Source organism: Leucopleurus acutus (assembly GCF_964270905.1).
Source record: "Leucopleurus acutus genome assembly, chromosome: 10".
Taxonomy (NCBI): domain Eukaryota; kingdom Metazoa; phylum Chordata; class Mammalia; order Artiodactyla; family Delphinidae; genus Leucopleurus; species Leucopleurus acutus.
Genome location: NC_139153.1, coordinates 97,165,278 through 97,226,225, shown reverse-complemented (window position 1 = coordinate 97,226,225; position 60,948 = coordinate 97,165,278). Strand labels below are relative to the sequence as shown.

At 45.1% G+C, this 60,948-nt stretch overlaps 1 protein-coding gene across 1 annotated transcript; it reads right to left on the bottom strand.

The window, feature by feature from the left end:
- Positions 1 to 1,096: 1,096 nt before the first annotated feature.
- On the bottom strand, positions 1,097 to 45,767 carry NEDD9 (neural precursor cell expressed, developmentally down-regulated 9). Its single transcript, XM_082848322.1, has 7 exons — positions 45,600 to 45,767; positions 26,701 to 27,147; positions 9,601 to 9,702; positions 9,012 to 9,113; positions 6,971 to 8,197; positions 5,530 to 5,619; positions 1,097 to 3,362 (listed from the first exon to the last, which is right to left on the bottom strand). The coding sequence occupies exons 1-7, from the start codon at positions 45,609 to 45,611 to the stop codon at positions 2,853 to 2,855; spliced, it is 2,490 nt and encodes an 829-aa protein (XP_082704448.1). The 5' UTR covers positions 45,612 to 45,767; the 3' UTR covers positions 1,097 to 2,852.
- Positions 45,768 to 60,948: the final 15,181 nt, after the last annotated feature.

Here is a 60,948-nt window from a genome sequence, read left to right as displayed (position 1 = left end):
CACCACAACTACTGAGCCCATGTGCCACAACTACTGAGCCTGCGCGCCTAGAGCCCGTGCTCCGCAACAAGAGAAGCCTCTGCAATGAGAAGCCCACGCAGCAACGAAGACCCAACACAGTGAAAAATAAATTAATTAAAAAAAAATTACTTGTTTCCTTATTCTGATACATGTCCTTAGCTGAGGTATGTGGTACAAATATTTTCTCCTGGTTTGTTGGTTAACTTTTTGTTTTCTTAATGGTCTTCTTAGAAAGTTTTAAATTTTGATAAAGTCCAATTTATCCATTTTTTTTTACTATTTATGCTTTTTTGTTCTACCTAAGGAACGCTTGTCTTCCTAAGATCACAAAGATTTTTCCGCTGTGTTTTCTTCTAGAAGTAGGAGAGTTTTTAGTTTCACGTTTAGGGCTATGATCCATGTGAGTTAATTTTTCTGTAAGATGTAAGGTAAATAGTCATTCTTTTTCCATGGAGAGATCTAGTTGTTCTAGTGCCGTTTTTTTTCAAAGGACTTACCATTTCCCAAGAAGTGCCTTGTCAGTTTCTTTGAAAATGTTTATAGATGTGGGAAAAAGGTACATGCAAGGTATATTCAGATACTTTATCTGTAACTCGCAGTAGGATACCAGAGTGAAAGAGTGGGCCAAGCATTAAAAATAATTTATGTGGTTACGAATCTCTTATTTTCATCAAATATAGTTTTAAATATTTCTTGATGTCCGTTCCAGAATGAATCAAGCAATTCCCTTTGATTCTAAAACCATGTGAATAGTAACATCCATATTACGGTAGCAGAAATCATTCCACCCGTCATTTAAATACAGAGGCTTTCTGGTGAAGAGCAGCTTTGTTCCAGATGTCTGGGTTTGGTAATGTTCACAAATTCCAGAATTTTCCTTAAATGATGCAAAATGAAAAAATAGCACTCAATTTTACTCAAAAATCCAGATCTATAATATCGATAAAATCTCCATAATTTAACTTTCTATATTAGGAGTGCCGAAATAAGCTAATATTTAATTTTGAGACAAGGAAAGAAATATAGAAAAAGAAAACCCAATGCCTATGAAAACAGACATCTAAAATTTTAATGATTTGAAAACAGCCTGTATATACAATGTGGGAGAGAGAGATACAGATTGAACATTTTGGTTCGGAACACGTGAAATGCCACCACTTTGCTCAAGTCTGTCATCTCCTAAGAGATGCACATTAGACAATGAAATCTACAAGGACACTTTTCAACCTCCTCTTCGTTGATTTTCAGCAACCTGCTTCTTCCTTCGTGCACACTTTCTTTCTTGTAACAATACAGCTTCTTCTGGCACAGCAGAACGTCAAGAACTACAAGAGCGGTGGTTCTGAATCAAAGCACTTCTAGGGTAAGTTTCACTGATTATTTCGTATCCCACTTAGATCATGCATCCTTCTCGCCTAAATCCTTTCCTGTTCCAATGATTTGGTTGTTTCAAACAAGCAAGCTCAATTAAGTCAAGGCATATGTCGCAAACCAAAATGTTTTCCAGTCGGCTGGAATAGCATTATTAAATAAAAACTGGACTGATAAACCGTAATTTGCTCCTTGACTTGGTAATATGTGACTACATTCACCCCCTGGGGTAAGAAGCGTGATGAATCTGACGGCTTGTGGTGTGTTTGTGCTGTGCCAACCCCAGCAGGTACGAGAGGACAGACTGTGGAACGGACGGATGCTGTGCCGAGCTGGGAGACGGTGGTGAGCCGTGTGCACAGGGTCATTGGCCAGACAGAGCTGTGACGCCTAGATGGGCTCCATACAGCTGCTCTGAGTGCTGGGCCTGCATTTGCATGTTTTAGGGAGGGTACAGGATCAAGCACCGGACTCTCTTAGAGTGGGATGTGGCCTGTGGCTCTAATGTTTCGGTGATCAAGGAACTGGCCAGTTTCCCTCAGGTAATGGGGTAGTAGCACCTAAGGGAATGTTGAGAGTCAGAAAGGCCCCTACTTACAACTGGCAGATGGGCCCATCCTTCCTTTTGTGGATGGTCATAGTCTGATGTGTCTTTATGAATTCCTGTTGCAAATAATATATTTTTTTGCAAATCTAAAAACATCCTTTGGAAAATCGCATGGCCAAGTCACTCATAAATGCCAATGAGTAAAAAGCCCTGCGGAAACACGTCCTCTCCATGCTGAAACAACCCTAAGTGGGGACGTGGCCCCTAAGTACACGTGTCACTCCTCCAGCACCTAACACGTCAGAGTTTAGATTAACGTATACTTTCTGAAACTTTCTCTCTAAGAGGGCTTTTTCAACCAGAAATGAGGCATCTTGCAATAACGCGCCCAAGACAGCCAGTTTTGGAAGGGGTTTCAAAAACAAAAACAAGGCATAGCATGCCTCCTTACTGGAAGGTGCACACCTGCAAATATACTGTGCTTCCCAGACTTGGGCGTGACAGGCTCAGAATAATCGCTAGTATATGTAGAGCAATATTACAACCAGCTGGTATGTTTTCTTAAAAAAAAAAAAATGCAGCATTAGGAGGTGCTTACTAAGGTGCTTCTTAATTCATGGTTTTCAATGGAATGTATCAGACAAACGTCTATGAACGAACATGAACACACAGTCATACACACACACGGACAGGATTCTGTACAGTTTACGTCTTAGATGCTTAGATGTGTACACAAGAACCACGCAGGAAAAAAAAAAAGTTCCCCTAGAGTTCCCTGAATGTAGTCTAACCCATCAAGTGTTAAAATATTTCATTTTCATATAAAATATCTACAAAAATAGATAAGCTTTACAAAAACCAGAGAGTATTTCCAGTTTTCCTCAGTAATCCAAGTCAGTCTCTCTTTTGCTGCTCAGAATGTCGCCATCTCCAGCAAAGAGCGCTTGAAGAGCTGCGCGTTCCTGGACAGGTCGGTCACCTGGTGGACCATCTCCTGCAGGGCGGAGGTGCTGGGGTAATGGAGCGCGGCCGTCTTGGTGGCCAAAACTATAGTCTTGAGCTGCTCGCAGAGCTGGTTGCTGGAGTTCATCACTTTGTTGCGAACGTCCTGGGCGGCCACCTGCCTCGTCAGCGTGTCTCCGATGAACACCAGTTTGTGGGCGCTGAGGATGACGAACTTGCTGTGCGCCACGAAGATCCGCGGGGGCTGTGCCGAGCTGAGGCAGCTGAAGAGCGCGTCAATGGCGTTGAGGAGGGAGATGTAATGGGTCTCACACTGGTCGTAGTAGAAGCACAGCAGCTGCCTGTCCTGCGCGCCCACGCCACTGCCGGTGCTTGGGAGGCTCTGGGAGGGCTTCCACTTGGAGATGTCGTTCTCCACGGGCTTTGTGATTTCTTGTTCCAACAACTGGAACTGACTCAGCTGCAGGGAAGGAAAAAGCCGAGTTTGTTAAGGATGAGGCGATGTGCCGACATGGAAATTAACCAGGGCTCGCAGTTAAAACGCAGGGATCTTCATCCCAGTGTGAGGTGCTTATTAGATGCCAACACTTGTCCAGTCGCCTGGCTTTCCTAAGTTGTGAACTGTACAGGCTGACAAAGAGGATCCCTAAGGAGTCCTCCAGCTCTGACTTCTGTGATTGGACACGATTGGTCTCTTCTCTCCTCAGGCTGGAAGGCAGCATAGGGTTTTGTTACCTACACCTTTACGAAGGTTAAATGAGTTAATATTTGCAAAGTGCTTAGAATAGTGCTTGGTATAATGGAGACTCTAGGTAAATGTTTATTACATGTTGAGAGGTGGCCAGGGAAAAGCAAACGTGGGGATCTCTTTGTCAAGTCAGTCACTGACAGTTTGCTCCTTCTGGGGGAAAGCCTTTTGTCCCTTCAAGGCACTTAGATAAATGACAATCCATGACCCTTTTCTATTTCTCCTACTCTTTCTGTCCAGATTTATAAATGTTATTATCCAGCACTACAGGGTAGACTACTGCATATAAATACACGTGCACTGTGGAAGAGAACTTCTCTAAGGGAATCTGAACGCAGGCTGTGCATCATAACGCTTAGCCCCCCAGAGCGGTCGAAAGGAAGGGGCCTCACACAAGGTCAGACTCAGTGTTAGCTTTCTCCCTTCTCTCCTCACTGCCCCCAGCTGGTGGATTATTTAAACTGCAATGATAATAATTTCCAGCTATTGCAACAAGTGTCAGGAGAGGCTCTCTTTTACAGGCAAGGACTATCTATCTGTGACTGGAGTTTAGGACTCAGTCTTCTGCCCTGAAATAGGGTTGCGTCTGAGCAGGGTTAACCTCACGCAGCTTCTCCCCTGAGAAGTGCACAGCGAGCTTTCCTTTTCTGTAGACTCTGTTTTCTTCTTAGGAATTACTATGATTTCAACAAGTTCCCCAAAGCCCTGCAGTCTTACTTGGGCAAATGCCAAAGCAAACATAAACAGATACAGGGCGATGCTTCAAGACAGTCAGCTTATGCTTTTGCAAGTATGTTCATAAATATATCATCTCATTAGGTCGGAGGGGAGAGGGACTTTCTCATTTTATAGAGAAATAATGGAAGTTCAGGGAGGTTAAGTGACTTGCCTGAGGTCATATGATTGGTTGGCCAGAAAGCACAGATTAGAACTCTGGTTTCCTGAGTTCAGTGCGCCATTTCATGTCCCTACATGCCATTTCAGTTCATCCTAAAAGGCCTATAAATCCTCCATCCATTTCTCGTTATTTTTGTGCCCTTGTATTAGCAATACCCATTATTATTTGCCCCACTCATGCCCAACTTTTGAATGAAACTGCCTTGCCCAAAGCCCTTAGTAAATGGACTTGGATATATTTTGAAAACACTGGATCCTGCCCTCCTCCCCTTAGATTGGACCAAGAACAGCCAAGCCACAGGCTTGGGGAGAGACAGAGATAGAGATGATAGAGACAGAGAGACAGAGGGAGATAGATAATGGCCCAGACTCTTTTTTAAGGAATTTGATAAACCACAGAAGGGGCTGACTATTAGTGAGGAAGCTGAGATGAAAAACTATATATAGGAAAGGCTTTGAGTGTCCAGCTGTGGGTTCTGTGAAGTTACAGGGGAACCAAATGAGTAGATAATCAGAGGAAACTACCAGAAAATAGAGGCCAAGGAAGTCAACTTAGAGAGACACCAAGTTAGTCCAGGAAGGAGAGGACACTGACAGTCCTAGTGCCTTAAGACATGGCTATATCCTCATTTTCTGTTCTCAGATTCCCCTATTGTGGCTTTACTACAAAACCTGTTTGCTTGGGCCAGCTTGAGTGCGTCTTACTCCTTGAGACCAACCGCCTTAGCCCAATAGTCTTAATATGTTAGATGTACAGGCTTAGCCTGGAAAAACTGTATTTGGACATGGTCCAGGTACACCCAGCTAGATTACTAAGGCCATAGACCTTCTCTTTGTTCTTATACCCTATTATGTGCCTTGGAGCTTGTTTATGCCAAAGTGTACTGGGAGGATCAAAACCATGATCTTTTGAAGTTATAGTTTCCTTATTAAGTGGGAAATCTTTTCAATACCAAGTAGTTTTTGTTCTGATCGAACGTACCTGATGATGTTCCAGCTGCATCTTGTTCTGTTTGATGATGTTTTCTTTTTCCAAGAGCTCCTTCTGTTGCCTCTCAAACTCCTCCTTACCCTATTATTTTCCAACATAAAGAAAACATGACGTCACCACTAGGATTCGCTTATGCTAACAATTTCATTGACAGACACGTGAATACTCTTCCATTTTCCGCTGCCTTGGCAATTTCCCGCATGCCCAGTTAGGCCCTGTGAACCCCAGGCAGGGCTTCTCGGCCAGACTTCCAGAGTCACTGTGCGGATGAGAACCGAAAACTAAAACCCATTAGCATGTGGGGTGTCACGCTGTCCGCTCCACTTTACCGTTTTTGGAGGTTAACCATGGCCCCCTTCAAACCTCCGTAAGCGGTACTTTTTCTCAGCGCTCTTTTCTAATAGATTATATGCAAACCCATAAACCCCCTAACGGGGGTCTAAACATGGTCCACATTGTATTTCTAGTTTCTTTCAGTCATCTACAGCTCTACACCAAATTAGCATTTCCCAAGAGGCAGAGTTGGACAACCAGCCAGGTCAGTGTTTAATGCCTCGGTCTACTCCCTCCCCATACTTCTTTTCAACACAAGGTGTGGCTCTGCTCTCCCCTCCCCAGTTGTAGGCAAAGGAACTGTGTGTCATAATCCTCAGGAGACTTCATGGCTGTCAGTCAAATGAAAAGAATGGCAGAATAAGATAGTGAAGCAAATTCTAAATAATGGATCTTGTAGAATGTTTGAATCCCCCGAAGGGAAAGCTGTCAGGATCCTGAGTCAACCTGGTGGAATTTCCACCTGGAGGACGCAGACTGTGACGGCCCGATTTCCCTATGCCGTTAAGTTCTAGGTCAATTGGCAAATGCCCAGTGCTCTACAAGGTCAGCCTATGGTGGGGTTAAGTTTCTCTGTGAGTAATGCTACACACATACACATACACAGTATAGAGCTGAAGGGACCTTAGAAATTCAGAGGTTTTCAAATCTTTTTCCTTAACCGTGAAACACCCCTCGCCCTACTTCTTTTTTCCAAATAAGGTATCGTGCAGAACCGTATCATGAAATGCAAACAGAAGTGGAGCTGGTATGTCTATTTGCGGGCCCGCTAACCTACTTGGGGAGTCTCCTCCTGCTCGCCTGAAGCGTATCCATCAGATCTAATCCACCCCTGCACTTCGTTCATTCTGCAAATGAGGCAGTGAGATGAGGTTACAGAAGCTGGTGACACAGTGTCACGGAAAAGTCTAGAGGACTCAGGACTCTCAGGCCAGTATTCTTCCTACTGGACAACACTGCCTCCAATCTGTGAACCGTTCATCGTGTTTCTGAACATTAATCTTGGTCTCGGCTCTGGTAGTCTAGCTACCAGCCTTATAGGCATTAGCCCCAGGCCCCTGCATGTGAGTGTAGGTGCCGTAGGAGTCTGGTTCTTTACCTGGAGGTGGACATAGTCGTAATCATCCATCCAGCTCCGTTCCGAGCCGTCACTGCTGCTACAGTCAGGGGGCTGGTCCTTGCCCAGGCTTGGGGGCAGTGGCTTGTTGAGGGCTGGAGCCTTGTGGTCCCCGGGATGCAGCCGCTGTACCTGGGAGCTGGCGTGTGGGCACTCCGCGGAGTTCGTGATGCTCTCAGGCCCGCTCTTCCCATGCGAGCTGCCAGGGCCCGGCTTGAAGAGGGCCTCCGCGTTGGTGTTGATGGTCGTGGTCAGCTGCTTGGCATCGTCTGGCACTGTCTTTGCCACCATCACGAACCGGTCCAGGTCATCCCATTTGTTTTGGGGCTTGTTGACAGCCAGAACATTCAGGGACCAGCTGCACTCGTTTAAGTCATGGCTGGTCTGGCTCAGGATCTGATGGGAGTCCTCCAGCCTCTGGAGCTCCCGCTTCATCTTGTTGTGGAGGGGGGGCTCCGGCAGGCAGGAGGCGTTGGCCGTGGCCCCCTTGGCGAAGTGCAGGTAGTCCCTCAGGGCCAGCTCCACCCTGTCCACAGCGGCGCGGACCTCGTTGACGTGTCGCTCCATGTACCCGTAGCCCCGCCAGTCGGTGGTGACCAGCGCCATCAGGCCCGAGACGCCCATCTCCAGGGCCTGCTGCAGCCGGTGGAGCCTCTCGATGGCCGTGTCTGGATCCAGGAAGAGCCTTCTGTCCTGGGATGGGGAGGCAGACAGCGAAGATTCCTTCGAGGTGGTGGAGGACGTGGACATGGTGCTGCCGGTGCTGGAGAAGGACAGCCGGTTGATGCCGTCCACCACATCCTGGGAGCCTTTGGCGTCCGGCGGGTTGCGCAGCGGCACGTCGTAAACCCCGTCTCTCTCTTCGAGGTTTGCTTTCCCGCCGGTTTCTGCTGGCGGTGCCAGAAACTGGACCCCCCGGGGGACATCGTAGGCGTCGTTCTGGGAGCCCCCGGGCTGGCGCAGCTGCGGGGCCGGGTGGCTCAGGGAAATGCTTTGGTGTCTCCGTGGCGCCAGCTCCGCTGCAGCGTCGCCATTATATTTAGCGTGAAGGTCCTTCCCCAGGGGCTTGGTGCCGGCTGGGGGGATGTCATAAACGCCCTCGGGTTTGCCGTCGGGCCGGCCGGCGTGTCTCATCGGAGGGGGGAAGTCGTATTCTTTCTCCCTAAGCCCGGCCTCATCTCTGCAGGCAGGAGGTGGAATGGCGTATCCCTGAAAAACAAGTGGAGAGCGAAGCTGTTATTCGCTCAGTTGGCTCATGTGACGGTGCGGAAACTGAGCGGTACGTCAGGATGAGGGCCAGGCGCTGCCTCCCTCTCGCTCGCCCTCCACCCCTAAGCGTCTCCCTGCCCTCACCTCCCCCGCCCTTTGACAAGTGCATCCTTCCCTGGCCTCCACGCTGCCCTGCGTGGACCCCTCCTGCCTGCGCTGCTCTCCTGGGCCTGCATCGCTGAGCACCTCCTGGGGCTCCTTCCTCAGCTGCTGCAGGCTGGGAGGGCAGGTGATGCATCAGCAGCCCCGGCCAGGCGTCAGGAGGCCTAGGGTCTCTCCCGGACCTGTCAGCCGTGTGCTGCCCACTAAGCCGCTTCAGTGTTCTGAGACACGGTTCCCTCATCTGCAGAATCAGGATGACTGTACTTCCTGGGCAGAATGAGTCCAATGCGTTAACCCACATATGTACGGCCTGAGTAAGCTGTGACACCCTATATAAACGTGAGCTACATGAGATACAGCAGTCGCTTGCCAAACGGAATTGATTACTTTACCTTCTTATCGGCTCTCCTTACCGACTCCCCGTTTTTTTAGTGTGGGCCCCTAAATATGGAATTCCTAGAATTATCTTTATTGCCGGTTCTTCCTCCCTCCCCCCTTCTCTTCCCTCTCTGTACTCTCTTACAAAGGCTAGCTTCTCCTCTTTGGTTTGTTTATCCCAGTACACACACGCACACACGCGCACACACACACACACACACACACACACACACACACACACACGTTTTTTGCTGCTCTGTAGTAGCTCACTTACCCCTTTGGTAGGAGGGATGTCATAGACCCCTTGAGGTTTTATCTCTCCCACTGGAACTGAGAACACGGGGCCTTTCACAGACGACGGTGGAATGTCGTACACCTGAAGAGAAACACCCCACCAGAGTTACCCAGCACGGAAATGGCTTATACGTGTCATTTTTTACGTACTAAGCTTTTAATGACGGATTTATTTACCAGGTTATGTGTTCCCTTGCTCTTCGGCTGAATTCTATGTAATAAAGGATTGATGGAATTTTTCTTTTTCAATTTTGTATTCTTTGACTTAGACTGAATATAAAAATGATCTTAGGTAAACTGCCTGCACTGTCTGTATTTTAAATTGTAGCTTAAATTTTATGCTGCCTGATAAATTGATAAGCAATAAGAGCTTTGTTAGATCAAAGCCTCGATTCCCTACTAAAGCAAAGCCAGAAAACATACCTTAAAACATTGGCTAAAATGGCCCCTGGATAGACAACCTAAATAAAGCGTCACATGACCTGTACATATTTTGTGAACTGCCCTTTCCTCTGTAGCCCTGAAGCAAAGCCGCCCTCTTCCCCAGTGACCACATTTCTGGTACGCACCCCGTGAGCGGTCTGGGAAGGAGGGACATCATAGACGTCCTTTTGGTATCTGGATGGGTACTCGTACACATAGCCGTGGCCTGTCCTCATCGGCGTGATCACCTGTGGACAGGAAGACACGGGGGTAAAATTCCAAGCCGAGTCCTGAGGGCATCTCCTAGCCTCCTCCTAATCAGACACTCCACCCTCATCTTTCACCCAACTAAAAAGAAAGAAAGAAAAAAAACCCACAACACACACACACACACACACACACAAAGAAAGAGGGAAGAGACAAAAGGAAGGAGACAACGGTAAACTTTTAAATCCCTCTTGAATCCCAGTGAAGAACCATTCCCTGAAATACCTCTGTCCCCATTCCTCATGGTAACAAAATCACCTCAAAGTTAGTCAGATAAAGTCTGAATTCCCAAAGGTACTTGAAAGGAGAATCATGTTTGAATTAGGAAAGTCCTAGATCAACCCTTTGGAGCATCAAAAGCACAGCATTTAAAAAAAAAAAAAAAAGGTTCTGAAACTATTTGTAAATAGAGTTCGGCCACTTAAAATTCCTCTCATACCTTCCCCAGGAAGCCTCTTCATCTGACGTTAGTATGATTATAACTAAAATTCCATAGGCCACTAGAGTACTTTTATGAAGGTTCACACAGCGCTGCCCTTGGAAGCCTCCAGGAGCTTTCATTTCAACGAACGAAACACATGAAATACTGAGTCTGGGAGCCGACCAGGAAGAGAGTTGAGGTCTAATCATTTTCCCATTTCCACCGGGGAAGCAAACATCCAGACGCTACCTACGTCCAAGTGATGTCAAAAGTCAAGTACACTCATCGCAGCTCGAGCATCTGGAACCAATGTCAATGAAACAAATCTCACCCGACAGGCTCGCATTTTCATATCTACACACTTCATTGTGTCCTAAGCACAGGTAGAGAAACGACTGGAACTTAAACTCCTCCGAAAATATATTTAATCCCCCCAAAGCTTCTAAATGACTAGGGTCTTGTTTCTGCCTAACCCCTGTCCCCCGAGTGCTAACAGCACCCACCTAAGTATTGCTCATGACATTTGTGAGAACAGACACTGCAAATTAGGAAGAGTATGTTGTTCCCTAAGAAACCATCATCTTTTATCCTTTCTCTAATGTGAAAACTCTGGCGTCAGGCTGCCTGCAAAACTATGCAAAAAATGCTCATATCCATCTTACCCCGAAATGGGTGGAACTCAGCCAAATGCACCAGTGCCCTTCTCCCTGGGGGCTCTAAATGCCCGGGTTCAATTTGCTTTTAAATCCCTGGTGCTTGTAGCTGATTATGGCTTGCAATGAAGGTAAACGAGATTAGTATGCAGCCACCATCCCATCCAATCTCGCCACTGCCTCGGGTTTGAAAAAGGAATCTCTTGCTTTAAGGTTTGTTGGCATGCAACATACAGAACCAGTTTACAAAGTGGCTACTGTGCTGTGCAGAGCAAATCTTCCTTTTTAAAGCAGGCTGCTCTTTGCTCAAGAAAGATACACTGTGTTCCCAATGCCCTTATATAATTTTTTTCTTCACTCGCTATTGTCCAGGAGAGAAATGAAGCATCTTCTCTTGGTCTGTCTCATCAGCTCCTCTATTTATAGCTCTCTGTTTTGGCTGTTTAATAAAACCTGCTCACAGCGCAGCTTTTGTTCAGTCTACAAGTTTCTAAGAGTGGCTTCTATCCAAGGTTGCCAAGTTAGTAATAACGCTAATGGAAAACCAAGGCTGGTTATGCTGAAGGCCAGCAGACGGGTTTCATCTTTAGTTTAAAAAAGGGAGCGGGGCTGGGAGATAGATGGGGTGGTGCTAGTATCTGAAAATAGCGCTTGGTGACATGTAAACATAAGGCACAACCTCAGGAAGGCGGGTCGCCAGCGAGGCTCTGCCCTGCCTTTGCAGATCGTCCCTGGCAGGGAGCATTAATGCTTCCCGGTATTTAAGGTCTCACTTCCTGACAAATGTCACAGAACCCCCCGCGTGCTCTCTCTTTCTCATTTAGAGGATGCCTGTGGTCATCTGGTTTTTTAAAAACTTTGCATTCCAAACCAGTCATTTTCCTTGTTTATGCATTAAAAGAAACAGATGGTGAAAAACCACAGGGGGAAAAAGCCAACAAAGTACAACCTTCCCCGATGCCAGCATCCTGATGTTACTATCCAATTCACATCGGTCCACAAATGGCGTGGAAATGGGACCGGGGCTGTGCATCTGGTCAGACACAGGCAGGGCACAGAGTGAGCCCCTTTGTGACGCCCCAGAGAACAAAAGGAGCTGGACCTCCTCTACTTTTGGACCTTCTCCAACTCACCCCATTGCTTGGGTCACTTTCATGCCAATTGTGTGTTCTCTCCTCAGAGGAAAGTGCTGACTGTTCTGTACCTTACAAAGTATCCAGTTTTGTGGTTCATAAGGCCTTTTCTTCCTGCTTGACACAGTCCACAAAAACCTTTCTCCTTTCCCAGGATTACTGAACCTCAGCCTATGAGGAACACCAAGGTCTAGCTAAGGGGATGTACATTTGGGAAGAAATCTCCTGGGCATTTGCACGGCAAGGCACTGATGTAATTGCTACACAAAGGGCATCTTAAAAACTAATTTTCTCAATGAAATCAAGTCAGGTTTTTCATTTCCTTTTTTCCTCCATTTGTTTTTCTTTCCTGCATTCCTTTCATTCTGCGTATTTATTTATAGTTATAAGGGCTTAGCCTTAGGAATTACCAAACTGACCTCTTAGCTCTTTAGTGTTGCCACAAAGGGGGCTGAACCGTGGGCTCCCCAGGGCTCTATGACCGCCTACTTTCCTGGTTGCCCTGCAGAGGATGTGCATTGTCCAAATATGGATTTTCTGTCCAGATGAGGGATCCAACCTTCCTTGGACGTTAGTATACTGTTCTTGTCAACTAATGGAAGAGTCTGAAGGTGGACACTTTGAGAAGAGCTATGAAGCAGAGAAGGGCAGACTATAGACGTTTAGAAAGGGAAGAGTCCACGGACTAAACCTCGGAGGCCGGACCCCGGCAGGGGAGGATCTAAAGCCTGGAGACTGGGGTCACGTTAGCTCTCTACCAGTTCCGCTTGTAGAAAAAAACACAAACAAACATGACTTACCCCCCCCCCCACACACACACACTTTGATTCACACCATTTTGAGCCTCAGATTCTGGGCAGCACGAGCGTTTCAGAGATGCTGTTAAGACTTCTGAGTCTCATAATTTTGAGAGCCGTGCATACTGAAATTTGAAAAGGGAGTCTGTGTCTGGGGTAGCAGCGAGGGCTAGGGAACCCTGAAAACCGTCAGGTGTGAGAGTCAGTGGGCTGGGACAGAGCCCTGAGGTCTGTCATTCGTGTCTCCACATTCAGTTGGCTTGAGTTTGCACCTGTAGCAGAGCCAGGGCCTTACGCTTAGATGCCTGTGGGCTGAGCAGGCTGGGTGAAGGGAGAGATAAGCCGGGACCCTGTGTTGGGGGCACAGAATTCGTACTCTTTGAAAGGTGGCAGCCAGTCCTCAGCTCCAGCCGACCACTATCCTGAAAAAATACTCCCTGTGTTGCCAGATCTTTCCAATTTTCATGAGACGTCAGAGGGAGGTTCCTTAAAAAACTAAAAATAGATTTACCATATGACCCAGCAATCCCACTGCTGGGCATATACTCAGAGAAAACACATGCAAAGACACATGCACCCCAATGTTCATTGCAGCACTATTCACAATAGCCAGGTCATGGAAGCAACCGAAATGCCCATCGACAGACAAATGGATAAAGAAAATGTGGCACATATATACAATGGAATATTACTCAGCCATAAAAAGGAACGAAATTGGGTCATTTGTAGAGAGGTGGATGGATCTAGAGACTGTCATACACAGTGAAGTAAGTCAGCAAGAGAAAAACAAATATCATATATTAATGCATATATGTGGAAGCTAGAAAAATGGTACAGATGAACTGGTTTGCAGGGCAGAAATAGAGACACAGATGTAGAGAAGAAACGTATGGACACCAAGGGGGGAAACTGGAGGTGGGGGGTGGTAGTGAGATGAATTGGGAGATTGGCATTGACATGTATACACTAATATGTATAAAATAGATAGCTAATAAGAACCTGCTGTGTAAAAAATAAATAAAATTTAAATGATTAAAGAAAAAAGAAATCTGGATTTTTATGTGATATCTGATTTTGGAAATTGGCTCAAATATTTCAAACAGCATCTTGGCCAAACGACACGTCTCTGGCCCCCAGGGTGCCCAGTCTTTGCTTTCATCTGTGTATTTCTTCCTTCCTCCTCAGTCCGAGGGCAGGACCTGAAAGCTCTTCACCAGTTCTGTGCTTTGGCAAGACTGAACCACTCCATTTTTCATAGGTGCCCTGCGTGCCACACCTCTGCGTCTTCACTCACACTGTGTCTTTGTCCAAGACGCTCATCTTTCTTTCCTCATGTGCAAACTTCATTCAATTTTCAGGGCCAACCTGAGTGCCTCTCTCCCACAAAGCCTTTCTCTGACAGATACAATATCTCCGTCCTTGGAAACTTCCACGTGTGCATATACATCTGTAACACTGCTTAACCCTTGAGGTTTCACTGTTTCAGACCATCTCTTCTCTTCGCATTGTGGAGACAGAGACCATTTCTCCTCCATTTGTATATAAACAGCAGGGCCTAGCACAGTGCCTTGAATATAGTAGATCTGAGATAAACGTATTGATTGAATATATTAATGAACTAAAGGAAAACTCAAGGCTTTTCTTAAGCAAACTGGTGTGGATCTGGAGAGGACACTAAACAGGTCTGCCTGTAGAGGATGAGGTTGGTTTCCAGGTAAGTCAGCTCTAGGATGAGCGGGGCCCATGGGATAAGGGACATGTCTTTATCAGCCATGCATGGTAGTGCTGGGCAAGTGGCGTGGCCAAGAAAGCAGGCTGAATGTTAGGTAAAGTTGAGAAATCAGACACCATGGAAGAATAATCACCTGCACTACTATCTGGTGCAAACCACGGTTGGATGGCGGCAAAGAAGGGCCACTAGATGGTTTCCTTTTCCCCAATCTAGAGCTTGCATGTGACCCAAACACCTGCATTCTTCTCGGCCACAAGCCAGAAATATATGGGGGAGTTTTACAAAAAGAAATGCAAACTAACTCTGCTTTTTACCTTAACATCAGAAAAAAAAAATACAATAGAAAGGAAGAGGAGTCATACTTTCTCTAGTTCTGAAAATATGCGACAGGCCCGTGTTGCATGAAGTCTTCTACCAAAGGCCAAGGCCACATTGGGTCTTTGGCTCATTGAAAGGATTAGGTCTGATGAGGGGAGTGACTGAGAGCGTAAGCTGGGCCCAGGCAGAGCTGGATCTAGATCCTTGCTCTACCACTTAGTAGCTGTGACGACATGACCAAGGTATTTCCTGACCTGTTTCCTCATTAGTAAAACAGAAGTAATAATACTTAGAGGCTATTAGGAGTATTAAATGAGACCAAGTACATAAAGTACCTGGCAAAGCATAAACCCGTAGGCCTCGGCTATTTTTATCATAATTGTTACCTAGGTTAAGCAGATTTTACTTTTGGGCTTAAACTGTGGACTAGGTAATTCAGATCAATCACCCTAATGAAGACAGCTTTAAAAAAGTGAGGAGAATATAGGAAAAATCTTCTTGATAACATCAAAAGTTAAAAGATAGTAAAGGATTACCAGGTCAAAACTGAAAAGTGGAGAAGGAATTCATAGAGGGGAGCCCAAATTTTGAGGCTGCTTTTTCTCTGGCGGCATTTGCTGATCTAAGACAGGTCTGAGGGGCTACATTGTGTTTGTTCAGCTTCTATGGGGGAAGGGAAACATTGGACTCTAGGGCTCACCAAGGTAGGGCCCCTGATAACCAACCCGCAGTTTGGGTTGGGACCCTAAGGGCCGCATGCGAAAGTAAGGAGTAGCTGGAAGTGAACCCACCCTTGTACAGGCTAAAGCTAGGTTTTACGTCATCAGGCTTGGCGAGGACATCTCAAAGCCTGAAATCAGATTTATGTGTGTCTGTGAGGCTGGCAGAGCAGGTTAAATCCTCTCTGGATTTTTACTCTCTCTGAACAGCGTTACAGGCCTTGTATTATTTCTGCAAATATTTTCTAAAAACCACAGATGTCCAACACACAATCAAAGATAACTAGGAATTCGGGAGACAAGGCAGCAGAAACAAGAACAAAACAGCCCATTCCTGCTTCCTTCCAAATAGGATGAGGATGTTTCTGTCTTGGTGATCACAGATCTCAAGGCTGTTTGCTTTCAAAATGTTTCATGATTAAACCGTAGGAGAATACAAAATTGAATCATTCCTAGATTTAAGTCATGGAAAAAGAGACTAATCTTCACAAATGTATACAGTGTTCCCAGTGAGGTCTACGAGGCAATGGGAATTTCAAATTAAAGTGATAGATGACAAGAGACTTTTGCCCTTGGTGATCATCAGTGTATTTACTTGGGTTACTATTTTACTCTGGTCATATCAGTGTTGCCATTGTCACAGTTATCACCATAACAGCACAAGACACACCAGTGGAAAACCCCAGGAGAAAACGTGCTTTATAATCTGAGAGATAAAGATATTTATCCAAGAGAAAGACAGCAAAGTCCCAAACCCAAGAGGCTTTATTGAATTTCTCCTCTGCATTTCTTTCCGGTGGAAGAGCACATGCTGGGTGTGTCAAGAGGATCTCACCGAGAAGTAGGACGCACACCCGTGAGGAGTGTCTAGAAGCAAAACACTTTCTATAAAGACAACTTCTGTTCACATGGTATCACTTGTACCAAGGTCTCAGCAAGTCTACTTGGGCATCTAGTTTGCCTCCTTAAAGCTGAGCTGGTGGGAGCCTGGGATGGGGCATAGCAGAAACAGAGGCCCTGTGGTTAGGAGAGCTTCAGCAAGATGCTGCCCATTCAGGGGTGCACTAGGGGAAGTGAGAAGGGAGCAGGCTGTACCATTCATGAAGGCAGATCCTCCTTGCCCACCCACCGACCCTGTGAAAGCCGATTAATAGGGTCTCAGGTCCCGCCACGTTCTGTGCTCCCTTGCACAAGCCCTACTGCTCACATACTTATCACAAACTCTCATTTCTCTCCTCCAACGCTCGCCCCTGTTTTGACTCTTTCCCTCCTTCCATGCTATCAGCAACCCGAAAGAACAAAACAGTAAAAAGGATGCAGAAAAACCCTCCTGTTTGACTGAAAGAATTGGGTAGAGTGGATGAGACCAAGATGGGATGGCGAGAAGCACAGGGAACTTGGGCGGCCTTGGTCCTGTTCTAGTGTATTACTATTATTCTTCATAGTTCTACATTGGATGTATGTACGTATCAAAAAAGAAATTCAAAATCATAAAAATAGAATTTTTTATAACTTTAACAAAATTTTAAAAAGTAATATGAAATCCCACTTGGAGGGGTATAGGGAGGAGTCTTTTGTCACTCTTTTAAGTTTCTGTATCCCATGATTTAATTGTGTCTAAGTCTCTACAATCCAAAGCAACATTAGGAATGGTGTGAATTACACCATGCTTTGCTTCTGATATCTAGATAATGCCTCGATAATGGCCCAGTGGGGTTTCACCCACGGATCTGGCAGAGCAGGAAGGTGTGTAACCAGCTCCTGGTGTTCTGCCCTAAGGCCTAGCCAAGAACTGGGCAGCCCAGGTGGTCCATGATGATTACAGTACAGATTTATAACCTCGCCATTAACAGCACCTAAGATCATCTGAACGCAAAAGCAGGCCTCCCTGATTAGCAGCCATCTTTTGCATTTTTCTAGACATATGTGGAAAGTAAAATTACATTGCTTCCTGTCTTTAATTCCTTGACACCCAGTTTTATTTATACTATCTCTGGGACCTGTACATTAACAAGAGTATTTTGATTTCTAAAACTGCCTGTTGGAAAGGACTTATTTCACTTAAATGCCCTTAAAAAGCATTAACAGAGCCACCACAGTATTTATTTGATCTTATAATAACTTCTTTGTCTTAAAGCCCATGAACTGTGTGACCCTTTCCCTTTAAAGAAAACCCAGGAAAAGAAACATCAGAATTATCAGTGTGCTCATTAGAACTTGGATCCCATTTTCAGAAACTGCAAAGTTATGGAGGTTTGTCTGTTTAAAATCCAAGATTACTTGTTGCTTTTCTCTGACTGGATTTATTAATTCTCTATAAATTCTTTCTGCCCCACTTGGGTGTAGCAGTGAGCTCATTTATTTACTTGTTATAGCAACAATATAATGAAAACTGAGTCCGGCCTTTAAAATACACCCTCATGGGCCCCGTGCACCGTTAACCCTTCCTACTGCTTCTCTCGTGCTCATCAAGATTTCTCCCCCTGTATTTTGGGAGGTGATTTACTTTCCCTCAAAGACATTTTGATGTCTGATTTTATGCTAGAATGTAGCCTTTTGCTAGCCACGTCTAAATCACGGCCAGGCTCTTTTTTTCAAATGAGTCACAACTGAAAGCTCAGAGGTGGAATGGCGCTCTTGGGTCCCTTTCCTTTGACACAGCGTTCGGGCGGCAAACCACTGCATATAAACAGTGCCCCGATTGTCAGGCCTCCAGCATGTCTCCCCTGCTGCTTTCAGGAAGCTCTTTGTGTAGCAAGTGCTAAAGCAATATTTAGTTATGGAGTGACCAAGCGCCAAAGAGCAGCTAGAAGCGTTTAAACATGAAAGAACATGACGGGAAATGACTCCTGGGTTCTGCAAGTGTTTGAGGTGTTTCTCTGGACGAAGCTGAATACAGTCTGGGACAGAGATGGGCACAGCACAGCCATTTTTTTTTATATCTCATGGACTGAAATGTTCTTTGAGTGAAAACTATAAAAGGCACGAGCATTTTGGTTCTTTTTTTGTCCAAATAAATTCAATAAACCACGAAGCACTAAATCTAGATTTTGAATTGGGTTTTAGAGAGGTGCTCACAGACAGCCCTCAAGGGATGCGATTATGGAAAGAGGAAAGGGATGGGAATTTCTGCACCCAGGTGCCTATGGGTATCGTCTCCTCCTAAATAGGGACAGGAAAGACGCTGTGACTTAACTGGGAGACCCGACATGATGGAGGATGGAGCAAACAGCTCACATGGCAGAACTTGTTGCCAGCTCTGAACGGCGCTGACCCAAGGCTGCGGCAGGGCTGTCGCTTCAAGAGGCATCAGACTCATCAAGGGTCTCACCCAAGGCGAGAGGGTGAAACAGAGGAAAATGGGCAGAAAACGAGTTCCAGGATGACACACTTTCTTAGCTCTTGGTAACAAAGCAGGGAGGAGAGTTCTTAACGGGACGCTCCCCGGAAGCGTTCTCATGTATGGGACCAAGTCTGCGAACTCTGCGGCCCCCCCGCTCAGCACCCCCGACCCCCCTCTCCCGTGTTCCTGCCTGCTCCTTGCTTTCTAAGACATGGTTCTATCCTCTGAAGGAGACCGCGGTTTCCAGATAAAAGGTGGACAGGATCCTAAAGGAAGGTAAAAGAAGGATATGCCAAAACGTAGGGGTCAACTGAAATTTACAGCAGCGCCTGAGTGTCTTTTCTTCTTTCTTAAGAATCTTGAGGCCAAGTCATCTTACTAAACTTTTCAAGTGACTCTGGGAAAGAATCAGATAAGGATGTCTGGGTCATAAAATTTTAGCCAAGACCATTAAGCGATAATCCAACCCTACTTTCCATTTCACAGTTGAGGGGACTAAAGTTCAGAGGTTATTCAGCTCGATGGCCACAGGGGTGTGAAGGAGCACCTCGGTTAATGGGGTCCAGCAGCCCATCAGCGCCCCCCCTTCCAGTGCCACGTTGGCTACACAGTGTTTATAGGCTACACGGTGAGACAGATTAACTTCACAAATAAATACTCCTAAAGAAAGTCACTTCCTTATTTGAGAAGCAAAACTTGAAATCTGGGTATCTTATATTTTGGGGGTGTCCCTTTCACACTGGCAAGCCAGTTCTGGGAGATTTGACTGTATCTGGTTAAATGAAGTTATTCACTTGGAACAATGTGAAGTCATTTGAAAAGACGGTGTTTCCAATGGCAGAGAAAGCCAGTGTAGCAGTACGTTGGTACCACGGTCTTTACAGCACCTTGATGACCCGCTCAGGCCTTCTGAGGGTCGGCCTGCCCTGAAGCAAGTGACTGCAGCCGGGTGGCGGGCATCTCCTTGGTCGTTAACTCAGACTCCTTCAGCATTGAGGCTATGCTCTGGATCTGAGGTGGGAGCCTTTGGCAGTGCCTTTCATTCTTTCTGACCAACAGGATGCTTTTTAGCACACAGGGTTCTGGTGTTTAAATATGCCCTCTTATTTTAGGGCTTGGCAACATCAACCATTAGCTGGGACGTAAAAGTCATTAGCTTCAGAGTCAGACAGATGTGGGCTCAAATATCAATCCTGCCTCTTCCTAGAGGCATGTCCCTCAGCAAGTTCACTTCTCAGACCTCAGATTCCTCCCCTGTAAAGTGGAGGCTGTGACGAACACCTAGTGAGACTGTTGGGGGGGTTAGATGAGGTTATGCACGTAACGCCCCTAACGTATGACCAAGCTCAAAGGCACCTGCACGTCACCCCCCTTTAGATCTAAAACGATCCTTAGAAGAAGTGAGTAGCTTAATAACATGCTGAAACGTGAAAACGCGCGACTACTCTGAGGAATAACTGGTTTAAACACACGATGCTTTAAGAAAAGCAAGTATTATAAAAATTATGCAGATGAATGCGATGTGATGATGGCCTTGCTAAGGGATTTGTTTTGGCTTCGAAAATTGATCGACTGTGGGGTCCCTTTAAAGATGGGACTGCTTGGTGCCCTTCATACGTTGCTGGAATCACAGCTTTGAAGGGAGACATACACGTCCCGAGTGAGTCGCACCTGCGCCCCTTAGACAGGAGCAGGGTGCCTCTCTGGACGGGGACCTGGACAGCAAGGCTCACGGCACAGCTATTTAAGAAGGCGCCCAGCTCTGCATTTTGCACGAGGGACTCAGACAAGTCTGCTTTTAAAAACGCGTTCAACCAACAGTAAGTCTCAGTTTTACTGTCAAATCACCAAAATTCCGTATTCTTTTCTCTCCCTCACAAATAGAGCATTACCTACTGAGCCAGCCAACATACTACGTATGATGCTGACCTAGTCTCTCCGATAAGCACAGTCACTTAGCATGAAATCATTCGGGAAGGAAGGAAGATTACCTCTGTTCGCTTCGTCGTGAGTTTGTAAGAAGTTACTAAATCCTTCCTAGAAATATGCATTATCTATGAGTTTTATAAAGGCCTTGGCATTGACCAAACAAAAAAGACCGTTGTTCATTTCTAAGGAGGTATCACAGTTTGCTCATTCCATTGGCGTGGGTGACTTAACTGGGAAGAGATACTTTTCCTTTTTGAAGTGAGGTCATAGAGCTCTTGAAATGCTCAAGGACCTTGAATTTTGTGTAAGATTTAAACTTTATCTTGACTCTTGAGGGTGGAGATTTTAGGTGAACAATCACTTGTTTGCATACACTAAAAAGCCATGGTACTGAGGAAAAAAATTCATTTAAATCAGGATTATCTTTATATAGGATTGCATAATTCTGGAACAGGGTCATATTTTATTGAGTTTATAAGCGAAGAAACTGGAGGTACCCTGTGCCCTGTCAAACTGATTCTCCCCAGTATTTTTGAGGGTGTGTATGATTTTGTGTGTGTGTGTGTGTGTGTGTGTGTGTGTGTGTGTGTGTGTAGGAAGGGAACAAAGGAATGTGAGGTGAAGTCAGAGTTTATCTTCTCTGGGAGCTTTCATCTCCTCTTAATCTATTTTTACTTGTTGGTAGACAAATCATATGGCTAATATATAGCAGTTGGTTTGCTGGTATATGAGTGGTGTTCTGGGCAACCAGATTTCGCAATGCTTCACATCCCAATAAGGGAAGTCCTCAGTTCCCTAACCAATGGCTTTGGGTGTGTGTGTGCCCGCATGTGTGTGTAATTTATGATGACTCAGTGTCTAAGAAGGCACAAACATTGTAGCATAAACTATTTATGGTTCTTATATTACCTTTCAAGGAATGGGCCTGGAAGACCTGGTTAAAATCTTTGAATCATTTCCTGCCAATATTGGGCTATGTCTCACCTTGGAAGGTAGGAAATGGTCTTTAAAGATGATGTCATGGGGTTTGGATAAATCCTACTGTTACTTGAGTTTACTGAGTGCCACCCCCAAAGCAGTACTTGCACTCAGTATGATGCAAGCAGTACTTGCATCATACACACTATAAATGTGGGCCATTAAAGTTTTAATAAGCCTGTGTGCTCCCTTGAGATTAAGTGAAATTACAACATATTTTGGGACCACAGAGGCAGGAGAAACTGTTGGGGTGCAGAGAAAGCTTCACAGAGGAGATGAACATTGAAATGGGTTTTAAAGTATGAATAGGAGTTCACAGGTAGCACAGATGAGGAAAGGCAGTAGATACATAATAGCATAGGTAAAGGAAGCACTGTTCCTCAGTGGGAAAAGTGTGGTTCTCCTTTTTAGACGACTACAGACGTGTTAACTAATCTTGTTGTCTAAATTTGGCAAAATGCATAAAAGTTAGGCCCTCAGAAAAGTTGAACGTGACATCATGCTTTGGATGCTCATTTGTTGTGAACGGAGAGTTAACATTTCAGAAAACAGATGGTGACACTCTCCAAGAGCCTTCTGGGGGAAAATGACCATGTAAAATCTGACATATGTCGTAACAGACTAATGAGCTGGACACGGGATTTGACTCGTGTGTGATGGTGAAGGGGTGATAAGATCAGAACCACTTTTCAGCTTATTTAAAGGTCAACTCAAATTAAATGCTTTGTTTCTCACTTCTGCCTGTGCATTCACTCGTTATCTGTGTGCTGATGGTTTACTGTGAGCTTGGCCTATAGCAGGAAAGAGACAGCCATGGCCTCTGCCTGCCTTAATGGAATTCATAATTTAGCCCCAAACTGATCTTCAGAAGGATGCAAAGCAAATCTAATTCCACCAGTTAGAATAAAAGCGACATGTCCAAAGAATAATCAGAGAAACACACGTAATTCCCTGTGAAGGTCAGGCACAAAGTGGATCAAGTCAGGTGGCAGGTTTTGATCTTTGAAGGAGAGAAATTAAGCTCTTTTAGACTTTTGTAGACCTTATGCTTTTGATGTTTGGGTCTAAATCGTCCCCTCCAAACCACAGTCCCATATTAACTACAATTTTGCCTTTAAAAAATCAAGGACACTTCTTAAAAATATAATTCAGCTTTTAAAATTATTGGACTATGAGTAATTCATTTAATTTAGAAATGCCTGTGAGTTCTTGGCAATCACAGGCATATTTAGAAGTCTTTGCAAAGAGAGAAAAATCTAACCTACAAATTGTTTTCACATGTAATGAAACAGTTATGACATCGAAATGTGACAGTTAATGAGGTTGACGTTGTGTTGTTTCCTGCACGTTTGTCTAAACGTTTATTAATTTCTATTTTGAAGTTTTTGTGTTTCATATTTCGGAGCCAAGACTTTTTATTCAGTGCTCCAACGTTCTCGTAGACCTCCGGCATTCTGCCCACAATGCCTAATGGATAAAACCGCCCTGCACACAAAACCCAGAGTGAAAAAGACCAATGAAATTAAGTCAAGGTGTCAGTGTATAAACTTTGAGAGTTCTTTCCACCCTGTACAAAATTTCTGGAGAACCAAAGAGGGAGCCACACACTCAAAGAGAACAGCATATATGTTAGCAATAGAGTAGTTGCATATTCCGTGCAGAGTATGAAACACAAACAGGGCTGATCAGTTCAAAATAAACTCTGAGAAAGGAAAGAAAATCAAAGCAAGGGGCACTAATTTCTTTTAAGCCCCTGCTTTGCGCAACTCTGTGCCAGGTCCTTTCCATACAGTGTTTCACTGAGTTCTCACAGCAACCCTAGGAGATAGTTATGATTATTCCCATTTGACAGATGAGGAAACTGAAGTCTAAAGAAGTTCAGTAACTTGCCAAGGGATTAACGGCTACCAAAGAAACAGAACCAGGAGTCGCCCTCACCCCAGAGCCCAGGCTCTTTTCACAATCCTCATGCTGTCTCCTTGTTTCAGGAAAGGGTGGAGATGATATGATTTTCTTTCTCTCTCTAACCACTGATTTAATAAGTGATGAATCTCATTTTACGTGGCTAGAATGCAAGAAGGTGGGTGGGGGCTGGAGTTTCCCAGACAGCAAAGTTGGAGTGATACAAGGCAGAATTCACTGTCTTTTTTTTTCCTATGTGATTCATTAGTAGAAAAAACTGTGGTGGATAAAACTTCTGAAGCCTGCAGTCTGTAGCAACATCAAGGGAATCTTTAACTGTGGAAAGTCCCGAATCACAGATTGGAACATATCCAACCCCCTTCATGGCCCTGTAACAATGCTTCTCAAAGTGCAGTCCTGGACCACCTCCCCCAGAACTATCCCAGCAGCTTACTAAAATGCAGATTCCCCGGCCCTGGGGCTAGACTCTGGGGGAGGCCTGGGAATCTGCATCTCAACTCACCTTCTCTAGCTCTCTGGGTGATTCTTACGTTCCCTAAGATTTTAGAACCACACTTTAGTGGTTCAGAACAAGATTCTACTGCCTCCTCTTTCTCTCCTTTAATAGCTTTTAAGGACTATGACGTAAGCCACCAGGAATGTCCAGTTCTGGGTTCACCATCATTTTACAGATGGGAAATTAAAAGAGAAAAACGGGTACGGGGCTATTTAGTAAGTCAGCAAAACTACTACAATGAGAACTCAAAGCAAACCCTGCCGGATCCCCCCGTACTGAGATGAACTCTTGGAGCCGTGGCTTAAGTCATTAGTATGATTCTCACCCATTGAGAAGGTCTTGAGTCAGAAACGTCACCGAGGGAGATGTTGATGGAAGTTTTTAAAGCAGCTGTTTTTACTCAGAAGGTTAAAATCACCTGTTAGCAGCCAAGCCATCTCCACTACAAAGGAAGGAAAGAGGGAAGGAGGGAAGAAAGAAAGGGGGAGAGAGAAAGAAAGCAAAAACAGGGGGTGGGAGAGAGAGAGAAAAGAAGGAAAGAAGGAAGAGAGGGAGAGGAAAGGAAAGGGCACACCCACTCCCATGGGGCGTGAGCCAATGGTCCAGTGGACAGGATGGAGGCGGCAGCCTGAGGACCAGTGGCACTAAGGTGACTCAGGGCGAGGTCAGGTGTCCTAGAGAACACGGTGTTTGTCAGGGAAGAGCCAGGACCGTCCCCTCCTGCCTCACCACGTTACCACCTCAGACCCCGACTGCTCGAAGCGCAGCACTCGGGGCACTGCCTACCCCTGAGCTCTGGTCAAGCCTCCCCCAGGTCTGTGGCATCCCCTGGGAGGGCTGGCAGAGTGCCCTTCCGGAATTTGGCTTCCCGCTACAGGAACCACCTACCTCTTGCTAAACACAAAACCTTCCACTGATTTTAGAATTAAAAACAAAAACAAAAACACTGAGTTCAAGTGCCCGATGGTAACCCCGGCACTCCAACCTCCGTCGAAGGGAAGGTGTGTCAAACTCTCTCTCCTCTAAATGGATCAAGGGTCCAGGAACAAACCTGAAGTACAGTTATAGCAAATGACATGGCTGGAAGTCCGAAGTTTTAGACTTTTCAGACTTGGAACTAAAAAGGTAGAGTCTAAAGAGAAAAACATGTCACCTTCCTGCCAAAATAAACTGTGATGAAAGCTCAGACCCCACCACCTTTCGGCCAAGCATTTCCCGTGCTGGCCTCCCCGTCTGCCTCACACCAGCTCCGATGAGGGAGGGCTATTTTTAAGATGCACACAAGCAGGGCTACGAATGAGAGAAGTTATTTATTTATAGTCACACCTTTCAACTGTTCTTTTTCCCTCTGGAGATAGAGGCCTGGTTTGACTCTCCCTTTGAATCTAAAATCCCTGGGGTGAGAAGGACTTTGAAAGGTCACGGGCACAGTCTATGACCCCCAGACAGGGATCATTGTCCCAGGCAATACAAGTCGGAAAACTGTTAACTTCTTGAGGAATTCCTCCTAACGTTTATGCACTCAGCTTATGTAACACCTGTGCTCTTGAGCAGTGTTTTGTAAAACACACGTTTTGTATAAAAGGTGATTTGAAAATACATTCGTGGCTTTGTTATTTAAGGAATCCAACAGTAAATCACCCCCTCCTTTATTTTTTCCAACAGAGGATTCCATTATCACGCAAATAGATATTCCATAATCTACTTGGGACTGTAAATTCAAATGCTGTATTAGGTTTTCGCAAGGCAGGGCACATGTATATAAGCATCAACAGCTCTTTCTGGCGTCCAACTGCATCTTTCCTCTTGTGATTCAGGGATCTTTTCTTATTCTGTTAAATTAGTCCCTTCTTAATACCAAACCTCACTGGACCCATTGTAGGCCCTTGGAATTTGCCAGCAAACTGAAGAGAAAAGCCTTCCCCTGCAATGCTCCTCCACAAGTTCACTGGTATTATTTTCTTCACAGCACAATTCCCCACCTGACATTCAGTGTCTGCTTATGTCTCCTTACTACAGCGTAAGTATCATGGAGGCCAGATTCACTCTTGAATTCATCACTGTATCACAAGCATTGAAAATATACTAGATGCTTGAAATTAGATCGATTTTCTACTTATCTCAAATTGTTAGGGCAGTGCAAAATGTGGTGCCTTGTACCACTCAAGGGAGAAAGAGAAAAGACTGGAAACTGAGTGCAGAGTCCAGGTCTAAAAGCAGGTCTATCAGAAATTTGGAGAGAAACACTTGATGATGCACTGTGACCTGGCACGGCTCGGGAACTCATAATGGTGAAGGATCAACAGTACCTGGCACAGGGTGGGCGTTCAAGAAGGTTTTGCTGACCAATGAATGGAAAAATAATACTCAGGCTAAGGTATTCAGATATTCTTACTTCTTGGAAGATATACTTACTACTTTGATGTACTTCTTGGAAGCTTCAAGTTCTTATTTTAGGAGCGCAAACACACACACACACACGCTTTGAGTACAGTGGAAAAAATTAAGAACAAAAATCCAGTCTGTTGTTCACTCACCTTTTTACTTAAGTGGGGACCATTAGCCCCTGCAATGCCTCTCTGCACTGATGGTGGGACTTGATACACATCTTGTTCCTGGGTACCATGGCCAGTGGGTACTTGGTAAATTCCCTGATTTTGGTAGGAAGGTGGCACTTGGTAGATGGTGTCTCGAGGGGCGCCCTGGAGGTTTGGCATTTGATAGAACTTCTGTTGGCCAAAGGGCTGGTGCATCAGTCCAGAAGTAGGCGGGTCCTGACTGGAGGAGGTCTCCTGCACGGGGCCAATCAGAAGCTTCACCCGGTTGCCCGGGACAATGCCTTGCCGACCGTGTAAGGAGCAGAGCCACCATCCTTCCAGTCCTCCTGTGTTCTGCTCTATGACAGTCAGGATGTCTCCCTTGCGAAAGGCCAGCTCCTCAGCACACTCTGGGACGTTGTCATACAAGGCCCTTGCCATAAGATTCTAGGAAGGAAAGAACAGAGGGAATCCACATTAGAATAGTAGCTCAGTCCCTTTAACACCTAAAGCCCGTGCTCTTATGGAGAGGCACACTTCCTGGAGAGAAGAGAAGAATCTGAACAATAGCCTGTAAGGAGAAAAACAGATGGTGCAGACAGAAGACAGATCCATACATACTGTGTCTGCCACCAATGACATCAGACCGCCTCCTTGGAAAAGCTCAGAACGCCACAGAGTGCTTTCTTCCAGCAGTACATGCTGTGCCCAGGGAGTAACGAGTAGCATGGCTAAGGGTTAGAGAACGGTTCATTCTACAAAACATTTCTCTTCCTTTCTTAAACCCAGTCGAAGGAATAAAATATTCCAAGATATTCAGATGTACTACAACAGACATCTCTTATTTTGTTAATATATTGGAGGTAAAACGAGTCAAAGAAAATCCCCAACAACAAGCAGCACAAATGGCATTGAAATTCAGTGTTAAAATGGAAACAGAGGTACACTGATCTCTGACTTGGCAGGGCGTAAAAATTCTTATTCTCAGTTGATCAAGAGGTCCTTGGATACGTGGAGAATCTACAAGCAAGCGATCTTTCCATGCGAAGCAAGCATGGAGTGTAGTGCGATGGTAAGTCTACATCTCCAGATTCGATCGCGGAGCTACAAAGAAGTCACCCCGCGTAGGTAGATAGATACCATCGCTTCCTCTCTGGTCTTTTATTCCTACCTTTCCTGAGGGCCCCTCCTCACCCTGCCACTTTATTTCCTACTCCTTGAATCTCACCATTCACATCGGAAAGGCTCTGCTTTCCCCTTTCATGGGCCCCAAACACTTTCTTTCTTTGTGTGAAGGCCTGTCTGGCACTCTCAGTACTAAGGAGACAGCCAAAGTAGGCATTCAGCGGAGAGCGGGCAGGCAGCACATGCTGACATTCCTGGAAGCCTTTCAAAGGCTCCAAAGATCTCCTTTCTTGGCATCAGTCACATTTCGCAGCACGATGGCAGCCGTCACCCCATGCCTGCTCCTTCCCAGCACACAGAGGAGCCGGGGAATGTCGTAAATTCATAGCGAGCCGTCAGGAAACGCCAAGCGATCTCTCTAGGGCTTCGCTAGAAAGTTGGGACGCACTAGGTGTCCCTGTGATGATGATCACTCGGGGGGAAAAGACCGCTGATTGGCCGGAGTGTGTTGTGACTACACATTCGGGGCACTTGGGGCTGTTGTTGTTTGGACTTCTGCCCCCTGTTTTCTTCTCTAAAAATGTGGATTCGATCTTTCAGCTTCATGCTTTTCATTCCTTTACCACTGACATCCGTTAATCATCTCCCCCTGTAATCCGCCCCGTAACCGCGGGTCTTGCACTGTGGGCTGGTTCTCTGCTGTGGAGGCGCTGTGCCGTGGGAGGGTCTGCCCCCAGTCAGCAGCTGAGGGGCTCCTACTTTTACTGTTAACCACAGTCCCCTTAGGCAGTGAGGAAAAGAGACGAAGCCCTAGAGCTCAGTGCCCAGGAAGGCTGGTGATGCTCTTTAAGAATAAGGTTGAAGTCCTTGTTCTTGACAGTTTTCTGATCCAGGAAGTCTATGATGTGGACAGGTGAGCAGTAAGGGAAGCTAAAGGGATACTGAGGGCTTTGAGTTCCAGGTGAACGTTTTACTTAGTATCTATATTCTAGGAAGCTCTGTGTTCCTTCTAACAATTAAAAGTCCACATACTGAAAGATAAAACCATACAGCACCGTATCCTGGTTTGAGGAACCATTTAAGGATGTGTCCTAATCCTAAAATCTCTTGTTTCTCTTCTTCCATGGTTTGGGTGTCCCGTTATTGAAAGAAAAGTCATCGAGTTGAAGAAGACAAGATGCTGGTCCTTTGTACCTAAATGATCAGAAGGAAATTACTCTACCCAAGTTGTACTGTGATGATAGAGCAGGAGGTGAGCTGACGGCTCTGGTCTCCACCCCTTTCTCTGGGGCCCATTCAACAACTGGGAATGGCTGGCAAGGAGGCCCTGTGGTGAAGTCAGAAGTGATAGGGGTGGGACCAGTCCTATGGGAGCCGAGGGTGGAGAGCTGTGCGATTACACTGGCTACCAAGAAGGGAAAGAAAAGAAACAGAAAACAGTAGAAGGTGAAGGACCGCAGACCTCGTCAGCGTACATGAACTCCAGGCATTCGGAGTTGGGTCACGTCCACGGAGCTCCATCAAGCAATGAAGTAGAGCCCCAGACCACACCCGACTCGGGGCAGATAGAAATCCCTGTACGAAGGCTGCTCTGCATGGTCTTCGTCTCCTGTTCCAGTGACCTTCCCACCACCAGCTAAGCAGCAACCTGTTTCCAGACAGGCCTCCAGAGCTGTTTCTCCAGGAAAACCTGGAGAGCCTCTTGCGGATGCACAAGATGATCACAAGGTGATTTCTGACTAGCTGTCCTCCGCCCCCCCACCACCACTCCCAGAGATTGGGATTCAGAGAGCTTGGCAGCCGCGAGTGGAAGCACCCGGTGCCAGCTTGACACCTCACATGCTGAGAGTTATTCTCAGCCTCGGGTGAATGGGAGTAAGTTATTTAATATCTGTGCCAGCTACAGGGAGCCAGTGTCTACAGGGAGCCAGTGTCTACAGCCAGCCACTCTCCCACACAGGAGGTTACGGCTCCTGAGACCTTCAGAGAACACCTGGACCTGACCCTCCCTGTTTTACAGATGAGGAAACAGATCTGGGGTGGGGGGCGGTTTATCATCTGCCCAAGGCCACACCGGTGGAGTCAGAGATGGGAAGAGAACTGTGGTCTCTTGGCTCAGTTCTCTTTCCAGAGCTCTAAGCCACCTTAGCCCTACTACACAATGTCCTCCTAACTGGGCTCCATCCCATTTTACAGTAAAGCTCTGAAGGTGACAATTCCTTTTGTCATGTCTACGGAATAAATCAGTTCCTGGGGTTTGGGGTCCTGGCTGTGGGACCTGGGCAGGTTACTCTTCCCCTTGGCACCTTAACTTCCTCATCTGTAAAATGAGAATGAGGGTAACATCCCTATGCCATGGGTTTGCAGTGAGCATTCAGTGAGTTAATTCCAGTCAAGTGCTTTAACGTCGTGGGAGACTTGGGAAGATATGACTATTTATTTAATGTGCTGATGGAGCTTTGATCTTCAGCTTCCTAGCGGATCACCTCCACAGTTCTCCGTCAAAGGTTCGTTCTATTCTAATGTTGTTATTATATATATTTTTATACACATCTGATATTTCTCTTGCTCACAATTACGCTTCAGGAGAACTGTATCTTGAAGCAGTACTTCTCTGAATTAATAATGAGTTCTGCTCACCGTAACCTCTTGTTGAGTATTTGCCTCTAAACAACAATAATGAAACTATTGGTTGCATTCAAGAGACAAAATAATAATATATTACTAATCTAATTAATAATATTATTATATATTATATTAATATAATTAATCAATTATATTAATATAATATACAACACTATTCGAATTATTATATAATTAATTATATTAATTATAATGATATATCATTATACTAATATTACCACAATATTATTAATATTATATCATTATAACATTATTGATATTATATTATTATTATCATTACTGGACAAATTATGGATACATCTCATTAGATTCCAGAAGAGTACAATCCATCAGAAAGTACGGAATAACACGGGGTAAAGAGCTTGGCTTTTGAAAATACTTGGTGCGTTGAGGCAAGAGTTTAGTAAGGAGATAACAGCAAAGTTAACTTCAGCCAGGACACAAACCCTCTCATTTAAAAGTGCACAGGCAGATCAAGAGTTAATTTCTCTGGCTAGGACACGGTGGAGGGACCCTTTCCTTCAGGGCAGAGATGTGATTCCTTAAGGCCACAAAGTCAGAAGGTGATTATCTGAATATCTTACAAAAACCGAGGAGAGGCAGTCTGTCTATTCAAGACCTACTCCTTCTCCCACCCTCCCTGGGATATTTATCTCCAGGGCAGGAAAGGTCAACACAGAAACACAGCAAGGAAAGATAAGAGAGCTCTGTAATCCTATATCCAGCTGGATGGTTAGGCTCCAGAGGCTGGCAGTTAGAAATGCAGCTAGAGCTTGGCAAAGCACCCAAACAGTTGGGTCATAGAACTTGAAAGCCAGAGGCACTTCAAACAATTACAGTTCAACTCGTTCACTTTACAAATGAGAAAAATGAGGCCCAAGAAGTTAATGATTTGCCAAGTCAGCTGGCTAGAAGGTCACAGAGCTAAGAACACGGGCCTCTTGTCTCCAGCTCCAGAATTAGGACGGTGTTGGATAAAGTCAGAGGCATGTGCTACAAAAGCTGTGGTTCTAATTAGGATGGGAAATCCGCATTTAGAGTCACAGACCCTATTTGAGGGATCCTAATTGTAGCAGCCTCTAGCATTGACCCCACCCCGATCTCTGAGAAGAAACTGTCCTTGGTTCCCATGATTCCACGTCCCGGTCCTCCCTCTTCCCTTGTTCTCATGACCACTGTTCTTTCTCCTCCTTCACAGACTAATCTCTTTTCCTGTCCCTTTAGTGATCATGTTCCAAAGGGATCTCTCGTCTCTATGAGTTTGCTCTCTACAGGACGTCTCATCCATGCCGATGGCATCTAAACACACAGGTAACACTCAGATCCACAGCTCCAGCCTCGATATTTCCTCTGCTCTCCAGTCCCATATTTCCAGTTGTCTAATGAGTATCTTCACCTCTCACTCAACAAGTGCAAAACCCCTTTCTCCTGATCTCTCTCAGTTAACAGCAGGCATAAGGCCGCCCAAGATCAGAGCCTGAGGTTTGCTGAGTCACTTCACAATCTGAACCTCAGTCAGCTGGGACCTGGCTTTTCTTCCTCACTGCCACTCCTCGCTCAGGTCCTCAGCAACTTTTTTTTTGGGGGGGGGGAGGGGGCGGGGGGAAGGTATGACAATTGCTACCCAACTGGTTTTCCTGCGTTCAACCTCTTCCCACCTCCAAACTCATCTTCCACATCACCGGAAGAGTTCTCTTCCCAAAATCTATCTCATTGTTTTCCTTTCTAGTTCTCTGTAACAGTATTTCTTATAGTACGACTTGTACTGTCCCTTTCAAGACTGGGAACTCCTTAAGTTCAGGGAATCTGTTCTTTCTTTGGCATTTTCAGAACCAGTGTGTGAAACAAAATACACACTAAGTGTTTGCTAAATTGAAATGGATTCTGGACTCTGATTTCCTGGTTCTCTACAGAGAGGGTGAAATGGTTTTCTAGAGATGTCAGCAAGATATTCGGTTGAAATTTTCCAATGGACATGGGAAGATGAACTAACAGAACCAGAAAGATAAATAGCACGTCCAAGTCACCTAAGCCTCGCGGCCAGAGAACGTGGGAGACGGCGAGCAGGAAAGAGCCCATCCCTCCCTGTTAAAACAGGATGATGACGTAGATGGGGAGGCTGCATCTAGTGCCACAACCACTGAGCAAACAGGAAGGCCAGGAGGAGCCGGCCATCCCCGTCTGATTAAATACAATGGTCTCCGTAAGAGGCCTTTTCTCCCTTTAGTGTGGCAACCTGCATCTGGCGGCAGATGACCGAGCACCGTTCATGCTTTGCCAGAATGTTTGCGTCCTGTGGTTCCTGGTTCCCAGGCTATGCCCAAGGACTGGGCAGAAAATGCCGTGCAGTATTACAGCAAGTAAAGAGAGCTCCAGGTCACATGATCATTTCCACACCACCCTGCTCTTCCCTGCCCTTTTCTTTGTTCCCCCACTACTATCAAAATGTCAAGAAAGCTTATTACTCCTATTGCCAGGGAAACTATCTGCTATTCCAAATACAGAGAGGTGTGTGACATAATTTCCATGACCATTCATGCTGCTGTTTGAAGAAAAATGAGACACAATGCCTGGTGTGTCCCCCCCCCCCCCCGGACTGATAGCATCATCAATGGCCCAGCTTCCTCTTATTATTTTACTTCATTCTATATTTATCATGCAGGAGCTCCTGCCAAGCCTCAGGGCTGCCACATTCTCAACAATGTGGCTTTCCTGTACCCAACCCCCCAAACCTTAGCCCTGGACTCTGGCAGGGACACACACGCGCACACACACAGTAAAGAAGGAAATGGCCATTGTCAAGAAAATCGGTCCCAAAGGAAGTGGCTGAGGGATGAGCATCAGAAAGGTCAGTCTCAGGACACACTGGAGAAGAGAAAGAAAGGATCCTGTGTTTTTATGTTTGTCTGCCGACGAAAACCAGCTTAGGTCTTTTCCATTATAGTTTATTACAAGATTTCGAATATAGTGTCTTATAATAAACTATAATGGAAAAGAATGGCAAAAAAGAATATAGATATATACATATATATATATGTATGACCGAATCACTCTGCTGTACATCTGAAACTAACACAATATTGCAAATCAACTCTACTTCAATTAAAAAAAAAAAAACTCAGTCTGAGGGCCATCCAACTCCTTTGGCTTCCTCCTACCCTCATCTTTAGGATACAGGGGGATGCGGGATTTCCCCAGAGAAGGACACAGCCATAGTCAGAAAACATGGATATCTACAAGTGTCTGGATTTTGATTCTTGGAATATTGGTTTACACTGGATATCTGGAATGTTGAATTTTTTTAAGAGTTGAATCCTCTGGAGACTGTTAAGTAGTAGACACTAGGCTTTTAGGTTTAGGAGTTAGAAGATATGATGCTCATACTTCCTGACCCCTGGGGAGGTGTGTCCAACACATGCCACCAAAGAGCCCTTTAGCACCTGGACTGCATTTCAGCCGATGATTTTCATTTTCTGGAAAGTGCTTCTAAACCCCTATGGTAGTTATAAAGCTTACATGAGTATCTTGGACTCTCTCTAAATATTTATGTCATTTACTTTGCCCCAAGTCCTCACATCCTCTAAGATGGTTAGCCATAGCATCCTCTTCATGTGCGTGTACACAGGTATGTGTGACTTCACGGCCAACTTCTGTTACTTCTTGGCCGTTTGCGGAGGATGGATTTGATTGCTAACAGTATGTGAGAAAAATAAATTAGCTTTTCCTCCCAACTCTGATGATCATAAATAATACATATGTCTTGAAGAACTCAATTCTCCACTCTTCTGTGGTCTTTGGGGTTTTCTTGAGTAACTCCTGAGGGTCTGAAAGAAGGTGGGAGAACACCTAGGTTTCTGTGGGTACTTAGAACCAGAAGTTACCCATGGCTTGACCAGACCGACTAGGCTAGAATATTAGACTACGAAGGGATCCCAGAGATCACTCTCGCCCAGTCTTCTTGTTCTACCGCCCAGAGGGTCTCTTATTATATCGGCAGCAGAGCCAGAACTAGCATCTGGTTCCCTTCTTAATCTAGGAATGTTTTCCACTGGACTAGGGTATGCTTCCTGAGAACCTTCTCCATCTTAGAATTTAGTAATGCTGCTATTAAGCCTCAGAATTTATAAGCGTTTGTCCCAGGTTGCCTGGTTTTGATAGATTTAAGCATAGTGTATTGGCAAAGGATCAAAAACACGGGGCAGGCACAAACGCTTTTCAGGGTCTGTCCCTAGATAAATCTGACAGGCGCCATATAATGATGAAGGTCTGACACCCACTCACCCAAAAGATAGGTTTATTAATGGTAAAACAACCATCTGGATTTCAGCCAACATTACAGTATTAGCATCAAATCACTTCTATTTGCCTGTCTAGACAAATCCCTCTAACATCCAGGTACTTGGGGAAGTGAAACGAGAATTAAGTTATAAAGGAGTAGGAGACTCTAGCCCACAAATATTACAGTATATTCCAAAAACTATATCATTTCTCAATAGTCAAAACACACAAGTTCTAACATCTAATAAAGTATCTGAAAGAAGGGAAAGATCTTCCTATTTTTACATTCCCATATATCTTATCTTCCTACATCAAGGTATGCAACCCCCAAGGTATGAAGTTATATCTAAACCCACGAGTGCCAATATGTACACATACTAGCAACCCTCATCTGCCTCCCAGCCAGAACCCAAGTGATGTAACTTGGACATCACCCCTCACTGGAACTCTTTTAGATGACCCCTGAACTAGGTTTGGTGCCTGACTGCTATTATCCTACTTAACTTGTGAGGTCCTCAAAGAGTTTTAAAAAATGGATTCGCACACTTGGCCGAGAGGGTGTGTACAATCGTATACTGTCAGCACTGCAGTTGCAGAGTTGCCTCAAGAAAGAATTTTTAATATTTATGTATTTATTTGGTTGTGCCGGGTCTTAGTTGCTGCAGGCAGGCTCCTTAGTTGTGGCATGCATGTGGGATCTAGTTCCCTGACCAGGGATCGAACCCGGGCCCCCTGCATTGGGAGCGTGGAGTCCTATCCACTGCACCACCAGGGAAGTCCCAAGAAAGCATTTTTAGAAGCTGCAGCTTCTCAGCTAGAAGAGAGAGGAAAGATGGCAGAAGCAAATGGAGGAGAAGAAAACCTCAGAATGAAACTAATGAAATTGTTTAGTGGCTGGGGATATAGACAAGCTCCTACATGTACATATGCCACAGCAGTTTATGAGAATAAAACAGTTTTCTTCGAGGCCCATTATTAATGGAACATGCATTTGGAACTGGGCCCTGAAGAAAGCTATTTTATTTATTTATATATTTTATATATAACAGGTGGACTATTAGGAAAATGAAGCCAAAGGAAGACTTCAGAGGATTCAGGTTGCCTTCGCGATGGTCTGATGGTTTACACGTGACCTAGTGAGACCCTATGCTTCTTGGTATTTTGTGGTATTCACTTGAACAAATTCGCACTAAGCACAGAAGAGGAAGCTTCCTTTTGGTTAGGAACCGTTAACATTAAGCCCAACCTCGGTCATGATAAGATTATGGCCAGCGGCTTTATGACTGCATTTTTGGGCTTCTATTACATAAAACCAGTAAGGTAATTATTTTTAAGCAGAAGGAAATAGGGGAGATTATGCCAGTGATTTTTCACTGGGGGGGGGGATTTTGTCCCCCCAGGTGATATTTGGCAAGGTTCAGAGACATTTTTGGTTGTCACACTGTGTGTGTGTGTGTTACTGGCATCTAGTGGGTAGAGGCCAGGGACGCTGCTAAACATCCTGCAATGCAAGGGACAGTCCCCACTACCAAGAATCAGCCAGTCCTAAATGTCAATAGTGCTGGGGCGGAGAAACCCCGGATAGAGGGATGGACATGACACTGTTAAATTAACAGAGTCTAATCTTGGTCCTCATCTTGTAAGACTAATGACAATGAAAGCACTGCCTTTTATGCCTCTGTTTCCCCATTTGCAAAATGGGGATAATGAACACGTTCTTTATAATAATATCACGAGGAGTCATGAAACTATACATGCAAAACACTCTGATATCTTCAGAAGAAAGGGTCTCTGTAAAATCAAAGCACAGTTATGATTACTGCACTATGATGAGCTCATGAAGTTCTGTCTTAAGAACTGTACTCCTCCCCCGGCAAAAAAAATTCCTCCGGGGAAAGAAAACAAACCAGAAATGATCTCATGATGATGACACCTGTCACACCAAAAAACAGACACAGTTCAGAGAAACTAAATTCTTTCCCTCCAGCAATGAAGTAGGCTGCATCTGTAATTAAGATCTTAATAAGGGAGGTAGGAGGCTGGATACAGACGCTGCAGGCTGTGAGGCACAGAGCTATCCTGCCAGGTTTCAACAAGAGCAACTGAAACACAATCCCCCTCGCTGCCTAGTGCTCTCAGGTGTTCTCTGCACAGACCATATTTCAAAACGGGCTTTCCTTCGTCGCTAAAGATTCCTCCTCCTACAAGGAGAAAGAAAAGGACTGCCTCATTATTTACCAGCAAATGTCACGTGGTAAATATTATTTACAGGTAAATATAAAAAATTTGCCGGAATCCACTTTAAAAAAGCCTCTTAGATAATTTCCTGATAAGAAGCTGAAAACAAGTTAGATAAAAGGCTGGCATAAGGCAAAAGGGATAATGCTTTCGATGGCTGATTGATCCCTGAAGCAGCTAGAACGACCATGTGTTCCTAAACTTTCCAAGACGGTCCCCGTTTCAAATATCCTTCCCATTGTCAGACCATCTGTCCCACTTTGGGGTCTGTGAAACATGGATACATACCTACAGAAATGATATATATTTTAAACTAAAAATAAAAGACAGGCATCCAAGTATATATCTTGCTAATGGATCTGCCTTCGCTGAATTTAGGATTTGGGAGGAAAGAAGATAAGTACTGATAAGAATCTTAGGTTTAGTCAATGGACTGTTCTCTCATTGACAAGATGATCTTTATAAGGGAACGAGATCTATTCCAAGGGCATCCTGGCCTCTGTGAGACTGTCAAGCAGTCCAGCTTCACAGTGAATGCCACTGGGCTAACTGTGTTCCTATCACCCCCTTCCTTTACCCTCCCCACCATTTAAGGGGATGCTCATCTAACTTAGCTCTGAGTGGAAAAGATTGGAGAATCAGAGAATAACATGCGAGTTCTAACCCAGAGGAGCACTCAAGGGAAAAAAAGACGTCAAAATTTTGCTCTACCAATGCTGTTGTGATGGTTCTGCAGCACTGCTGGTCCACTCAAGCCATTTCCTGCTAACTCTAAGTCATACCACGGATGATTAATAACAACAAACAAAAAACAGTAACAACGAACTCATGGACAGATCACTGACATGTCCTGTTAGAAGCCTGGAGGGTCTAGAAGTCCACTTTCCTGACTTCCCAGTGGCTGGCATTACTTGTTATGGTTTTTGGGGGCTGGGGGACGGAATCCCAGCTCAGTCTCTCAGTAGAGCACAGAGCCTGGGGACAGAGAAGCCTGAGTCCTGAGTCAGCCCCATCTTCTGTGGGAGTGAGGTGCTAAATTAAGGGCAACAAACTGACTACCACAAATCAATGAGATTAAGGCTAATTCATACAAGAGACAGCATAACTAAAATAAATTAGGAAAAATATTAATGACATCATACTGTCTAAATAAATATTGCTTTAATTAAATAGAAAGATCTGGTTCAAATCCTAACCATTTATGCCTTTTGGTGGTTGCAACTTTCTACTGAGTTTCACAAATAACACCCTCCCACACACACACACACACACACACACACACACACACACACACACACACACACCCCGCCCACACACACAAAGAGCAAAGAAAGGAATTAAATTCAAAATGAGCTATCAAACGTTTTGGTGCAGTGCTTGCACTTTTACATATTCATGGTTGATCAGTCTTTATTTCTGGTAATCATAAACATCAACGTTTCACATAAGGAACATTTTTGGTAACATAACTATTACCTTGACATATTAGAACTATCAGGAGGAATTCTCATTTGCAACATACACACCAAGATCTGCAAAGAAATAAGATGCCTCCATGTGAGTGAACCCAGCCTTTGAATAAGGCTCATGAACCACCTACCTAAATACCATTTAGCACAATTAATTGCTAAATTAATTGGGGAAGAGGTTGAGGGTAAGGGACTAGCTTTTTTTTTTTTTTAAAGAATAAACCTGTATTTAGTAATCCATGGTGAGGCCCAAGTATATGTATTTGAAAACACTGCACTGGCAATTTCATTATCTCCATGATCAGCTGTCCCACCCTCCATCTCAACCATGAAAACTCACGGTCACACACCATCACTACTTCTATTTTCTGGAGTGCCTGTTGCATCTTCCTCAAAGCATAGGCCTCAATTCACCTAGATCACATGGTCTACCTTCTGAATCACTCTTTCCAGTGGAGGGTGGAAAAGGTCACCAATAAGGCATTTATCTTAAAATGAAGATTCCTCAGGAAGACAGTCTTTTGCAGCTAAGCTGTAATGTTCCCCAGGCCTGTGGAGTCCTCATTAACTAGTAAGAATTCCCGCAGGGGGATGACTGGAATGTTCAAAGTAAATAAGACAGAGGGGGTGTTGCTGACAAAGTATAAACAGGGTTTTCTTGTTTTATTTTTTTGGTCCCTTTTCCATGCCCATGCTCTTTGCAGTCATCCATTGCCTAGGTAACTGGTAGCTATTCTCTTCATTTTAAGTTGGAAATAGAGGATTTCTTCCCAGTGGCACCATTTTGTTTATCTTGGCAAGGAGCCTTGGTAATTAAGTCTATATGTTACTACAGAGTAATTCCATGGTCCCAGGGGCTGGGATTTCAAACCAATTTGTTTAAGTTTCTTTCTAACCCTAAAATGATCTAAAAATAGGTCACCAACGCCTCTTACTTTAAGTCTCCATCACTCTAACTGACGGCAGTAGGCTAGAGATATGGTTTCCCTGAGCCCCACTCACCTCCTGTGCACTTCACCTTTGATTTTTTACAGTCATGACTTTCTCCTTCCCTCGGTACCAGTTTTGTTGTGGATAAACAATTGTAGCAAAGGTTTCCTCTTACATTTTTATACATATAATGCTTCTGCACCTATATATCTGAGTATATATATTATATGTATCTTATAATGCATCATATAATACTGCCATTTTAAAATGCTTATTATGTACTAGAAACAGATGATTTTCATATATTATATCCTTACAACTATCTGATGAGACAGGTACTATTACTCCCATTTTATAAATGAGGAAATGGAGACCTGAAGTAGCTTGCCTAAAATTATACTGTTAGGAAGTAACAAAAGTGGGATTGGAAACAAAATCCACTTTGCCATACAGCGAGGCTCTTTTAACGGCTATTTGTGTAAGTATTATATGTAATTCAACATTCAATTCAATGTTTGTTGAGTACCTACTGTGAGCAAGGTCCTACAATTTCAGGAATATCAAATCTTATTAATAACAATGAAGATACCAAGTCATTAAAATATTAGCAAGTGGGGACACAGGTGTACTGGTAAATCCCTGTCTGGCATCTGCATTTCTGCAAGACATCTCCAGGCCCATGGAATATTCAATAATACTCGATTATCTTAACCTAGTGACTGGGGTTTTGACATAATCCTGTCACCAAGTCTTGAGTCCACACTATCCTTTCAACATCTATTGGGCACCTACTTATATAAGGAGAGCTGGGGCCGACTAGCATTGTCTGCTTCCATTATGCAGGAGCCATGGTAAATACCTTACCATGGAAAATGTCTTGCTTAGGCTTTAGAACAATCCTATGAGGCAGTTATTATCCCTACTTTACAGATAAGAACACTGAGGCCCAGAGAGCTTAACTTGCCCAAGGTTACAGAGTATCACGTCACAGGAAACAGAAATGCCTTTCCCCAAACCTCATACTCTATCTTGTCTCTACTGCAAGAACACAGAAGAGACCAAGTCCCTACCTCTGCCTCCCACCCCCAAGGCCACAACAGATCCTGGATCATACTTTTTATTCAAGGGACTTGTCTGTCAATCTGCCTCTACATACAAATAAAGGGTGAGTCTCTCGTATTCAGTGGGGCTTACCTAAAACTGGAAAGCCCCAGTGGGCAGCCTGTGTGAGTTCCAGGTATCATTTAGATAGTGATTTGATCGAAAGAGGTTAATGAGTAAGGTAGTGCTAACAGAGTAGGGCAGCGGTGAGAAACAGAAAGCCTATTGTAGGGATTATAGGACAGTCAGGGAGACAAAGGTTTAGTCTTCTGATTCTCTTATAGAGTGGATGGATGAGGGGGGTTTGACTCACGGCAAGTGACACACGAACCAAGTCACGTAGGCACAAAGAGACAGGGGCAAATGAATGGGAGCAACAGGGGCCAAGATCCCCATAGCAGAGTCCAAAGAGAGGAGGGCGGCAGGGGGCACAGAGCGTGCTTTAAATGCTCCCCACGTCTGTGTAGGTGGGGAGGCAAGCCCTACAGAAGTCGGTATTGCAGAAGCATAAAGAATGCTTGAATGAAAAAACTGAGAGACGGGCTTCCCTGGTGGCGCAGTGGTTGGGAGTCCGCCTGCCGATGCAGGGGAGGCGGGTTCGTGCCCCGGTCCGGGAAGATCCCACATGCCGTGGAGCGGCTGGGCCCGTGAGCCATGGCCGCTGAGCCTGCGCGTCCGGAGCCTGTGCTCCGCAACGGGAGAGGCCGCAGCGGTGAGAGGCAAAAAATAAAAAAAAAAAAAGAGAGACGATGAGGTCATAAGGGCACGAAAGGGGATGGAATTGGCAAAGAGGCTTGAAAAGTGGAGAGGAAGTTTCTTTAGAAGTGGGGGGGCGCAGAGTGGAAGCCACTGATGAATTCTCAGAAGAGGACTGATGTATATTCCAGCAAGAAAAGGATGTTGAAGGAATCTTCGTTACTGTGCAACCTGCTAGATCGGTGTTCTCAGAACACCTTCAGTTCTACAAAGACTCTGATTTCTGTATACGTAAATCGTTTAGCTCTGAAAATGGGTTTGCTCAGTTAAGAAATAAATATGTAACCAAATAATTTTTTCAAAGCATCTTTTGGTGCTTTTAAATGCATAGATCTCACATAAGTTTTAAAAAGGAGGCAGGGGGCAGGAGTCCCTCATTTGGAGGGTGTGCAACACATCATTTAGAAGAGAATAAAAAATTTAAAACCAAAATGTTGAAGCCAGGAAAGAATCAGAAATTATATGGATTATAAATGACCATGCTGACTAAATCAAAGACACTTGATCAAATGTTCTCAAGCCACCTTGAGAAAATAAAAATATTTTCAAAGTCCCCTAGAAAGCTTTTCATTGTACACACTTTCTGGTTTCCCTAACCTACTTTACCATGTTCATCCACGACGCAGGAATCTGAATTTCAGAATGTAGTTTTCTTACTTGTGTTCTAAGCTCTACCTGTTCTAACGTTCAGTCGGAACGTTCATATATGAGTTTGCTGAATGGCAGACTAGAGAAGTAATTTAGCATTTTAATGTAGGCACACAGGGTACAGAAATTTGGCCACAGAAGCTGCTCAGCTATTAGAGATCAAACAGGCCGGGCCCGTGGGGCACTGACCAGGCCTGGGCCTGCACAACGTGGGTGGGGCCTCGGGCCTCTGCTCAAACACAGCTGTGCACCCACCCTCCAATTACCCTCCTGGCAGACAGCAGCGATAACCCACCCCCAGACCCTCAGGAGGGAAGCTTTCCCTGAGCAAGCCACGGCCACCGAGGCACAGCCCTCAACCCCAGTATCCAGAACGTGCTGTGTCTGTTCCAAGGAGCTTGGGGAAAATTCTTGATAAATGAAGTCCCCCGCAATTTACTGTCAGCAGCGAACCTCAGACGGAATCCTTTAAAAAGAAATGGAACTTTATGTGCATATGAGAGTGACTGCACCCTTCCTGTGAACAAATAAAAATACATACAATGCAATTAAAATAGACTAGATATAGGCTAACCAAAAAAATTCACCAGAGCAATAGCTTGCATTCCACAGTGCTCAGGATTACCATAAATATAAGCTGGCTGAGCTGGAGCTGTGTGTAAGTTCAGAATGAGTGGAGGCTTGGTTGTTCTCTAGTTATGATCCCTGAAGTAGCCAAACCAGATAATCTGGTTAAAAAAAAAAAGCCTTAGGGACTTCCCTGATGGCTCAGTGGTTAAGAATCTGCCTGCCAACGCAGGGGACACGGGTTTGAGCCCTGGTCTGGGAAGATCCCACATGTCCATGGAGCAACTAAGCCCGTGTGCCACAAGTACTGAAGCCTGTGTGCCTAGAGCCCATGCTCCGCAACAAGAGAAGCCACCGCAATGAGAAGCCCGTGCACCGCAATGAAGAGTAGCCCCCGCTCACCGCAACTAGAGAAAGCCCGAGCACAGCAACAATGACCCAACACAGCCAAAAATAATAAATAAATAAATGTATATAAAAAATATCTTAAGAGTGGTCGGATTATAAATCTCTCAGTGAGTATTTTTAAGTCTGACTGTGCTAAATTTATAGTGTTTAGAGAAATATCGTGTCTAAAAGGTAATTCCTGACTCCAGGATTTTACAATCTAATAATTATCTGGTTTTACTACCTAAGTGGCTCGAATTAAACAATACTACCAAACATGCATTTCACTTTGCTTTGTAGAGTTACTGTCTTAAAAAAAAAAAAAATCTATTCTGCAGGAATACTTTTTCTTGAGTTCTTATGATTTATTCAATAAGCACGAAAGGTCTTTTATATAATTGTTACCTTGATGTGCAGGAATACTCTAGATGACATAGAGTCTTAAACTTCCTGGGAGAAGAAAACACCAGTCACACAGCACGTTTTAGGGAGGTCACAGAGAGTTCTTTCTTTAATAGTAGTTTAAAGTCACAAGTTCTGGAGCCAGATCATCTTGGTTCAAATCCCAGCTCCTCCACTTTTTAGCTGTGTGGCTTTGGATAAATTACTTAGCCTCTCTTTGCCACAATTTCCACATTTGAAAATGAGTATAAAGTATTAACACCACCTCATGGAGTTAATTGGAGATTTAAATATGGAATTCTGTATTGGCCTGGTGAGTCTTAAGAATTGTTATTTATCACTCGTCTACCTTTGTGCCACCTCCTCTACTTAAAATTACAAAATCCTCTCCTGAAACAAAGTCCATCATTAACTTGAGAGAAAATAGGCTTTATAAGAAAGGGAAAGTAGATTGCTTCAGCTATGGGTTCCTTTTATAGTCACCACAAGGTGTCAATCTGTCATTTGGTTAGTTGGGGAAGTCAGTAGTTTTGCTGGTGAAGACGTGCGCAAGCTAATAAAAATCATACATTTACAACACTTGGCAGGGTGCTCGGCACTGGTAAGACCCGGCAGAGAGGCAGGTTTCCCCCATGAACGGCAATCACAGTTCACAGCGTCAGCTGCTGTGATGTTTTCTTTCCACAAAAGTAAAACTAAACATGATGAGGTCGCTGAATAAAAGTGACTTTAGACTTTTCTGTCACTCTCCGGGTTGCGGCACTCAACGTTAAAAACAGCCATTTATACTTTCCAATAATAAATGTAGGAACGTCTTTTCTCTTTTTCCCCCCTTCAAGCTGGTTTTTATGAAACTAAAGGCATTCACAGTAGGCAGAAGAGGGGCAAAGATTCACTGAAGGCTAAGTAATATCTGGAGATAGGACATTATGATATCCTACCACTGTTCTAAATAAGGGAACTGTGGAAATACGGGTGAGCCATTTCAAGAAAAAGAGCTTTCCTGCCAGGTGGAAGGATTTGTTTCTGGTTGCATCCTGAAGTCAAAAATATTAAGAATCTTCAGGATTATCCATTCCCCTGATCTCTCCTATTGAGGTAGAAAATGGAAAGCTGATAGCACAGTGCTAACTGATACCTCTGCTTTCAGAGAGTTCTAACCTTTCCAAGGAGAGCTATAACTCATGCATCACAATAGAGACTTTCAACAGTTAGATTTAGAGCTACTGAACAAGATTTATAGCTTTTGAATAACAGGTTTATCACTGAGGTTAGCCAGCGGCTATTAGCCAGAACTGAGTATTTACAACCTCACATTAAAAAAGGATGAGCCAGAACCTAGGTAATTCAGAAAGAAAGCCAAGTAGCTCTCAGCGAGCACAATCCTGAAGGTCAGACAGGTAACTCAAATTGCCAATCCCAAAGCATAACCACCTGGCCTAAACGCCTTTCAATAACAGCATGTTTGTTTAAACGCACTGGGACTGTATCTATTCTAAAACACACGTAGTCATCCTCCAAGCAAAATTCATATCCAATCCCTTGCAATCTGCTCTGAATAGGGGGTCTCTGGAAGCTGCTTGCCTGGTTAGATGGGGGCAACTTAGACAAAAGGGGATATTCTAAATAAGTTATAATCCTTTTGCCGAGAATAAACACACAAAGGTGCGAAATGCTTGGGAAAATACGCTGCTGAGTGTTCTGACACTACTATGAGTTTCAGGGACAATAAGCTCGCTGGAGCCTTCAGACCCTCAGTCCATTCAAACGCCAATGAAAGTGTTTTCAAGAAATGGCAAGTACTCATTGGTTCTGAATCCAATGTCATTTATGGATGTCAAAATTCTCCATCATCAGCTGTATAAGGGTACCTGGGGCTTTGAACTTCTTCCACTAAAAGTACGTATGGCAAACTGCTTCCCGAAGCAAACGCTTTAAAGCAAAGGCTGAAAACTGCTTTAAGAGCCAGGCTGAGAGGCTCAGCAGTTCTGATTCCTTTCTTACTACGTCTCCCGGGACAGTGGCGGCCAGGCCCGGGCGCGGAGTGCTGAGCTAAGGGGCGCTCCGCATGGAGTTAGACACCCTCTGTTCTACAGTGGCCACTGCAGCTCCGCCAGACTTTCAGGGGAGGTGGACCGGGTGTGCTGTGAGCTCCCGGCGTGGGTCTTAGAGGCTGGAGCTCTGCCTGCCTGCTTGTATGCCAACCCCAGTGACTGAGACCCATCTCAAAACAGAACACAATCGGGCACAGTAGGGGTCCCTGCAGAGGAGCTGTCCTGCAGAGGACAGACAGACGGACACACACACACACACACACACACACACGAAAACCTTCTGTAAAAGGCACTCTCTTACCTTATACTTCATCTCGGCAGCGGTGAATTGAGGCGTTTTCCTACACTAGTTAGACTGCATTAAGCACTGGCGTGTCCGCCCCTCCATCGAGCGCTGGGCTAAATGAAAGTGAGAACGGCCCAGCTGCAGCCAGTTGTCAGCGCAGCGCGGAACTCCGGCACCGCTACGCCCGCCAAGCCTCTGAGCTCACTATTTTGATTGAGGCCGGCCGAGCACGGAGCTAATTTGCATACCGCCCCGCCATTGGCTAGTGGGCCAAGGTAATGCGGACGCTCCGCCCACCCTTAACTCCTGAAAACTGACAAAGAACTTGTAATGTGATCATTTCTTTTTACATTGTCAGAAAGGGTGGAAAATAAAGTCAGGAACCTTCCCGAACCTTACTCCATCCCCACCCCCAAAACCCCTGGAAAAGGAGATAAATTCTTTTTAAGCTTAACCCAAATTTTAAAGAAATGGAATTCAGAAAGCGGGCTGACAGTCGCGCTTCCTGTGACCTAGCAACTCCTTCATAAACCCATTTCATTTCAAAGCCGTTCACCTCACAATCTCTACATGAAACAAACTCGGGGAACAAAAGGTTTTCTGTCTCCGGGCCCCTTTTTACTAACTACCCCTGCTGATATCTCTCTCTCTCTTTCTCTCCTCCCTCCCCTCCCCTTTCTTGCGGCTGTTTGCTTTTTTTGTTCTTTTCAATGTTCAAAGTACTTGCAATGTCAGTCTGCAAGGAGCCAGAATACAATTCTCCCTCAGTGAAAAGGAACTTGGTAGCTCAGGCACCAGGGATTCCCTGGCCGGCTTCTCACGAGGGCCTCACAGAGTTGAGTGTCAGCCACATTCAGTAGACCTTCTCTGGTTTTGCTGAGGATAAAGGTTAGCTGTGACCTCTTAGATGGGGCTGGCCAGTGCACGCCCTATACATCATCACTGTTCACCAAGTACTGTGTTCTTTGATGGCTGGCATTTCTAGTTCCAGCTTTGAACACTGTAGTTTTTCCTTCTGACCTCTCTCTTGAAGATGACCCATTAACCCACCAACACTTATTATCCAGGGAACAAAACATGCCCACTGTTTGACGAGCCTAGTTAAAAAAACTCAGTCTTTTCCCAGTGAAGCACAGAGCATTTGGTTCAACTTCATGCTTTCTATAGAGAGAGAGGATCACCCAGGAGAGAACAGAAATGGTCATCTTCAGCAACTCTTCTGAGGAATGGAGCAGTGAGGGGAAAATTCCTTTTCATGGGACCTCAGGATTGAGACTCGATGAGTGCAGACAATAGCTGTCCCTGAATGCGAAGGACTCCAACTAGACTACACGACTTGGATGGAAAAATCAGCCTTTATTTTTCTCCTGACTGAGTTGGATCAGAATCAGTTTGATTTTTTTTCCTTCCCAATTCCCAATGGATTAAAATTCTACTTTTATGGGGCTTCCCTGGTGGTGCAGTGGTTAAGAATCCACCTGCTAATGCAGGGGACATGGGTTCGAGCCCTGGTCCGGGAAGATCCCACATGCTGCCGAGCAGCTAAGCCCGTGCGCCACAACTACTGAGCCTGCGCTCTAGAGCCCGTGAGCCACAACTACTGAAGCCCGTGCACCTAGGGCCCGTGCTCCGCAACGAGAAGCCACTGCAATGAGAAGCCCGCGCACCGCAATGAAGAGTAGCCCCTGCTCGCCACAACTAGAGAAAGCCTGTGCACAGCAACGAAGACCCAATGCAGCCAAAAATAAAAAAACAGAACAAAACAATAAATAAATAAATTTATTTTTAAAAATTCTACTTTTATGATCTAAGCAAAAAGAACAGGAGAGCAGCTGTCCTACAAAAGTGGTTTCCGGATACAGGGTACAGGGCTCAGAGTTTAGATCACTGTTTAATGTGGCACTTATTCCCTGAACAGGACCCCCCCCCCCCACCACCAAGGTGGTCATAGTGAGGTTGACACACAGGTTTGGGACCTCCACTGAACCTCTTTCCCTCATTTAGCCTTAGAGTGAAAATGAGCCTGAGTGATTTTGCAAGGTCCTTCTGAATACACATTAAGCATGAGACATATTACACTGCAAGGATCTTCCTAAGGGTCCCACAGACTTATGTGAGAGTCTAGCTGGCAGGAAATTGTTTTTGGTGTCTGCCTGGATAAGTCAAAGGCCTTCTCATCTGTAAGATGAGTCTTGTGGCCTCCAGGAGATCTAGATAACATTCCTTTGGCTTCCTAAGCAGTAAAGCTGAATCCGCCTTCTGTTTTGTTTGATGAGCACCACTGAATAGTGAACACTATCTCACCCCTTTTTAATGCTTTTAAAGAGTTTCCCAAAGCATATGCCAGGGCTCTTTCTTTCTCTAGGTAAAAGCTTAACTCACACCAAGTGGCTCTCCTGCTCTCCTGTTTCTGTCCTGTACAGAATATACCTGAAAACCTACCTGAAGTTTATTTCAAGGTGGTTTGGGTTGTTGTATTGTTAGTTATATAGAGAAAAGCATGAGGGTGTTGGAGTCAGTTAAACGTGTGTTAGAATCTCAACAAATTTCTAACTTCCTAATTTTGGTGTCCTGAAGTGTAAAATAGACAATAATATCAACCTGCTAGCGTTATAATGAGGACTGAATGAACTAATGTAGATAGAAGTTAATAGTATTTGGCAGACGTAAGACCTTAGTAAATGATGGCTTATTAGTATTATTACATTATTATTATTTTAATATTAAATTTATTATACATTATTTTATTACTATATCATATAACATTAACATCATATATCATTATAATATTATTGTTATATGATATAAATTAATTTTAAATGATCATGTTAATTATAACTATTATCACTATTAGACTATTATCGATATTATACGTGTGGTGGGCATTCAGAAAATGATGGAGGAATCCCTCCATCTCTGTGCCATCCTACCACCGGGCAGCTTTCTAATTTAACAAATATCAATTCAGAACCAACCACGTGCCACGGCTGTTCTAGGTAGGGAGAATACAACAACAGCCCAGTTAAAGGTCTTACCCTCACAAAGCTTACGGTCTAGTAGGAGTGGAGGACAAAAATTAAAGAAATATATAGTACAGTTTTGGTGTGGTAGATGCCATGAAGAAAAATGACACAGGAAAAATTGCGAGAGGAAAACAGACCAAGGTGGGTGAGGAGAGTCTCATTTTAGAGCGAGTGGTCATGTAAGGCCCTCTGAGGAGGTAATATTGAAGGAGGCATCTGAACAACATGAGGGATCCACTCAAAGATCTGGGGAAAGAATGTTCCAGACAGAGGAAGTGACCCATGGGAAGGGCCCGAGATACAAGTGAGCTTGGTGTATTTAAGACCAGTGAGCAGTCCAGGTTGCTCAGAGAGGGGTACCCAGGGGATGGAGGGAGAGAGGGAGGTGACAGCCATTTGGATTTTCTCCTGAGTGTGACAGGAAGTCACGGGAACGTTTTGAGCAGGGAATGATATGATCTATTTCTCTGTTTTTACCCTTGGTTTGTTTAAACACTCAGGGACAGTAGACTATTAGTTAAAAAATATTGAACTCTTTCTTAATGCAGCTTACATAATGCTGATAGCTGTTACTTTATTAGTGTCATCTGCTCTGTTTCCTTCAGAACCCTTTGGGGAAACACAAATGCTCTCAGTGAATACAGAAGCAGCCCCCTCTCCATCTGTATCTCCATCTATATCACCTGACCTTCTGGATGAAAAGATACTGTTTAAATTGTGCTATAAAAACACCGTCGATTGGTTTATGCAGCCACCCTAATGCTCCCATGGGTAGCCTCATAAAATGGGTCAGGACCCCAGGGCTTGGACACTAACATGTGCTCACCAGCACTGTCTCGGCCTCCCCAGACGCCCGTGCAGGCCGGAGCAAGGAAGATGGCACAGATGCCATCCAAACGATTTTCCAGCTGCCGCTGGGCACTGGTGCAGATACAGCAAAAACTCAGAGAGGATGCTAGAGGGAAGAGATTCTTCCGTCCACAACTTAGGAGGAGCCCATAAGGCTGCTCGCTGAGAGTGAAGGGGCAAGTCAGAGCCTGCGAGGGCAGAAAGCAACCTTGGGAATCATCCAGTCCAGCCCCTGGTAGAGAGGACGGAGCTGCTGCTCTGGGGGTGCCCTGCCCGGGGGCCACCAGCTTGCATCCTAACCACAGACAGTGCTTTCGGTCCGTCCTCTGTATCTCCTGTCTAATTTATTCCAGCCACTCCTTTTAGTTACCCTGCTTGAAATGGCTCCTTGTTCTGCTCTATGTTCCACATTGCTACCTGCTTAGTTTCTGGAATACAGAGCTGATCACGTTACTACTATGTTTAAAAACCTCCAGGAACGCTCCAATGCCTTCAAAACAGGATCCACACACTTTGGGCTGGACTATAATCGGAGCCCACCCTCACTCTCTGGCCTCATCTCACCTCCCCTCGCAACCCACATCCCACACTGTAGCCACACATTGGGGCAGGGTGGAGGGGCGAACTCACTGAATCCAAGACGCTTGTACAGTCCTGACTTTGCACGGACGGGTCCTTCTGCCCAGAATGTCCTCCCTTCACTCTTCTGCTATCAAGCCCAGTGCCAACACTTGCTCTTTTGTGCTTCCTTGTCTACACCCCCAACCCTGCCCACCCCGCCTTTTCAGAACGAATCCCTCCCTCCCTGTGCTATGCCCCTATTGGACTTGGACCAGGGCCCTAGCATAAGGTTCTGACACACTGTATCATGAGTTGTTGATGTCTGTTTCCCCAGCTTCCAGGTGAGCTGGTATCTTGTTCAACTCTGTGTGCCCTGCGGGCTTATACCTTATAGAAGCTGGAATGCCTTCTGAATGAATGAGCAAGAGAACCGGTGCATCTTCAAAGGACTTGTGTAATCCTGAGGTTCTGCCTGTTGCTTAGGAAGGCAGTGGGGAAACTCGAGGTTGAGGGCGGGAGTGCCGTTTACATTTATTAGCCCTGAGCTAGGAAGCACCTCTTCACAACCAGGTCAGGCCTGTTGCCAGTCCTGGCTCTTGCGCACAGGTCAGTCAGATAACTACGGCGTGTGGGCCGCCTGTTTTTATATGACCTACGAGCTAAGAATAGCTTTTACATTTTTAAGTGGTTGGAACAAAATCTAAAGCAGGATAATATTTCATGAGATGTCTCTAAATAAAGTTTTATTGGAACAGGCGCACACGTTCATCTCCACGTTGCCTGTGAGCTGTAACAGCAGACTTGAGCAGCTGCGACAGAGGCGGTTAAAAACTGAAAAGGCGAAAAAATGTATTATCTGGCCCTCCCTGGACCAAGTTTGCTGACGCATGCTCTAGAGGAGTGCAAGATGTATCCATCCCTGAGTTCAGATAAGTATAGATTCTGCCACAGCCACAGAGAAACAACATAGAAATACCCACTCTAGAGCCATGTTTTAGCATTTTTAGTTTGATACCAATTTCAAAAAAAAAATCTTCATTATAACAAAGTTATTTCAAAAAAATAATCCGAGGCAGCAACTTTTCAATTCTACAGGTCTCCAGAAACGTCCCCAAACAAAGATGAGCCATTGAGAGTTTTCTCCTTCAGTCCACTGGCTCATTCAGGGACCAGGCCCTGTGCTGGGCCGTCACAAACATCATTTCTCTCAATATTCATCTAACAACCCTAACGAGGTGGGTCGTAACGTTCTAGTTTTACACGTAACCAAACTGAGACTCAGAGAGGTTTCCACAACTTGCACAAAGGTCCAGGCCAGGGAGTGGCAGGTCTGGCATGTGAACCCAGGCTTTCTGGCTCCCGGGTCTGTATGCTACATGGCTGCCAGGCTTCCTCTGGGTGCCTTCATTATCTGAGCCCCCATTTGTCAGTTTGATAAATTAGCATCTCTACCCTAGTGGGACTTAGCCTACCTGAGGAACATGTATGGCTCTGGAGTTGTGACTAAGGCTAATAGTGCGTGCACACACACACACACACACACACACACACACACACACACCTTACTCACTCATACTTTCAAGCCTGTGTGTGTGTGTGTGTGTGTGGCGGGGGGTCCCTCTTGCCTAGACTGCCTTCCTTTCATCATCTGCTTACCTAAATCCCGTTTTCCCCCTAGTTTGCACCCCATCTCCTGCATGGATCCTTTTCTAGAAAATCTCTCCATTGTTGATTACCCCATTGCCCACCCCCGCACCCCCTGTGTCTTTCATCACCTATGGCTTAGGTCAGGGCTTCCCAAATCTGAGCTCCTTTAAAAACCAGTTGTGGATGCTTCGGCTTCTCCCCTTTCAGTTGGATTCCGTAGGCCTTGGAATCTACACGTGAGAAAAGATCTTCATAGGATCCTGTATACAGCATTTTGTGTGTGGTATATCATTTAGTGCTTAGTTATTGCCTTGTATTGTTTCACCCGTGAGGGTGCCTCCCCCAGAGTGAGATTTTAAGCAACTTGTAGAAGAGGATCCTGTCTTTCCTTCTGTCGTATCCCCTTCTGCACCTGTGTAGGTAACTGCATCGCATCTATGTCTTCTCAAAGCCCTAGGCCTTGTCCACGCGCCCAGCCTTCATCGATGTCAATATGAAAAAAATAAGCCACTTTTCAGCAGCCAGGACCTCTCACTCTAGGCAACCGCCCTCGTGTATCTGTTGAGCGGGTCAAACTCTTGGAATGAACGGAAGTCTGTTATTGGAGAGACACTCGGAACAGTCTCCAGGCTTCTTTACGTGTGTGGGGTGGAGCTTTCATTCACTTTCCCTCCACTCCTATTTTGGCACAAGAGACCTCATGAAGGCCACCCAGAGCCCGCCCATCTTCCCCCCCTTTTCACAGCAGTGTCCTAGGAAGAATATCCGTTTTCTGAAAGGTGTTCAAAGCACTGTTTTAACGTAAGTTTCTGCAGATGGAGGGTGGTGTTTACTATAAAGGCTGTTGACTCACGATTGTCGAATTACTTCTGCCTTGGTTCCTCCCTGACTTATTTCTTGTTTTCGCTCAATGACGAGCCACCTGGGGTGAGGTGGGGCTCTAAAGAGATTAGCAGTGGTTCCTCCAGGTCTCTCTTCACCTTCACGCATGACATGTGGATTCCCACACTATGAAGCCTTTACAAGGTCTGACTGCCCCTTTTCACTCAGTCAAGTTTATAAGTGTGTCACTGTCACCATCCTTTTAAAAGTCCACCACCCTCTTCCCCCTTCCCACTGCCCTCTGTCACCATCCTTTTAAAAGTCCACCACCCTCTTCCCCCTTCCCCCTTCCCTCTGCCATCCATCCCAGACTCTACGAGGTGGCTTTTAATTTTATCAAGGGTGAAGTGCTAACGTTGAGTGTCTTAGGGCCCTCTGAGTCCTTGGTACACCCTGCAAGAATACATGTAATACCGTGTCACTAACATGCTACAAAGACTCCTGTAAATGGGGCGATTGTTGGCAATACCTTGACTTGATTTTTGAAAAACTCGTGCAGCTGTAAAGTTTCTGATGATATATATACACACCTACATACTACTGATATTATAACTTTAGAATACTTAATTACTACCTTTCCCCCCCAACAAAGGACTTAAAAAACGTAACAGATTAAATTATATGTCGAGTAAACCCACTCAGTTCTAGTGAAACATGACAAGCATTTGTGAGGCGCCATTTAGTGTTTTCTTTATATGAAGGATTTGGGAAAGTTAACTTAGGGGTGAAATAATAAGAAAAGTTAGAAACACGTAATAAAGATTTAGATTTATTCATCATCGTAAATGTGCAAAGGCTTAGACTGCTACTATTCATACGTATCCAGCTGGACAAAGGAATGAAGTTCAGAAGAAGAGAAGGAGTTTTTAACAGTAAAGTTGTGCAGGCTGCTGGCAAACTCCCTCCTGTTTTCTCCAGCCCTGAGGTGTTCTATTATTGCACGCTTTAGTTTGTCCAAATAAACAATTTGTTATATGAAACTGTCATGGAAATCTCTTCTGCGGGTAGAAACTTGGACTGTGGGTTTTTACAAAGGTCAAGGTGATTTGCCAAGACCAAATAAACAGGAGTGGCGTGACTGGATGGAAGACAGCCTCTACTTTTCTGAAGGCAGGGCCCAGCACAGTGAGATTGCTACATAACATGTATTAAATAAGCAGTGACAAAGGCGCCATGGTTTCCTTCTTGGTAACTTTTTCTTCTTCCCTTGTGTGTTCTTAAATCTGAAAAGCCTTCCTGAGCCCTCGTCGTGTACGTAGCATCACCCTCTAGATGGTAGGACGTGAGATCACGGTGCTTTATGCTAGAGCTTTGCCATCCCCTTCCCACTCTCCACTCTTTGCTACCACCTAGGTGGAATGAGCGGAGAGATTTATGGACTGCGTGCCCTAAATTCCCGGATGGGGCTGGATGTTCTGTTTCCAATCCACTCCTGAGCTTTACCATGCTCCAGACACATGGGCCGCTAAAAGTCACCCTCCCCATCTGGCATCCAGCGTGACTCCAGGGTGGAGGTGGGTGTGGAAGAAAAGGGGGGGGGGCGGTGTTTCAAACCCCCAATAGCCACTTAACTGGAGGCACAGGGTAAACCATTTCTTTAGGGTTTGGAGACGCATTTTCCCGCCTGGGGCCCAACGAGAGCCCGCTGACCCAGTCCTTCAAGGGCCCCTGCTTTCTGTCCCCACCGCCCTCATCAGCTGAGGCCAGTGAATGTCCAGCAGGCCCTGTCCCAGGGCATCCGGCCCTTCTGAGCAGCCCAGGCGGCCGCCAGCTGGCGCTGATGAGGGAGTCGAAGGAATCTGAGTAATGCAGGGCCTGGGGTCGGAGTGGGGAGGGCAAGACGGTAGGAATGTGATGTGGGAACGCAGCACACCCGGCACTGCTGAATCCAAGCTTTTGAAGAGTTTGATTCATTTTAGAAAGCAAACAAAGCACTTCAGCTCTCAGCACTCTTTTATTTCGTCTGCCGGAGGAATGCCTTTCCAGCGTGGGCCGGAGACTGGGCGGCTGTGGAGACACCAGCGTCCACCCTTGACTTGCCGAGCGCCTGTGGACGGCGCATTCCTTCCTGCCCACTGGAGCTGGGAAATACAGAGGAGCTCTCTTCTCTGTAAGGAGAGGAGCTCGGCTAATGGGCAAGCACAGGACTTAAAGGCGCACTCACTCACAGCGCTGAGGTTTACAGATGTTATGTATGAGTTCCCTTAATTTGCTTAAGTCCTGGCACCCTGTGATTCAGACCAGAGGATGTAGACAAGGGCGGGGAGGTTTGCGAGGGTTTTCTTGAACTTTGATGCCTGCGGTTCTCCTGACTCATGCTCTAACCAGCCTGTGGAGCTTCTGGTCAGAGGAAGGGTCGAGGGTTGGGAGAAGCAGCAAGGCCACGGCCCTCCTGTCCCTAGAAGGTGGAGGCTACGTGCTTCTCACCTTTAGATTTTCCCATCTCAGACTCGCTGTCTTCTAAAGCCAACCCCTGTGCAGTCAGCTCACCAGGGAAAAAAAAAATCTTCCCTCCTTACCCCACAGCTCTGTGCTTTTTATCGTCCCCTCTCAAACCCACCCCCGGACTTAGCTCTCCACCTCTCTCTTCTCCCATTCCCACCCCTGATCCTTGGCATTCTGCTCTCTAAAAGAACGTTTCGGCCTTCCTCGTCCTAAATACAGATCCACGGTTCTTTGTTCAAAAACCTGGAGGCCAGACGAGTTGTGGAATTCAGAATATTTCAGCTTTTAGAAACAGATTTCGTGTCTATACAGCATGCTACAAAACTCCCAGTGGGACCTGGGCCAGCATCCCGCACGCAGACTCATTCAGATTTCAGCAGATGTGTGCATATTCATACCACGGTGGGTAAATGAACACTGTGCACCACCTTGGGCCAATCCAGTCAGGTTTTGCTGCCAAATGAGTCACGAAAGAACTCTAGATTTTTATGCTTTGTAATCGTGGGTGGACGAGCCTGGACCACTACCACACTCTCCAGTTCCTCAGGACTCCCCTCTGACAACTCTCCTTCCCCCAGCACCACACCAAGCGCTCTGCTCTCTCTTTTCCTTGCCACCATCTGCCAGCCAGCCGCCCAGTCCTGGCCGCCCCCTCCTCTGCCTCTGCCATCCTCGCCAGCCACCTCCATCCCGGGCAGTGCAGCCCAAGCTCTCCACTGTAAAGGACCAGCGTTTTCCATTCCCAAGCCATCACGCACCACTTAAAAAATACATTACTAGGAAAATGCAATGAAAAAGACTTAGGGAATACAAGCCTTGTTTGTTGTTATTATTGTTGAATTCAACTGGTATAAAATGACCCCTAAATGCCATCAGATTGCAAAGCGCCCACTCTCAGTTTCACTCCCTCTGTGGGCCTGGGCGGGTCTGCAGATGGCATTTTGAGGAGCACGGCTTGAGATCCTGGTCTTCCTTTGCCCAAGCTGGGGGCTTTCCTCGGTCCTTTGCATCCCCTTGCTCGCGACATTCTCAGCCCCCACCCCGACCCGACCTGTCCTGAAACGTCCTCCTCCTTCGGCTTCCACAGCGGTGGGCTCTTCTTACTCTTGCCTCTCTCACCGATAGGTGCACTTTGGCACCCTTGCCCTCCGTATTTGCGGGTTCCAAACCCATGATTCAGCCAGCCGCAGATGGTGTAGCATTTCCTGTCCAGTGCTGGTTGAATCCACAGACGCAGAGCCCGTGGATGGAGCCTCCTCAGGTTTTGGTATTCGTGGGAGGGTCCTGCCGAGGATCCCGAGGGACCACTGCATTTTAGTCTTCTTTTCAGGCTGGCTTTCCCTAGGGTTGCATCCTTAGCCCTTTTTCTTCTGCATTTTCTCCTTTATCTATCTTATCCTCTCCAATGACTTCTACTCTCGTTTCTGTGTTGATGACAATCACATCCCCCGACCTGTGCTCTGCGTTCCAAACCCTCATTTCCTCCTGCACCCAAATATTCCAGAGGCTTCTCATCACCTCCTCATATTCACATATTGTGACGGTTCAAAACTATGTTGAATAATAGTGGTGGAGTGGACAACCTTGTCTTGTTCCTGATCTTAGAGGAAATGGTTTCAGTTTTTCACCATTGAGAACAATGTTGGCTGTGGGTTTGTCATATATGGCCTTTATTATGTTGAGGTAGGTGACCTCTATGCCTACTTTCTGGAGAGTTTTTATCATAAATAGGTGTTGAATTTTGTCAAAAGCTTTTTCTGCATCTATTGAGATGATCATAGGGTTTTCTTCCTTCAATTTGTTAATATGGTTTATCACATTGATTGATTTCCACATATTGAAGAATCCTTGCATTCCTGGGAGAAACCCCACTTGATCATGGTGTATGATCCTTTTAATGTGCTGTTGGATTCTGTTTGCTAGTATTTTGTTGAGGATTTTTGCATCTATGTTCATCAGTGATACTGGTCTTAGTTTTCTTTCTTTGTGACCTCTTTGGCTGGTTTTGGTATCAGGGTGATGGTGGCCTCATAGAATGAGTTTGGGAGTGTTCCTCCCTCTGCTATATTTTAGAAGAGTTTAAGAAGGATAAGTGTTAGCTCTTCTCTAAATATTTGATAGAATTTGCCTGTGAAGCCATCAAAAGTCCTGGGCTTTTGTTTGTTGGAAGATTTTTTTTTTTTTTTTGCGGTACGGAGGCCTGTCACTGTTGTGGCCTCTCCTGTTGCGGAGCACAGGCTCCGGGAGCACAGGCTCAGCGGCCATGGCTCACGGGCCCAGCTGCTCCGCGGCATGTGGAATCTTCCCAGACCGGGGCATGAACCCGTGTCCCCTGCATTGGCAGGTGGACTGTCAAGCACTGTGCCACCAGGGAAGCCCCATGTGTTTGTATTTTTTACAGACTTTTTCCTGTAATTGATATCTAGTCTCATAGTGTTGTGGTCAGAAAAGATATTTGATATGATTTCAATTTTCTTAAATTTACCAAGGCTTGATTTGTGACCCAAGATATGATCTATCCTGGAGAATGTTCCATGAGCACTTGAGAAAAATGTGTATTCTGTTGTTTTTGGATGGAATGTCCTATAAATATCAATTAAGTCTGTCTTGTTTAATGTATCATTTAAAGCTTGTGTTTCCTTATTTATTTTCATTTTGGTTGATCTGTCCATTGGTGAAAGTGGGGTGTTAAAGTCCCTTACTATTATTGTGTTACTGTCGATTTCCCCTTTTATGGCTGTTAGTATTTGCCTTATGTATTGAGGTGCTCCTATGTAGGGTGCATAAATATTTACAACTGTTAAATTTTCTTTTTGGATTGATCCTTTGATCATTATGTAGTGTCCTTATTTGTCTCTTGTAATAGTCTTTATTTCAAAGTCTATTTTGTCTGATATGAGAATTCATACTCCAGCTTTCTTTCGATTTCCATTTGCATGGAATATGTTTTTCCATCCCCTCACTTTCAGTCTGTATGTGTCCCTAGGTCTGAAGTGGGTCTCTTGTAGACAGCATATATATGGGTCTTGTTTTTGTATCCATTCAGCCAGTCTGTGTCTTTTGGTTGGAGTATTTAATCCATTTACGTTTAAGGTAATTATCGATATGTATGTTCCTGTTACCATTTTCTTAATTGTTCTGGATTTGTGTTTGTAGGTCTTTCCCTTCTCTTGTGCTTCCTGCCTAGAGAAGTTCCTTTAGCATTTGTTGGAAAGCTGGTTTGGTGGTGTTGAATGCTCTTAGCTTTTGCTTGTCTGTAAAAGTTTTAATTTCTCTGTTGAATCTGAATGAGATCCTTGCTGGGTAGAGTAATCTTGGATGTAGGTTTTTCCCTTTCATCACTTTAAATATGTCCTGCCACTCACTTCTGGCTGGCAGAGTTTCTGCTGAAAGATCAGCTGTTAACTTTATGGGGATTCCCTTGTATGTTATTTGTTGCTTTTCCTTTGCTGCTTTTAATATTTTTTCTTTGTATTTAATTTCTTAAAAATATATTTATTTATTTTTGGCTGTGTTGGGTCTTTGCTGCTGTGCATGGGCTTTCTCTAGTTGCGGTGAGCAGGGGCTACTCTTCCTTGCGGTATGCAGGCTTCTCATTGCAGTGGCTTCTCTTGTTGTGGAGCCTGGACTCTAGGCATGCGGGCTTCAGTAGCTGTGGCACGTGGGCTCAGTAGTTGTGGCCCATGAGCTCTAGAGCGCAGGCTCAGTAGTTGTGGTGCATGGGCTCAGTTGCTCCGTGGCATGTGGGATCCTCCTGGACCAGGGCTTGTATCCATGTTCCCTGTATTGGCAGGTGGATTCTTAACAACACTGCCACCAGGGAAGTCCCTGTATTTAATTTCTGATAGTTTGAATAATATGTGTCTTGGCATGTTTCTCCTTGAATTTATCCTGTACGGGACTCTCTGCACTTCCTGGACTTGATTGACTATTTCCTTTCCCATATTAGGGGAGTTTTTAACTATAATCTCTTCAAATATTTTCTCAGTCCCTTTCTTTTTCTCTTCTTCTTCTGGGACCCCTATAATTCGAATGTTGGTGCATTTAATGTTGTCCCAGAGGTCTCTGAGACTGTCCTCAGTTCTTTTCATTCTTTTTTGTTTATTCTGCTCTGAGGTAGTTATTTGCGCTATTTTATCTTCCAGGTCACTTATCCGTTCTTCTGCCTCAGTTATCCTGCTATTGATTCCTTCTAGAGAATTTTTAATTTCATTTATTGTGTTGTTCATCATTGTTTGTTTGCTCTTTAGTTCTTCTAGGTCCTTGTTACACGTTTCCTGTATGTTCTCCAGTCTATTTCCATGATTTTGGATCATCTTTACTATCATTACTCTGAATTCTTTTTCAGGTAGACTGCCTATTTCCTCTTCATTTGTTTGGTCTGGTTGGTTTTTACCTTGCTCCTTCATCTGCTGCATATTTCTCTGTCTTCTCATTTTGCTTAACTTACTGTTTGGGGTGTCCTTTTCGTAGGCTGCAGGTTCATACTTCCCATTGTTTTTGGTGTTTGCCCCCAGTGGGTAAGGTTGGTTCAGTGGGTTGTGTAGGCTTCCTGGTGGAGGGGACTTGTGCCTGTGTTCTCGTGGATGAGGCTGGATCTTTCCTTTCTGGTGGGCAGGACCACGTCCGGTGGTGTGTTTTGGGGTGTCTGTGAACTTAGTATGGTTTTAGGCAGCCTCTCTGCTAATGGGTGGGGTTGTGTTCCTGTCTTGCTAGTTGTTTGGCATAGGGTGTCCAGCACTGTAGCTTGCTGGTTGTTCAGTGGACCTGGGTCTTAGCGTTGAGACTTAGATCTCTGGAAGAGCTCTCACTGACTGATATTATGTGGGGCCGGGAGGTCTCTGGTGGACCAATGTCCTGAACTTGGCTCTCCCACCTCAGAGGCTTAGGTCTGACACCCGGCCACAGCACCAAGACCCTGTCAGCCACACGGCTGGAGTGCCTTCAGAGTTGGAGAAGCTGGCCTGCAGTGGCTGTCCTTCTCTGCACATTAGAATCACCTACTTCTTCCTTGTTTTGCCCCAAAGGCAGTGTTCCACAGAGAAAAACAGTAGCCTTGAAAATAGTCACAGCTCTGAAATGGCTTCTTTTTTTCTTTTGTGCTTAGTCGGGTTTCACTCGCTCCCAGGGGGCTATGTGCAGAGGCTTCGCACATGGCTCTTCCGACCAGAGTTCCTAGTGCGGAATCTTCTTTGAGATTTTATAAATGAAGCTTAGGAAAGAGAGGACACTTCTTTCCTTGGGTAATAAATGCAAATGTCTGCATGACAGCACACATCTCTTCCTCATTGTAGAGAGTGTCCACAGCAAGAGAGAATGAGTCCACACACAAAAGAAGCAAAGATATTTGGAGCAGAGGAATGGCGAGAACTCTGATCCTGGCGTGTGTGCCTCTGGATCCAGCCATGCCTGAATTCTGATCTTAACCCAATTTCTAAAGCAGTAAGCGCACTTTTCTGCTTAACCTAGTTGGGGATGAGCTTCTTTCACTTGCAACTACAGTGTCCTGACTAAGCCTCTCCCAAAAAAGTACTCTCCTAAAGGGCATGGACTATACCTTATTCATTTGTTTCCCCTGTGGCACCGCATTTAGGATCTTCTCAGTCTCTGTGTTGTGCTGAATTCCCAACTTGTCCTTAAGCTACCAGCTACCTTGTGAAATTGTGTGTGAATGAGAGGAGAGAGAGAAATGACAGGAAGGAGCATTATTCCTTAGCTCCTATGAAGGCAGAAATAAAATGGAGACTTATGTATTAGGAAAATTCCAGTTGGGAATTTGGTGACCCAAATGAGAAGCAGATCTACCCTCTTACTTCAAATTTGTTGATTTAGATACACAGATTTAACAGTGAAAGGAAAAGCAAGGCATAGTTTTACTGCTAAGTGCAGGGTAGCAGTGTTTTGTCTACCTGGAGATCCGTATAAATATTTATATTACATTTCCTTTGCCAATTAAC

What these genes read in the sequence shown, in the direction of transcription:
- NEDD9 (XM_082848322.1), bottom strand. An exon ending in ACATCCCTCCTACCAAAGGG is followed by an intron (nt 8,198 to 9,011) that starts GTAAGTGAGCTA and finishes CTTGTTTTTCAG; the next exon opens with GGATACGCCATTCCACCTCC. An exon ending in ACGACTATGTCCACCTCCAG is followed by an intron (nt 5,620 to 6,970) that starts GTAAAGAACCAG and finishes GGAAAATAATAG; the next exon opens with GGTAAGGAGGAGTTTGAGAG.